Source organism: Vanessa tameamea, chromosome 7 (genome assembly GCF_037043105.1).
Source record: "Vanessa tameamea isolate UH-Manoa-2023 chromosome 7, ilVanTame1 primary haplotype, whole genome shotgun sequence".
Taxonomy (NCBI): Eukaryota; Metazoa; Arthropoda; class Insecta; order Lepidoptera; family Nymphalidae; genus Vanessa; species Vanessa tameamea.
Window position 1 is genome coordinate 32,943 of NC_087315.1, and position 72,089 is coordinate 105,031.

Genomic DNA, 72,089 nt, shown 5'->3' on the forward strand with positions numbered 1-72,089 from the left:
TCATAATTTATTTTTCTTATCTGTTTACTATTAATTAAGTTCTCTCTTGCATCATATTGCGATTTTTGTAACCGATACCTGAGTTGTTGGGGATAATCATAACTGTTATACGAAGGATCTATATCCGACGTTATATTACTTGGTAGGCGACATTGTTTCCCAAACACAAGTTCATAAGGTGTATATTGCGTTGCTGTATGCACCGTGGTGTTAAATGCAAAACAGCAGTAAGGTAACCATGCGCTCCAATTGTGCGGTTCACCATCTGTTTGTATACGAAGGAAAGAAATCAAATTTTTATGTGTATTTTCTAGTGACCCAATGGATTGGTGATGATAAGCAGTGGATGTAACCTGTTTTATTCCTAAAATTTGACATACCTGTGTCATAACATTAGATACAAATTCGGTACCCTTGTCTGATATTATCTGTGACGGAATGCCGTAGCGTAAAATGAAGTTATTTACAAAACTTGTCGCCACTGACAGCGTATCTTTATTTGTTAAGGGATAGGCCTCAACGAACTTACTTAGGTCACACTGCAGTGTGAGTATATAACTATGATTAAAACTATCCTTATATACGGGCCCAACTAAATCTAGATATATTCTATCAAATGCGGATTTACCAGTATCCGTAAGAACCATTGGTTCTTTTATATATCTATTTAAACGTTTATACCTAAGACACTTATCGCATCGACTAACATAATCCGTCACATCTTTGTATAATCCTGGCCAATTTTTTTTTTTAAATATTGTTTAACATTCTTCTAATGCCGGCGTGGCCACTCGTCGGCAAGATATGATAGTCCTTTAATATTATTCGCTTAGTCTCGTCATCGCTTATGTTGTGGACACCCTTTGAAGTAAATAATCGCGGTCCGGACCAATTAGGTGTCTCGTTTATTGTACGCGTTATATCTTTTATAAATTGAGTTTTATCAATATTTTTTACGATAAAGAGACTATCAAGTTTTGACTCTACAAAAACAATCCAACTCCCTCACAAAGGCAGCTCGTGCACTATGTGATCGGCAAGAGGGATTGATTGATTTCAAAGGTTTATAAATAAATATCTATCTTTTTCCAGAGATTTTCATCCACAAACAATAATTCTACACAATCCTTTGGTTTTTTAAGAGTTCCCACAACTTTTGAGTGATCAGGCCAATCGCTCAAGGTAACCTTATCGACCAAAGGGTTGTCATCCTTCTGCAACACATTTCTATCATACATTTTCTTTTTCTGATCCCTTGTCAGTACCGAAATAATATTCTCATTTATCTCCTTTAAATCACTACTAGTTATTTTTATACGTGATAGTGAATCGGCGACGTTGGTCTTTCCTTTAATGTACCTTACCTCAAAATTATACTCTTCAAGTAAAAGTCTACATTTCATGAGGCGACTCGAAGGATTGTTTAAGCTAAATAAATACACCAGAGGTTTATGATCAGTTTCAATTATGAACTCTCGTCCATACAAATAAGGTCGAAAGTATTTTATGGACCACACTATTGACAAAAGCTCTTTTTCAATAGTAGGGTAATTCTTTTCGGCTTTATTTAGTGAACGGCTGGCGTAAGCTACAGGTAAACCGATTTGATTACACAGTATAGATCCAATAGCATACATAAATAATCTAATTCCGGTGTAAAATAACTGAGACGGACCTCATCCTCTCGTGTATTTAATAGTTATATCGGTATTTCTCCCTTAACATTCACAATCCACCAGACAAGAATACACCTTCACATAATTCCTTCGGAAAAACCACACATTCGCCTCTCATGTCTGTATTAATATAAAATATCTTTTCACACCTCGGGAACATATCCCTCCGTTTGTAACCTGCCTCCTATACCATTTTTATAAAGTTGATTCTTAATAATAGGTATGTTTAGGTTTGTCAGCGCTTCATATCTAATTGCGCTCAACGAGGCACCGGTATCTACTAACCATCTATGTTTTGTGTTACCTACCGCGAGCTCTATCGAATTACCGAATTCACAACTGAATATTTTATTGACGAAAAAATTTTAACGAAGTGGCATTGGTATCTTTTTGTAAATCTTCTGAGTATTGCGTGACGTCACTTGCTTCGGAATTGTCTTTATCAAAGAAATTAATTCGATGATTCTTACTACGAAAATTACCGCGGCGTACATAATTATGACCTCTATTATAAGCTCGAGTAGGTTGATATTGTCCTCTCGGCGGATAAGAGGTGCGCGATGTACTTGATGGGCCTATGTTACGTACCGGTCGATTTTGCTGTGGACGCCCGAAACGTCCAGCACCATTTCCTCTAAATCTACCACGAGAGTTCCTAAACGTAACTGCATTACTTCGATTCCATAAATAGACTGACTCTTCCCTATCCTGGCGGTACGACGCCTCCTCGTCCTTCGCCCCTCTAATAGCATCCTTCGGTGCCGTGTAATTACGGGCTGTTAAAATAGTACTAATTTGACGATTTCTCAAGCCACTAACGAAACTTTTAATAGCTATTTTTTCGTTTAGCGGCCGTAGTATCTTAAAGGCATTTTGATCGCCATCGGCTTGTGGTCTAATGAAGATCCGTTTTGTTTTATTTGCACTAACTTATTGTGAATGGCCGTATCCGATTTTTTTGTTAGTAAATGTGTGCGCATATTGCTTAGCAGTTCATCACACAAGTCATATGATTCTAAAAGTATTAACTTAGCATTTTGTGTTAGGCGAGTTTTTAAAACAAATTTTATTAACATACTCTTGCCTTTGTCATCCAGCGTGGAGTCGTACAGCTCGATTGCGTCTATCAGGTTCCTAGTGACCTGCTCGTCACCTATCATCACGGGAGCATAGACACCTCTGTTTTAAAATTAAAAGTTTCCATTGTAATAGTTTTAACACCTAACTCCACCTTAGGCCATAAGTATCCTAGAGGTGCACTAAGAAAGGATTTTTCAAAATTCCCACGGGATAAGGAATAAATGGGATTTATATTTTCGAACCAAAGTAGCTCTATCTCCGTAACTATAATTATTAGGCAAGTAGGTTATAACAACAACTTAAAATATATTTTTAGGATATAACGGAATTCCCAAGGGATAGGGAATAAACAGGAATTGTATTTTTTTTCTTGAAAGTCCGTAGTCCTAGAAACTGGAAATTTGGCATGAAGAAACTGAAAATCATGATTTTTTTATTTTTATTTGCTTATACAAAAACCAATATAAATTGATCCCACACTGCGTACATTTTGCTAAGGACGCAAGGCTCTGCTTACATTGGAAGATTTAAAAAACTTGAAAAAAGGGAAATATCTTCAACCATCGTTCCCTTTTGGTAGATCTATGAGCTATTTACATACCTATAAATATGAACATGGAACTCGGTCCATGAGTCCGACTCGCACTTTATTAGGTATGTAGGTGAATTGTTATTGTGTTTATAAGTAGTTTATTAATCCATACTATCCATTACTTATATAATATTATAAATGAAAGTAACTCTGTCTGTCTGTCTCGCTTTCACGACCAAACCATTGGACCGATTTAAATGAAATTTGGTACACAAATAGTCTAGAGCCTGAGAAAGGACATACTTTTTATTTGGAAAAAAATGCTGTAAAGGGTTGAAAGGGGGTTGTAAGTTGTTGAAATTATTGTAATATTAAGAACTAGAAGCATAAAACTTATATTTTAGGCTGTACACTTATAAACTTACATATCATGACACCCACTAAGGAGGGAATTTTGGAAATTCTACCCTTAAAGTGGTGAAATAGTGGTTGAACGTTTGTATGGAAGTCCATCATTTTTAAGTTGGAAACATAATACTTTATTTTTAGGATACTGATTAAAAATAAGTACATAAACATTTAAGCGTTTCTGCATATTCTACTCCTAAGGGGGTGAAATAGGGGATGAAAGTATGTATGAAAGTCCATAATTTTTTAAGAAAGAAACATGAAACTTTATTTTTGGCATACTGATTAAAAATGACTACATACATATTTAAACGTTTCTAGATAATCTACCAAAAAGGGGCTGAAATACACACCGATGTGGTATACAAAGGGGTCTTACATTAACATAATATTTTAAGTTAATTTATAAATATATTCATATTCTACGCGAGCAACGCCGCGGGTAACAGCTAGTTTGTAAATATAAGTACGTCCTTTATTAAATCGCAATATGACTGTATATCAGATAACGCTTGACCTTTTATTTCTTTATTTTCAATCTGTTTACTTAGAATATTTGAACACACGTAAAATTATTTTTGTAATTTAGATGCTTCGTTTAATTTTCGTTGTAATGTATCCTTTGTTCTCCTGGCAGAGCTTAATTCAACTATACACTCTTTAATATACTTCAGACCTTCGTGTATCTCTTTTAAATCTCTAGCCGTTACAAAATGTACTTAATAAAATTTATTCTGACAATAGACAGAATTATTACAACAAAAGTTAAACATGTTTTAACAAATAATTATAATATATATTTTTTCATTTACATTAGACATTGCTTACGGTATACAAACATAATCTACAAAACAATTATAGTATTCGAATTAAAACAAAAATATTTTTGGATACCCAATTGCATCCCGCGTAGTTTGCGTACGGATTTCACTTTACTCTCCCTTTGCACTGTTTTACACTCACTCACTCAACACTTATTTATTTTCTCAACGTCACGGGGGCTGGACCCTCTCGATGACCTTCGTAGTAAACAGTAGGTTCCGGAGGTCCTGGGTTTGATCTTCGGAAGGAGCGTCTTGGATTTTGCATCGTAGTTTCCTCCCTTATCCACGCCAAATGACATCTTTTATAAATCTTATAAACTGCGTATAATATACTCCAATTCCCCAAAATTGTGCAAATTACGACTAGCACAACAGTAATGGTAGATAGGTGTCCTTTTAACTCGGACGCCTGGTTTTGCACCGAATGCATTCTGAGTAATAAAAACGTCCTCTTTCTCGACAGTTCTCACGACACATAATTCACTTTTTATTTTTCTTTTAATTTATTTTTTATTACTATAAGTACTAACGCGTAACGCGACACGACCGAACTTAACCCGAACGCTGTAAATGGCAGGGTCGCCATATAAGGATGGGTGTTCGCGGTGTTAATAGAAACAACCTCTCTTCATGAGTAAACATTTATTACTGTCCCCCTTAGGGATATGCATCAAGTATTATAATATAATATATATGTATATAGCTATGGGTATTACAATGCTTATTAGTAATGGCGGCCGAAAAAAATGTCAGTTCAATTTAAAAAAAAAACAACGAACATAGTGTAAAATTTTCAGTTTACCAAAAGCACAATACTCATAATAAATATTAGACAATACTTGAATTAATACGGGAATCGCATAACATAACACATACTTCATGTACAAATTAATTTAATTACATTTGTTAAATAATCACATTCAGTTCGACAGCTGCGGTGCTGAGGCAATTGGGTTAAAACGATACACAATGAGTCGTTTGTGCAGGGCCTACCTACCTAGATTTGCGAAATCGGATGCATCGACAGTAAGTACGAGTAGACGGCGTATCGGTTTATAGCAGGTCGCGGTGCGTGGGTGCATGTCGATGGTCGAGAGTCGCGCCTCGTGTTGGAGCATCGATCGCTAGAGCGGCGCCGCTGCGGCGCGACCGTGAGTCTCGCGAGTCGCGGCACAGCGCTATCTCTACTCGACGGTCGACGCACAGCACTCGGTGGTTCGGTGACTACACGGTACACATCGACACCGCTCGACCGCTCCTCTCATCCCATTCCTATCCTCCTCTCCCGTCGCCCGACCGCCCGACCGCCCGTCCCGCACTCCACCCGAGGGCGGCGAAGGCTCGACCGCCGCGGAGAGGGGACGCGGAGACATGGGATACCGGTCGAGCCTCATAGAATGAAACAGAATGTTATCTCTTGCAGATATGCCTACTTTAGTAGAACTATTAAAATGCATATAATATCAGAAAACTTACTTTATCGTAATAAGAGACATCTTTACAACTTTTAGTTTTGACTTTTTTATTTGTTAGGTACATGAAAATTTAAATTCATATTTTTAAGCTAGAGATAAAGATAACCCAAGTGTGAAGTCATATTTGCAAATCATTTAAGCTTAAGAGCAACTGTAAAATCAAGTGTGTACTTGAATCGTGAAGTTAAAACGATTCCTCTGAGAGTATTGGAACATGTGGGCAACAACGTTGCGCGCTGCGAGTAGTGGCGGCTGGCGGCTGGCGGCCCGCGAGAGAGCGGGCGGCGGGCGGCGGGCGGGGCGGGCGCGCGCGGCAGTGTCCCGGCGAGCGGCGCGCGGAGCGGGCTGCACTCTGAACTGTTGCGAGATGCGCGCGAGCTTGTGGGCCTCGGCGGCGGCCGCGCTGCTGGCGCTGACGGCAGCCTCACCGAGAAGACTCGACCAGGACTTTGAGTTCGACGATACTCCGGTACATTTTTATTCCAGCGTCTCCGATTTCTGTTATGATACGGCCACTATACATCGACCTACTTCCTGTAGGACTTCGTTTTGAATCTAATGCTGTCGTACGGGTGCGGTTGGAGATGGTGGTTTAGTGTTTTCTTTAATGACTATATCTGCAACTCAAATTACTATTATTTTTTGCCGCCTCGAATACCTACGTTATGGTCAAAAAGTATAAATAAATCGTAATCGTTGAAGGATTATAAATACTGCACTGAATACTATTTCGAAATAGCGAAATTGTCTATGTGATGTCGCACAATACTTATATAAAGTCTACCTACTGGTATAACAATCTCACCTTGACCTCTAGTGTCAATCGAATTAGCGCGTTATTGTGCTCGAACCGAAGAAAATAGAGTAAAGTATTTTAGTTTCGCACGAAGGGTTAAGTCTTACAAATAAAGAGATCTTATTTATCACGAACAGGATTTCTACTCGAGTGCTTTAAATGAGATCGGATCACGATCTTATAGGCACCAAGTATTTTCTGCTGACAAGATGTGGATTGTAGGTCAATATTTGCCATGTACGATATGGATCTAGATACATGTATTGTACCTAATACCTACCTACGTGTCGATAAAATTGTTTACTCCAATTAATGAACTTGTGTATTGCAGGAGGCTCCGCTGACGCATGCGCGCCGACCTCGCAGATATGTTTATGATCCTGAAAGTAAGTATTAACTTTGAGTTAAAATGCACATTGTACAAGAAATAAGTATATTGTTACAGTGTAATATTGTTCCTGTATTATTTTGGCTGTATCGATGCGGTCGATACGATGGATACGGGTACAATATTTTAAATTATTTTTTCAATTTTTTTTTTAAAAGTATTTCTTTGATCGTGAACGATAGTAGTCAAAATTGCCAGAATGAAGGTGTCTTTGCTCTGAGAATGGCGAATAAGTCAGGGACTCTCGCAGCAGCAAACATGGTTTTAGCATTGCAGAAACGAGACTGCTTCATTAGAATGCGAAAAGTGTTATCATTTATTGTATTCTTATATGTTGTACCTGGGTACTTTATTTTTTTTTCTATATTTATGATTTCGTTTTTTTTTCGCTTAGAAAGAAAAAATAAGAACTGCTACGAGCAGTGAGAACTGCAGCCTGCATGTACTATTTTACTTTGAACTCAGTTTTATTACACAATACTTTAGCCCTTTCATATTACAATAGCTCCTACTCACGACCAATAGTAAAGTTTTATTATTTCAGACCCAATGTGCCGCACACTCGTTTGTAAAAAGCGGGAAGTCTGTCTTTTGCGGGACGCTTTCACCGCTCTGTGCTCAAACAAGAAAGACGTACTACGCAGAGGGTGAGTTGTAAATCTTTTATCGGCTGCTGTCGTTCGGAGTGTGAGCTCGGACGAAATATACACATACTCTCATTTGTACCTCCCAAGAAAAAAATCAAAAAAAATATTTGAATTAATAACAGTACGAATTAAATTGAAAAATATATCAATGTCGTTCAATCGACTATTATTATTAGTATTATATTATTGAATCTAGAATTCAAGATAAATAATATAATGTTACCGCACTGTCCGGACCCGAGGATAGGCGTTTGCTTTGTAAGTAGTAGTTTTAAAGTTTCATCATCGTTGGACCCATCCGAATGATCCCGTTCCAGAGACTTGAATTTACCAACGCTCTATAATTTCTACACGAATGGCTGCTTATTAAAATCGACATCACACCCGTTGGGTCTTATAATAGGACATAGATAGATAAATTCTATAAGTAATAAATTATACAGGATTATAGCTTCGCTAACGACAAGTTGCATTTGTAATTGGCATTATAAAATAAAATATAAATACGCATAGTCACAATTAATGTAATAATTCTGACAAAACCGAATACTTCACTTTTTACCGTTTGAATCTTTATCGAGTCTGCACATTGAAATGAACAGACGAGCTGTACCTACACAGAGATGTCAGAATTATATAAATTCACAAGTATTCAATATATCAGAATGTATGTTCTATGACACTTCTGTATCAGGTGTCTTATCAGGTGAATATTTCATAATAAAATGGCCGTGTTATATACTTTAAATAATTATAAGATTTAATTATAAAATTAATAGAAAACAGGTACAGTATGGCGATGTAAACTATGCTATCTCTGATATAGTACACTGGTTTAGCGTAAATAATCTTAGGCCGTATAATAAAAAAACAAAAATAGTAAAATTTAGTACAGTAGTAGTGCAAAATGTAAAAGCTGGTATACTTATCAACGGGGAATCGATGGATCCAGTTGAATCAACATAATGTCTTGGCCTTACTGTTGATGCCAAGTTGCAATGGGTCCCCCATATTAATGGATTGGCGAGTAAACGGAGTTCTGCGACATTTGCGGTCAAAAAAATAAGATTATTTACCGATGTTGATACGGCTCGTTTAATACTTATATTTCAGTTACTTTCACAGTATAATGTCTTATGGTATTATGCTTTGGGGTAACGCAGCCGCTATCCATACTATTTTTGTGCTGCAGAAAAGGGCTATTCGCCCAATCTATATCCTAGGAGCCAAAGAATCATTAAGGTATAAATTTAAAGATATCAAGATATTAACTGTTGCTTCTCAATATATATTCTGTAATTTTTTGTATGTACGGAAAAATATTAATGATTTTATGAGAAAATGTGATTCTCATGGCATTGGTACAAGGAACAAACACTAATTTCTTATTCCTGGTACTCGACTGCATAGAATCAGTAACTCTTTTGTGGGGCAATGTATACTGTTCTACAACAGGATTCCAGAAAGTGTTCAAAATGCTTCTGTTGCCAAATTTAAAAAACAATGTTAAGGAACGCTTGTGTTAGTGCGAAAGGTTACTTGTATAGTATTATTAGTTATTAGTGAGTTTATGATTGATAGCACGTCTTGGGAATGAAACGATCGCCTCCTGGCTGTTTCTATTCATATTCAATATATGTATTTAATTAGATTGACAAAAAAAATGACCCGCAGAGTTTCTTTCGCCGGTTCTTCTCAGGTCAGGGTGTTTAATTTGACAATCAATAAGTAAGTGTAATGCTTCTATATTGAATAAAGGAATTTGAGTTTGAGTTTATATGTACTATTCTATTATCGACATAATATAAATCAAACCAAGCCGAAATGTATTGTATTCAAGTAACCTTACAATAAATCCTTTTTAAAACATCATAATTTCAACGCTATCACCGTTTCGAAAAACTGCTTCCAGCAAGAAGGAATGGCAAGAAACACGCACTCCAACCGCTCCTTTTAAACGAACCAGATTTACAATAAGGCTTTTGTCATTTAAATAAATGTGTCGAGTTAAATTAAACTGATTCTATGTTAATATAAGCAAACAATAATGAAATAAGGTTAAGTTAGTAATAAGTTTTTGTACGTTTCCTATTACAGTGATATAATAGTAGCGGGCACGGTCAGCACCTGGGACCGGGGCGATGACGAAGACGTGTTTTACGAAACACGGTCTTCGGATCACAGTTCATCCGTACACTCTTCTTCCGACAGGTGAGATTACGGCTCTCGATAACAAAAGCAGACAAAAGCTTCAAGTTTCAATCTTCGCTCAAGAAATTATTGGTCAGGTATCATGATTACTTATAATTCGACATATCGATATATTCGACATTCATGCGACAATCATGCGACATTTGTTGAGAAACGATCGTTGTTGTCCGGCACAGATGCGTGGGCTGCGGCGGGGCTGCCCGCGCCGCCTTCCTGTGCGGCTCCGACAACCGCACGTACTCGTCGCTGTGCCGCCTGGACCTGCACAACTGCGTGCACCGCGCGGCGCCGCCCGTGCGCCTCGCGTGCCGCGGGTTCTGCCCGTGCGCGCGCGCGCCGCGTCCCGCCCACGCGCCCCGCCCGCACCGCGTGCGCGCCGCCTACGACGAGGTCGCCCGGCTCCTTGCGTCGACACAGACTGATCCGTCCGACTGACTAACGTCTCGCTTGTGGTCTTACAGGATCGACGGCGTCGCCGCCTCGAATCACAAAATGAAGTCTTGCCAGAACGCTCCTTCCGGCGACAGTCACAAGGTTTACCTCGAAATTTAATTTTAAGACAGAATCCAAAATTACGTTAATTAAGTACTTAGTCTTTTTCTATATCAATCAAAACGTATTTTTATGTGTAACGACTTAATAAGGACTTTTTCAATAATTTTCAATAATTAATAGGTATGTGTTATGATTTACACACGTGTGATTGATTAATTTTTACCATTTTGTTAATCCATATTGTTTAATGTCCGTGTATGTGAGACTACCTGTACAGAGTAGAACACTTGCCAAGATATGATTTTGAAATGTAATTTTGTTTTTGAAATGTGATATTGTATCTAGGGTCTGTTGAGTGTCCTACTGAAAATAAAAATACAATTTAATTGTACATGTTCAATAATCATTTCATTAATTGCAATAATTTCAATGTGACTTAAAAACAATTTCAGACGCTGAAGGTTGCGCGTTGGATAAAATGGCCAATAGGCTGTTGGACTGGTTCTCGGTGCTGATGGATGAAGCCGGGGGCATTCCACCATCGCAGGAAGGTAATTTAGTTGTTAAAATTTAGTTTTACAATAATGTTAAGTCTCTACTTAATTTTCACGAAATCTTCAACGTTACAATATTTCGACTGACGCAGGTTTTCCACACGACTGCAAGGCCGAAGTACGCTGGATGTTCTCACATCTAGACACGGCCGGCGACGGTATCCTGTCGCCCGCCGATCTCTACGCACTGCGTAAGTAACGCTCGACAGAATCGAAGACCACGATTTACTCTTTCTGCAGTTCCTTGCGTCCAGTCAAAACGTAAACTAAATGAATCTCCGTTCAGGACACGACGAGCGCGAGCGCTGCCTGCGGCCCTTCCTGGCGTCGTGCGGCGGCGCGGGCGGCGGCGGGGGCGGCGGCGCGGGCGCGGGCGGGCTGTCGCGCGCGGCGTGGTGCGCGTGCCTGCGCCGCGCCGCGCGCCCGTGCGCCGCGCTGGCTCGCGCACACCCCGCGCCGCCGCCAGGTTCTGACAGCTGTCTCTTGCGTTTGATCGAAAGTTCCGACGGCACGGGGAGCCGTTTAAATGTAATCGAAACCACGTCTGCGTAGGCGCCTACGTGCCGTCCTGCGACGCCCGCGGCTTCTACCGCCCGCGGCAGTGCCACGCGGCGCTGGGCGTGTGCTGGTGCGTGGACGCGCACGGCGTGGAGCGCGTCGGCTCGCGCACGAAGGGGGCGCCGCTATGTCCCGGTGCGTACCGTGGACGATGATACGAGGGCAGGCCGTTTTGATTAGAGATGAAACGGATATCCGGTAACTATCCGGTATCCGGCCTATCCGGCCGCCATAATACTATCCGGCCGAATACCGGATAGACATCCGGCTGAATAAAAAAAACTGGATAAAAGAAACATATTTTTGAGTAATTCTTTAGTTAGTCTTAGTATCACTTATCTTAAATATAACTAGTTTTAGTTGTAAATTTTTAATCACACAATAGTAAGTTAATGTAATACGAAGAAAATGAATGAATTAGTACTCATACCGCACTGAGGGCAAATTATGGTGAATAAATAAAAATTTCTCTGCATTGAGAGGCAGCAGACGGTTGCGTTTCTCTTCATAAATTAGGCCAGCTTCAGAAAAAAGTCTTTCACTATACATCCTGCTGCAAGGTGCAGAACGGTAGATTTTGGCAAACTTTGTTAAATTTGGGTATTGTTTGGCATTAGCTGCCCACAAAGAACAAGGATCGCAATTGCGATCGGCTAAGTTTCGCCGGATATCCGGCGGCCGGATACCCAGCTATCCGGCCACATAGACGGCCGAATATCCGGTATCCGGCCAAACTGCTATCCGTTTCAACTCTAGTTTTGATCGCCGATTGTCTAATTTAGAGACTGTTCTCGCTCGAGATTGCGTACGAGTAGCTTGTAGTGTGCAAAATTTTGTATCTACTACCGTCATATGGTATGGTAATACATGAGAGACTTTTTTCTTCTGCAGGCTAATTACCCGTGTGCCCGAGCGTTTGGATGAAAATATTTATCAGACAGTCTAATGAATAAATTAAAAAAATATTATAGTTATAAATATAAATCACTATTCAGGTACACCGTCACCGTATTCATTAATTTTTTTTATTACTTTTTTCCTACTTGTCCTCTTAATAAATATGCTCTTTGTAATTTGTGATTTTTTTTATTTTATGAGAAGTGTTTTTGATTACTTCGACAGGCGAAAACGAGACGAACGACGCATCCAGCGACGAGACAAGCGAGAACGAGGGTGGCGGTGAGGCGGGTGCGGGGGAGGGCGGGCCGGACGACGACGAGGACGCGCCGGGCAGCGGCGACCGCGAGAACGAGCTGCGGTTCTAGTGCCCGACGCACACGGCCGTTGCGTCGCCAGCCATTGAGCGACTCGAAATTATCGTTAACATCAGGTATTGGATACCTAACTTTACTTTCACATAGTAGCGAAACAATGTTTTTTTTTCAGATGTTTCCATTCAAATAAATAAATTAGAATTAATATTTTAATCTTAGCTTATATTTATATTATCTATAAATTTCGACAATTTGTATCACGTCAATTCAATGTCAACATTTTTATTCCTTTTTACTCCTGTAGTGTGGAATAGGTCTTTGTTGCATGTTATCACGCAATATTATACCCTCGGGTCATATTTTATTACTATCCGTATATTGATTGTTGTCCGCTTTTAAAATTAAAACGGTTATTTATTTTACAGCTTTCTTCACAGTGAGATGCCACATCAGCTTGATGGGACAATGAAGAACCCCTTACTGAAATTTTGCAATAATTTTAAAATGTAATTTATTTAGATAAATAGATGCTAGACATCGGTTTAAATATGGCAATATAAAGAAGTACTTAATATACTTTTTAACTTCTATACGACAAAATTGTATAAAAAATAAAATATTACCAAACAGGCCTATTAAAATATTTATTTATCAGTACAAACACAAAACGTTAAAAAAGCACGTGACTATTTTCATAAGTATCTTAAGATAATACTAAGTTCATTTGATAATAATATAACATTTTATTAAATAAGTACTCACTACCAACTATTAGCTAATGATCAGATATATATTGTGGTTTAACAATATTGTAAACCGCAATAATTACTACACTTCGGGGTGTCATGAAATTCGGTTAGATTATATGCAGTGAATTGTAAATCCTTAAAAGAGGCCTAAATAAAGAAAAAAGAAATTCGCTCCTTGATATATGTATCTATCTAATGATTGGTCCTGACATCTGTAGCCTTTATAAATTAAGTATAGTACTTACATAAATACGGTGAATGGTCAAACATTAAAAATATTTCAATTAACTATATAACAAGCTTATGAATGTTCAATATAACTAGTTTGTAATCTAGAGCTAGGAAAATACATCTAGACCATAGTATTTCATACAAACATCATATTGCACCCTTATGTATTATATTTTTACTAACTGAAATAAAAAATGTTAAAAATAATAATAGCGTTATACAGTTGCAATAACTGAATCAACATAAAACATAGTAATATTCTCTCCTGTTACTTAAAATTATTTGATAGTATTTTGCACCTTTTAACATTTCACTAGTTTCATCAAAATAAACTATGTAATTTTATTTTATTGGCATTTTAATTTGTCCTTATATTGTATCTTTAATAAAGAATATCTAGTGTTACAGACAATAACCGAAAAATTATTTTTTTTAAATAGACTATTAACTATCCGACTTTATAATAATAAATAACATCCAATAATAACATTAACTACTTTAAATAAATATTGAATAACTATTAATAACAAAAATCAAATAAAACAGCATATTTTTTATGACTCAGAAATTGTATGCCCTAACTAAAATTCCCGCCAAAAATTAAATGCTTATTGCTTATGTGACGGACGGACTAAATTCATCGCGGTATCGTAACAAGCGCCCCACGTCGTTTATTCAAATCGAGATAAAAGCACGTTTTTGCTACTTGATTATAACATAAAATATATCTAATGTTATTCTATTAAATCGTTTATAAGGACATATTAAAATATCTGTAACGATCGTGAGCTTAAAAGTTAGCGAATAATTAATACAGATGCAATGAGCGACTTTCTTTATTTATTTTTTGAATTTTTCTCATTTAATTTCATATTTTACTTCAACTTAATTTTCCTCTAAAATTCCGATAACAGTTTCGTCGACGTTCAAAACGCGTTCTCGCATTTTTTCGCAAATCCATAGTGAATATCATAGATTAATCAAGCTGTCAATTTGCTGTCAAATGTTGTTTATTTGGCTTTTTTCCTCTTGTGGTTGGAATAGTTAGTTGGTAGGCTATGTTTTATAAAGTAATAATTATATACTCTTTGGTATGTTTCATGCAAACAGCATATATTGTTTACCGAATATGACAATATATACTTAACAATAAAAAATTGAATTCTGTGTTCTGGCAACGATTACAGATGCAGAAATTCAGTCCAGACAATTATATCATCCAGATAATTATATCTTAAAATTAACTTAATACTTACAGTGTAATATTTTTTAAGCTCTGACACCATTTTTTAGCCCTTTTTTATTTTTAGAAAGATTTGACATATAGTTAAGTTGAAATTAATCAACTCTCTTTTTGTGTATCATATTTATATCTTTTTGTGTATCATAGTTCATATTACAGAAACAAAAGCACGACAATCAATCAACTTCATCTTTGGCACAAGACACAATAATAAAAAACCATTCATAAAAGATTTAAAGAACTAGAGGTAGAATTTAAGAATTGATACAAATGTTCTCATGTAAAATGTTTTTGAATTTTAACCACAAAATGTGAGATATTTAGTAGGTGGTAGGGCTTTGTGCAAGCCCAAGTGGGTATGTACCACCCACACATCCAATATTCTAATGTGAAACAGCAATACTTACATAATATTGTTGTGTTCCACTTTAAAGGGTGGGTGAGCCAGGGTAACTTCAGGTACAAGAGACAACATCTTATCTTCCAAAGATAGTAGTGAATGGTGATGTTCTAAGAAATGTTTAAAACTTTTAAAGGTCAATGTCTATGGTTGGTTATGACCAATTCCCAATAAATATCAAAAGAGAAAATAAAATGTCGTATTAATATATTTGCCTTGTATTAATAATGCACACTCCAACTTAGATTTATATTTTTAATTAAAGAAAAGGTAAGTTAAATAAGATTTATAAAATAATTATGTCAATTTTTTTTGTGCAGAGCAAGCAATTTTATTCAGACATGAAGACATAATCAGAGTTAGAATTATAGATATATTTTAATTTATTGGTCTTTGACTGGCAAAAATAATAATCTGATCCTTTAGTGAGTTAATTGGTGAAGTTTTCGAAAGACAGACCAAGTATAATCAAAATCATAAACTCCATCTTTTTAAGTCTACTAATAAAACTCAATTACCTTTAACTTCGTAACAATATATACGAAAATATATATTGAATCACTGATTTTTAATACGAAAACTAAACGAAATTCGAATGATTAAGGAGGAAGTATTAATTAATAATTTGTCACTTGTTTTATAAATTTACTTATGAAAAGTAATTGTAAGACTACACTGATAACGGTAACTAGGAAAATATCTGTCTAAATCCGATGTTAGTTACTTCATACGGTATGCAGTACGGAGGCCACACCAGGTATAATAAAATAACCATATGAACTATAACTTATAATTACTATTTAAATTAACAAAAGCTTAATCAAGACATTTTCATTATTCCTCTTTTTCAAGTCCTTCAAATTTGCCTTTATAAAAAGGGATGTAAGTCACGAACACCTTCCAATCAGTGAAATACAGCAAACCGAGGAAAGCTCCACCTCCATATCCTGCTGCTGTGGACACGTAACTTGCTGCGATTTCCGCATGTTTTCTTCCCAATCTACCAAGCATTTTGTAACTTTCGGGATTATATGGTTAAATAAAGGAATTTATTTCTATTCCGTTCTTAAGAAGATTACGTAAAATCTTAACTTCGTTCGATCTGTGACAGATGTCTGTACGATGTCAATTGTCATACTATGATTTCTAACAGTTGACGTTGACAATAATTTGGCCATTGGAAATGAGAATTGAGAAGAGACACTTTAACACGTTTCACTTTAATATAATTTGATCTTAATCAAAATATATATTTCAAATTAAAATATACTTACTTAATATATACAGTTTTTAATTTGTTAGCTTTTTATATTATATTTTTTTTGGAAAGAGCAAAAATGTTACAAACAGCAAATACCTATTAAAATCCTTATTTCTGCCAGAGTAGAATAGAGCTACATATATCTTAAAATACATAGTGTTGAACAATCAAATGGATCAGATATATTTTTTTATGTTTATGTTAAAGTTCACTGCAGTGCTTTATATTATTAAATCACAAAAAAGGTATATTGCTTTGTAGCTTTTACGGTCGGCGAACTGCCCGACTGTAACATTCCTTCCAATTTAATGCTATAGTGCTGGTGGATTTCTTAGCTTTATTATCATCTTTATAATCTTGTGTGTAGTAAATGACTCATTAGTAAAAAATATTTCATTTTATGTTTTTCATTAAAAAGTAAATTAAAAAAAATATATTTTGCAAGTTTTTGTTATAATATCAAATGGAATAAGTTCCAAATATTCATTTTAAGAGAAGAGTGACCTATTGTCAATTATGTATAAATTTCCAATGAGCTTACTCAAAATATTGTTTTCAAATATGTACGTTATAGAATTTCTAAATAAGGCTATTGTTATAAGGGTAACTTTTGTTTCTAAGTTGATATAACTATTTGGCTGTTACAATAAATTAAGATTATCCTTTTCAATTTATTATTATTTAGCTATCTAGGTCATAATGATTTTATTTATTATATTCAGTAGGTACTTTGCTAAAATAACATTCATAATACGCTATTTTGCCCTTATTTTCAATATATTATTACAAATCGAATAGTTAAAATTGGGATTACCCATACCGCACTCTTTGGTCACAATTCACACAAGCAAGTCATTACTGGTGAAGAGGTACATTAAAATGATAATTATTATTATTACTATTAATAGATGACGTATGAAAAAGTTATCGTGTGTATAGGTCCTTAATGCGGCTAATAGTTGAGCTGCCAAATAAAAATTAAAATCACTTCATGTGTAAATTACATATGCTCAAGCTTTTTGGTTATTGTGTGCACTAAGTTTAAAAATACATTAAATCAGAATCCATTGCAATAACTGCATTTTAATAAAAAGTAATTTACGTTCTATGACGTGATCTTCAAATTCTTCAATATAGTGAATTGAATTAGAATAGAAATTTTGAGTAATAGGTTGATGGTGGATTGATTTTCTATTATTTTTTTGGGATTATATTGATTAAGATTGTGAGTATACGTGTTATTTAATTAATAATATAAATCATAAAAGCAATGAATATGTCAATACTAAAATGGTTTGTAATTTTAACAATGTGTTTATTGACTCCAATGTATTCCATATTATGTTTTATTCGTAATGATATAATTATAACATTCAAATTGGATTTTAAGTTTAGTGATTAGAATGTATTTTGAGTTTTAAAATGGTCAGTATAGCCTGGTATCTGTTCGCCGTTATTAAAAACAAAATAATCGTTAAAAGTGACATTAGTTGAGTGTATATTTTCCTCCTTTGTACAAAATGTATCAACAATACATGTTCGATTAAGGTGTTTTTAATCATAAATAAGTATATTTTCCTGCAAAACATTAATATTAGTATGCCTACTATACTGTACTTAAAACTTTAAGCAATGAGTGTGACAAAATAATTATGAACAAAACACTGTATGTATTGTAACCTTTATTCAGTGACACTTCTTGTAACTTAATAATTGATATTTCATTTAAATACATTGAAAAAATGTAATGCCAATAATCTTTTCATATAAATTATAATTTATAATTATATTCTTATAAAATTAAATACAAATAACATGATGTACATAGTTGTACTGCATGTGGATGTAGTGTTTATGATACTAGTAATAGGAAAGAGGTAAGTTTAGTTTGATTGAATTTTTTTGTTTTCTCAAATAAACTGATAATCCATTTTTTTAAAATTTCATAATATATTCTGAGAATGGACGTATGCTATATAGTATATTAATAAATTGCATTTTCTAAATATACACATTAATATCACTATATAATAAATTAATCAATGTAATTGAGAGAGAAAATTGTCAGGTCAGGTTCAATTGAAGTGCACCAAACCAAACCATCTAAAACTATCTCAGAATCACAAAAACTTTCTATGAGAGATTTGTTAAAGCTAATATGATACTGTTGTAAAATTTTTTGTATATATAGTTTTGGTATATATATACAGTGGAATCTGTTTATAATGACATCGAAGGGAATTGACAAACACGTCATAATAACTGGACGTCATACAAAGTGTTTTGTGAATATATATATATATATATATATATATACATATGTTTTTTAATAAAGAAACATAGTATATTAAATCCAAACAAAAATTTTACGTAATGAGTACATACGATACATACATGTATGTATGTATCTATATTTTTTTGTAATAACAGTCTCTAATACTATTGTGTACAGAAGACATAGCCATGGTCACATTATCATTTTCAATATTGCTATGAACAAATCTGCAGCCTTTTTAATGCCTCATCTGCGGTAGGTAAAGGTTCTTCTTCGACTTCTTTCCTTCTTCCCCTTATGTGATGCGTGACCTTCAAGTGTCAATTACTTACTCAGATTAAAAACAAAAACGAGCCAGCCAAGTCGCCGAGAATCAACAAACATTATCGAAGGTGTAGAAAGAATCATGTTGTTCATTATATTCGGACATAATTTATTAAAAATCGGTCATAATAAGCAAACTGTCACTATAAGGGAAGTCAGTATACCCAATTTTTTATAAAGAATTTTGTATGTAAATAATATGATTCATCAATCAGCCAACATATTCGAAAATATAAATTGATGTTATTAAATTATTTATTTATGTTATATAATTGTGTCACCACTTGCCACACATTAAAACAATACAAATATTCCACAGCTTTAGTTATAGTGTTACAATAATTTTAATCAGCAATCAAAAAAAGCAAATTAAAAAATGAACTAATAAAACAGTATGACTTATTATTTATTGTAATAAAATGTTTTAATTCTGAATAGGAATATGGAATATTCAAATGTTATATTAAACATAAATAGGTATAATAAGGAAATAAAAATATGTAAAAGTATTCATGCTATTGTAAGGATTACTTATGAATCACTCTGTTTGTAGCAGCAGTGATTGTGAATAGAATCAAAATGCTCTGCAAGGTCACTAAGCGTGCTACACTTGTAACTCTCCAAATGCTGTTTTTGTAGATCTGCATGTGTTCTCTTATTTGCTTTTATCATCATGTATATTGCATGTACTTTTTGGTTACATCTTCAGCAATATATTTCTCAATAGCATATTTTTTATTAATTATTTTAATTTTTATGATGTAGATGTCGGGAGGTCACAAACATCGCTACAAGAATGTGGGACTCAGTGCTGATGAACTACGTCGTCGGCGTGAAGAGGAGGGTGTGCAACTGCGGAAACAAAAAAGAGAGCAGCAACTTTTTAAAAGAAGAAACGTAAACTTGCCCGGGCCTAATGCACCTGATATCACACTGCAGGTAATAAACGACCATATGACATATATGGGTAGAGCCCATACTTAAAATTTGGTAAAATTTCAATGCAGTTAAAGTGTAAATTCATCTTTTGTAAAATAAGTTTTATATGCGTTCAGGAGGACATCGGCATTTCCCCTTCCGAAGACATCACACCGGCTATGGTCGCCGCTCTCTATGGTGATAATCCCCAAGAACAAGTTTTGGCAACGCAGAAGTTTAGAAAACTTCTAAGTCGGGAACCGAATCCTCCCATCGACGAAGTCATACGAACAGGAATAGTTCCTAAATTCGTCGAATTTCTAACGAACAGTGCCAACCCCACACTACAGGTAAGATTACACAAATTCCACAGATTCGACGGATTACAATCCGGCGCAAAGGTTTGCCACAGTCGTGACGTGCGCGCTATGAGCTCAACGGTGCCATAGTGAAACCTAACTACCTAACCTTACATCCAAACGAAATAACAGTAACTCGTTTCTGCATGCACGAATTTATTAGAAAAATAAAAATAATCAGTGGAGGAAAAATCTTAAAACCACTCATAGCAATGAACTAACGTGTTCAGTTCGAGGCGGCGTGGGCGCTGACCAACATCGCGTCGGGCACGTCGGAGCAGACGCGCGTGGTGGTGGAGTGCGGCGCCGTGCCCGTGCTGGTGGCGCTGGCGGGCGCGGGCGCGGACGACGTGCGCGAGCAGGCCGTGTGGGCGCTGGGCAACGTGGCGGGCGACTCCACGCGCTGCCGCGACGCCGTGCTGGCGGCCGGCCTGCTGGCGCCGCTCGTGGAGTGAGTGCCCCCCCCGCGCCGCCGCCGCGCCCGCCGCCTGCCGCTCTCACCCGCCGCTCGCTTTGTTCGCAGCATCCTCAATAAGTACTCGCGCCTGTCCATGACGAGGAACGCCGTGTGGACGCTCTCCAACCTGTGTCGAGGCAAAAACCCCCCCACGAACTTCGAAGCCGTCGCTCCGGGTGAGTCGGAGCGAACTGACGCAGAGCCGTAGCCGACGCGAGATGTCCGAACTGAGCGCTCGACCGTCCCGTCCGCAGGCATCCCGGTGCTGGCGCGGCTGCTGCACCACACGGACGCCGACGTGCTGAGCGACGCCTGCTGGGCGCTGTCCTACATGTCGGACGGGCCCAACGAGAAGATCCAGGCCGTCATCGACGCCGGCGTGTGTCGGCGACTCGTCGAGTTGCTCGTGTCAGTGTCGACGCCCCAGTTTCATTTCGATTCGATCGGTCCCATGCGGCGTGGCGGCTCCGAGATTTATCGGAATCGACTGCCCGGAGACTTTCTAAACTCACAGGCTCGCCGGAACGCCGTTTGTCCGCAGACACAACAAGTACACGGTGGTGTCGGCGGCGCTGCGCGCGGTGGGCAACATCGTGACCGGCAACGACGTGCAGACGCAGGCCGTGCTGCTGTGCAAGCCGCTGCCCAGCCTGCACGCGCTGCTGCGCTCCGACACCGAGGCGCTGCGCAAGGAGGCCTGCTGGACGCTCTCCAACATCACGGCCGGCAACGCCGCGCAGATACAGGTCGGCGCCGACGCTCCCCCGACGCTCCCCCCCCGCTCAGATACATCACTCGCTCCGTTTCGTCCTGGTGGTAGTTTCTACTCGACCGACATTGATGGTCTCGTTCGTTCTATTAATAGGCGACGGAGCATTTCATGAATATGTACTCGAAACGATAGTGTATTTTAAAATATTTACATAAAATAATATTTACAGGCCGTCATAGACGCCAACATTTTCCCGACGTTGATAGACATTCTCAGGAACGCGGAATTTAAAACTAGGAAAGAAGCCGCTTGGGCGATAACCAATGCGACCAGTGGAGGAACACATGCGCAAATAAGGTAACCAGAGTACATTTATGTCCTGCTCATAGTCATATTGCACAATTAACAATTTTACACTTTCAAAGAACATTCATTTATTTTATTAACCGATTTAAAAAAGAACGAGTAATTTTTTGTTTGTTACCTCAGAACTCCCTCACTTATGAACAGATTTGAAAAATTTAATTTTTGAGGATTTACTTCCATGTCGTCCCATATTAGTTTGAAGAGTAAATTCGGTGTCGGTTATTTTTGGTCAAAATTATATTATTCGACTTGGAGCAATTGCGGTTCTTTTTCTATATATTCCAAATTACTTCCAGTTATCTTGTAGAACAAGGTTGTATACCGCCGCTCTGTGATCTGTTGACGTTGACCGACATGAAGACCGTTCAAGTGGCTCTGAACGGTATCGACAACATATTGAAGGCGGGTCAGCAAGCCGACCAACGCTACAATCCGTACGCCGTCCTCATCGAGGAATGCTTTGGTAAGAAAACAGTTCGGATTTACCGCAATCGAAATCAATTCATTCATAAAACGACTACATTATCACGAAGACTCACTAAGTAACTCAATGGATTGTTTATGAACATAACGTCTACAATCACATACTCTTTCGTTTAGGATTTCGGTCACTATAATATCTGCATATTGGGTATATTACTATTTAACTATTTTTATTTTATCATTACATTCTGAGCAAACTATTTGAACTACTAATTTTTTTCTACTGTTTATATTTGTAAACAAAACCTACATAATAACATTAAATTTAGCTAATCTTAAAAAATGAACATCTTTCCAGGCGTAGATAAAATCGAATTTCTGCAATCGCACGAGAACCTGGACATCTACCAGAAGGCGTTCGAGATCATCGAGAACTACTTCAACTCGGAGAGCGAGGACGGGCGGCTGGCGCCCGACGTGTCGGCCGGCGAGCAGTTCACCTTCGGCGCCGACCCGGCCGTGCCGCGCGGCGGCTACCAGTTCTGAGCCGGCCGGGTAATGCGCTTACCTTGCAGTAATATGACAGATACGGAGTCGGTGGTCGTGAGTGAATATTAACACAATCATACATATGTTAATACAATACGATTGCATAGGTTAGGTTGAAATGAAACATTTACATGATTTTTTTTTTTAATGGTATGGTGTGTATTTGTTTTTAAGGCGCTATCTAGTGGTTTTGTTGATCGAAGTAAGAAAATTGAAATAGTAACATCTTATCTAGTATACTATTACTATTTGTGAGCCCGTCTGGATAGATACCACCCCCTCATCAGATATCCTACTGGCAAACAGCAATACTTAGTATTGTTGTGTTCCAGTTGGAAGTGTCAGCTAGTGTAACCGCAGGCACAAAAGACGACATCTTAGCTTGCAAGGTTGGCTGGAAGGAACGGTTAATGTTTCTTAAAGTCTATGTCTACGTCTATACCAACGGGCGGAATTGAAGTGAAAACATATACATAATTGTTGATTACCTTTACAGATTCTTTTACAGGATTTATAGCGTTATTACGCAATTTGTTACAGATGCCTGTCCAACAGACAGTGGTGTATCACTGTACGAACTGGTGAATAAACTACCTACTCCAGAGTAAATATATTTTGCACTTATTAAGCAGTAGTTTAGATCATTATGTTAATTTATATCGCGAACTATTAAAAAAAATTAACCTCGCCTTCTTTCGTTTCGCTATTGTAGATAACATAACTATACCCTGTTCACTTTCCATATGAAAATTACTAACGAAGCGTCGCTAGGCTAATTTTAATAATTAAACGATTGTAATTTAAGAACTATTTTAGGGTATAATTTGATTGACAAAACAGAACCATAAAAAAGCATTCATTAGTGATTCTGTCACGAAGAAGAAAAAATCAACATGAACTTTTAGTGTAAAAATGTGTTTATTAAATAAATTAATATATGTAAATGACCACGTTTGTTGAAATAGCGAGAGCTATTACCGTTTGTCTACTATTACGATTCGTTATTATTATAATTTCATTTGTGTCGACTTAACGACATGGGGACATGAGGGCACTCCCGGCCGGAGGTGTCATCAAATAGTCCCAGCTTTTAGTCTAGGATATTGTTTCTATCATATTATAAATATTATTGTATTTATATAATGTCGACCCAATTATTTAAATAACTATAATTAATACAATCTATCTTGATTGCTATATGTATGCATTAAATGATAATGAGTTGGTTGGTATAAAGATTTAAAGTCAAATGTATGCTTGGTGCAAATTAATCATAAATGGATAACAAATGTTTACAATGTTTTGATAATATGGTAAACTTAGCTACGGCCGTAAGGTTTTTCTTCAATATATAGATGACGCATATCTCAAATAAATGGAGTTGTGGTCATAGAACATTATAAAATTGAATGGTTTCTAAAGGTATCAAAGCCTCTACCTCAAGATAAAATTTCTTTGTGAAAGAGATGCATCAAGCTGTTCATAGAAAAATTAAATGCTAATCAGTTTTGAATAACCTTTCGAAGTGACCATGTTTATTTACCTTGACTTTATTTTGTGTATTCATTGCACTAAGAAAGTGACCATGGTATAGCTCTTTCTTTATTGTAAATTATGTTTTTATTGGCAACTATTTGTTAAAAGCAACTTTCCATGTTGTTATGTGATAAAAACATTTTAATTCGTTATATTGAATTAAATATTGGTACCAACACATTAAGGACTTTTATTTTTTAATGCACTTACCTAATAAATTACACGTAAAGCAATAATTAGATGGCGTTACCCAATAGCTTTACGAGTTGACAAATGAGAAGAGTGGACGGTCGGCATTACCATCCGTGTGAATCTTTTTTTTTAAACTACTGAAAAATAAAATAAATTGGTGTCTAGTATTTGTATCTCATATCTTGCATGCACGACTATTATAATATTATTAATTTCTCAAAACATTTCACTAAATATATCTAATCAGTTAGTATCTTATTAAAGTATGACTTGTTTTCTTATGTAGTTTTTAATGAAATGTTTGTAAAACAATAAAACTGTTTAAGAATAATGAAATTACTTCTAAAAAGTTTTAGTGTTTAAAGTTTCTCGAGTATAAAAGAAATATATGTTCGTGTTCAGTTTGTTTAATCCCAACAATAAATTATATTAACATTTTATATATTTTGTATGTAAAACAATTTGTAAAATTGTAACAATAAAATGTATGAATGTCAACATTGTAAACTGATTTATCCTGACGATATCTTAACTGTGATCACCAAAATATTTGAGTCTTGTATGTTTACTACCTACGTATCATAGCTTTAAACACTTTATGTCATACGTCGTTATAACAGTCTCAATAAAAATAGTCTTCTTTAAAATACTATAAAAAAATAGACATCTAACATATTTTCGTTTCGTTATTTCATTATTAGCGTCAACGAGTACTGTAGAAATATTTGAACAGTCTGTCTGAAGTAAGTAGAACATATTTTCATTACCACGACACCCCTATGTCATTAAAATATACTAATGTTCTTAGAAATATGTGTTCCCTGTGTAATTCTTCCCAAAATTGCATTCGTTCATGAAATGGATTTCGACCTTTTGTTAACTCTAAACCTATACTTAGGTAATTTAAAGTATGTTCATTTGCTACAGGGTCCCACGTTATTTGTAACAAGGGGTCATTGTCATCAGGAGTAGGATTTCTGAAAAAAGATAAAGGTAAAGCAAGAAATGAGGGATGAACAGAAAAAAAGTGTTAATAATATACAAACTACACTTTGAACTTACCCATGTGTGGCAAAATTGGTCCACATTTTAATGACCCTGTTTCTGGTTTTTACTGAGTCACGGCTTCCTTTGCAAATGGGCATACCAGGTCTCCTTATACGGAATAAATAAGGTAGTTCCCCTGAGTGACCAATAGAGTTTAGGAAGCTAAGTTCCTTAGGGACACACCACTCGCCGGCGTAGTTGACGATATAGTAGTAGATCGGACACTCGGGTGCAATTTGACTGTGCATTTGAACTGTTTTATTGACATAAAATAAGAAATTAAAGTCGCTGAGTAGTTGTAGATATTGCGCTCTCGTGTGCTCGTTTAAGCTTTCTGTTCCTTCAAAGTAAAAGTTTAGTAGTTTGTGGCCAATCTTTTTCGTCAAATCTGCATCAAGAGCGAGATATTTCGGCACGAGCAAAGAGATGTCTTGATTAAATTTTTCATAGTCTTCATAAAAGTCATGGTGGAAATGTTGCAGCACTGCGGCTTCAGTGTTATTGCTCCCGAAAATTATTGGAACTTTATTAAAATTACCAGACTTCAGTATGATAGAAGGAGTTCTGCTTAAAAATACTGGTTGTCCTTCAAACTCCTTTTCAATACATGGTTTGAACAACGAATCAAAAGTGACGTCTCCGTCCATCGGCATTGATAATTTTAAATTGCCTTCCATGATATAAATAGCTGGTATAGTTTTTAATTCTTCAACTATTTCGATTTTATCTGTTTTTGTTATACCTAACTCTTTTGCTAAGCCTGTGACAGCAAGGGTCGGGTTTTTTTGTAAGGACCACCTGTTTAGAGCAGTAGAACTTTGTATGATGGCTTTATGAAACAGACCTGTCGTCATTGGCGACAGTATCATGAAATGAACGGTAGAACCTCCTGTACTGCTTCCAAAAAGTGTAACATTATTGGGATCGCCACCAAAAATGCTAATATTATTCTGGACCCATTTCAGAGCCATTACAATGTCTTTGAGACCAATATTACCCGGAGCATTGAATTCATTGATTGAAAGAAATCCCATTGGTCCCAGTCTGAAGCCACATCGTACAAAAACAATTTCTTGGTTATTGATAAGTGTTGGATCGAACACTTCATCACAATAATACACATAGTTAAAACTGCCAATCCAGAACATTACTGGCATTAATTTTTTGGGTTTTATATTCGGACTGGATACTTCTATATAAAGACAATCTTCTGATCCAACAATTACTTCGTCGAGGTTAATGCTCAGCGGTACAGGTGCGTCTTGTGTACAATCGAGTACATTTGTCCATGGCTTTCCTAGAGTTGGCGGCTAAAAAGACCATATACATAATGTTAACCCATAGTCAATAAAAGATGAATAGCAAATGGAAGGCTTCAAAATGGTATAATTGAAACTTAAAAGTGACCGGTAAGGGGAATATTTAATTGTACCCCATAGGTGACAAACATTTTATTTGCTTCATAATACACTACGTTGTCTATTGTATTATAAGTTAGTTTTGTAGATTGTTAATTGCTGGCAAAAATTAATATTTTGGAAATCGTAATTATGTACCTAATACTTGACTTTTACTATAAAAAAACCGCCGGCTAACAATATTCAGTTAGGGCCACATTAGCTGCAGGTAGTGAAAACGCACGTTCGGCCGCTGTATTCTGTTTAAACAGACGTCCATCTTGATGAGAATAGCCCTTAATTATAAATTTATGAGTTTGTCAATAGTCATCTAAAGTATTTTTAGGTAAATTAAATTTTATTTAAATACCGATAGCTTAGAAAGCCTTGTGTTCGGCAAACATTTAACTAGTCAATTTTATAGTAAATATTTATATTAAACAGATCGACATAAGTAATCAAAGAAGTTTTCAAAATTTAAAAATTAGACGTTATATCAAATCCTTCATTGGCAAAAATGCAGTGGAAACTTTATTATCTGAATTAAATGTTATAATTAGAAGGGATTGAAAACGATCCTATCATACCGAACAGCGAGTGTGAGGTAAACAATAGGTACGCTAAAAGTGTTATTGTTGTAAGTTTGTTTGTCTTTTTTCTTGGTTTCGAGAAGGAAGACCTAACTGGCGCAAGAAATTATCAAAATGTGGTTGAAGTTTGAAGGCCTTCCTATTTAATATTTTGCTTTATTTAATGAATTAAAGACAGAAGCCGAAAGAGTTGCTCATCTTTTCTACCTATTCTACCATCATCTCACGACGGAATTGTAACTGCAAACGAGACATTAAAGGAAGATGGTTCAACCTTGAATGTTTAACCTTGCATTTGTGAAATCAAGACTTTTCGGCGACTTAAAGGCCATTAAAGGCGACTAATCGGCTTTGGCTTCGGCAAATAACCTTCGACGTCAAAAGCTGGAATAACTATCCAACTTTTCATTTGTGACTACCCCCGGGCGTAGGCAGTTTTGTTTTGTAAAATACACGATTATAAGCACTATTATTAAATTAAACTCGCTGCTAGTAGAAAAGGGTTAATACGTCAGTCGTCTGGGAGCATCTGATCTACTGTTTTGAAGTACCTCACAATCTACTGTTCGTGTCGAAGATGCTCCGCGCTGGGTGCACCCATTATCAACAATCATGTCAAAATAATGGATAGACGAGGTGATGTATTAATGCGAGGCATTTGTATAGAAATAGTTTAGTTATTATTAATTTTGTGGCTTCATTTTTGTTCATCATTGATTTTAGTCACTGTATTTACAATGTGTATAATAGTGATAAAAAGTTATAAATTATGGCATGGACGCTGGGGTCATGTTAGTAAAAATAACATTTTATAATTAAAAATCGAATAAAATGTTTGAATATTATTGATACCATATCACTGTCTGATGATTTGTGTGAAACCTATAAAAATAGGTGTCCATAAAATATTTACATACTAGTATGTTAGATTTAGTTACAATATGTGCTGATATAAATACAATGAACAGATACTTCATTAGCAAATTTAGAATGACTGTTGTAAACGATATTCGAGGTTTTCTCTGTTTAAAAGTATCTAGGTGTAATATTTAAGTATCATAAGTTAAATATATATTAAAATTCAATGTGTATGAATTTTGGTCTGCTAATACAGTTTTACAGAACAAACTTAAACATGAAGCTTTAAACTCTGAACAAAATATAGAGCTCAGAGTTACAGGCTGTTTAATGTACATGATGTTATGTACCGAGTCACATTTAAGTACAAGTGTGAATGTCTTAAGAACAAATAAAGAATTGTGGCAAAGTCTTAAAATTGAATTCTTTGTTTAGGTGCATCAAGAAACATGTGGCTGTATCTTCTATGCAGCCGTTTTAAGGAATTATTGTGACATTAGCTAGTATAAATATTTGTATTCAAAATCCTATTTATATCTTCAAATATATAAATTTTGAGGGGCCATGATGAATTGTAACTTAATTTTATAGATTTTTTAATGACTTTATCTGAAAAAACTTATCTTTTGTGACTTCTTGTCATTTAAGTGAGTTCTTATGTCATTTAACTTTTATTACAAAAGACTATCAATTGAGACTTCGTACTAGTCATAGAAAGTATTTTTCCATTAGTTATATTTTCTTAAAAAGCTCCATTACTCTTTTTAAGTACCCTAACCTCCTAGATATATAGAAATATTCAATAAGTACCATTCTTTTAAAATAATATTTTCAATACTCACCATGAATCTCAGATTATGTAAAGGTGGTTTAGCATAAGGAATTCTCTTAAATTTATAATATGTCCCTTCTTCTCTCCTGTCAATATAACCACATATGGGTCCATCTTTTGTCTCCACTATACACTTACAATCGTCTGGTATATTTTCCATTGTTACTTTGATATCTTCCTTCACCTGAAAGTTAAATACCATTCGTTTTATGCATTCAAACTAGTCCTTTTTTTGGATATGAAGTTGGACTTATGAATTTAATTGTTGGTTATGCTTAGATTGACTGTCAGTACATAGTATGAACATTCCATGAAATAAATGAAATGGTTTAATTATATTTACAATACTTTGCTTATCATTCTGATATCATTTTATTCACAAAGATATACTGTTAGTATTAGTAGAAAGTTCAGAGGTTAGATGTTATTTCATAATATGAGCTCATTATGCCAATCATCATTAATTTTCTTAAATTTATTTAGATGTTTACATATGGAAATATATTTTTTTTGTGTTTTAAAGCACACTTTTTCAGTGACTGTTATTAATAATAAAGACATTGTTAGCTTCAGTTGTCAATCATAATACAATTGTGTGCAATGTACACAACATCACAGTTCACACACCACTTCAGTTGATACACTGATTGTTAATACTAATATGTCCTCTGCAATAATATTTAGAATGAACTCAGGAAATTAAATGTTGATAGAACGGCTTTCACAACATTACCTCTTCACATGTCCAACACTTGTGTACTTAAAGTAAATGAACATCAAACTGAAACAAATAATGTTTTATTTCAAGGCAATTATCTTGTTTTTTTGAGCCGTGAAGGTATCAAGGTAATTATCAGTTGTATATGTAGTGAGTACTGAGTGAGTAGTGAGTAGTGACGGGACGGACGAATGACGAATGACGATTAGACATTGGATTGTAGTTGCAATACCAATGTCAATTTGAAGTTTGAATCTTGACAGTTGACATATTTTTGAATATTTTAGTATTTAGATAGGCGCAAAATATCTTATGTTCATACGATGAAAAATAAGTAAGAGGGTCATTAGTTACATATTATGAAGTTTTTAATAACGATGTAATTCGAAATTATAGAACAACTGGATATATCTAAAACAATATGGCGAATGTAATATTATTTTATGATATAACTTTACTATTATTCTAAAACTTCGATTTGTGATCCTGATGTAAAATTATATACAAAGTCAAATCAAAGATCTAGGACCTTAATAGCTGGGTAACAGGTTATTGTTAACTTTACGGTCCTAGTAGCTATCACAATATCTACTAAGTAACATAATACTAAGAGATCCTTCGACTTATTTGTGCAGAATTTTTTTTTAAATACTTTTTATCAATTTTTATACGTAATCGATAGACCCCTTTGTCGCTTCATAAATTAGTGCGGGACGAGACGTTACGCTGAACGGACCTCTAACACTGTTCTCTGAAAAAAAATAGGGCACAGAGGATTTGAGGTATCCGCGCGGCATGTTATCAGTAATGCCCTACTTGCACTTAGTCGCGTTTTACTTGTATTTGTTACCAAAATTATGATTTAGAAGATATTTACAAAAGAGGAAGAGAAATGGACCAAAAATATACCCAAATATACTAGAGACCAGACCCTGAGACACCACATTCCATTAATATCAATCCTGTAAAAGTGTAGCTTCTCTCGTAGCCTATGTCAGTTGTCGATCAATTGGAGGTACTTATGTGTTAAATTGTAATATTTGATTCTATTTTTATAAGAATATATAACATTAAAATAGGTCTAGTATAATAATTGTTGAGGTTCGAAGTATATACACATATTATAATGTATGATTGGTCCATGAAACGGCGCTGAGATTATTATTAAGACATTATTAAGTAAATATAATGCAGGATTATTACATATTACATCCATTATTAATTTTGCTACCTCCACGGAGATCCTTATTCCTTAATATCTAATGATTTGAATATATTTATAAAATCTTTAGCGTAGTTAATGGCCTAGTACTCTTTGTGTTTAATCTCGAGTGCCTTCCGCCCTTAGGGTGATTTTGTCATTGCCTTCAGATACGTTTATGTCAAAATGAGACTGACGAGTTTTCACGGAATATTTTTTAGTTATATGGTCTTTGACAAGTATTTTTATTCTTTGGCAAAATATTATGCTATTTTTGAATAGATTATTCTTTGGAGATATCCCCGAATAAACGAAAATACTCTATTTGAAGAATTGTTTTTACTCAATAACACATTTATTTTCCAGTCAATGTAACGTCAATTTTAAAAAATATCAAAAAAACATTACTTCAGTTGGACTCAAGTTCAATTTTTTTTTTGTTTTGACACCGAGTAGACATGCTTACTATCAAAATCAGATTAACATTAATAATAATAATAATAATTAAAATACCATTCACACTTAACTAGTAATTAAATTATGAGAGTAATTGTAAGATTTGATAGTTAAGCGCGTTATAACACTTAACGCGCTTAGCGATAGCCACTAAGCGTATTTTGCGCTCACAAAACCCGAGTTCGTATTAAAACAAACATTCGGGGTAAATTATAGCCACTATTAAATTGTATTGTCGAGCTGCACTCCATTTAATGCGACGTCGTAGACGACGGCCTTTGTAATGAGGTTACGAATGATGCTTTCATCTCAATTTGCTACATATGCCGGGAGATAAAGGTAATCTAGGAAAATTGTTAAGCCTGCTGGAATGTTCGCTGATTTAGTTAATACAGCCGTTACACTTGATTTTAATTCATATATAAAATGTTAATTGATGCGAAATTATACGTGTAATGTGTCATTTATAATATAGGTATCTACGTATGTACGAGTAGGTAATTGACTAAGAGTTAACATTTAAGTAAATTCTACGCTTACGCAATTTTAATAATTTAATATTTTTTTTTAATTTTTTAAGACGTATTATTATAAAATAAACTATTATTAATAAACGGTCTCCGTACTATTATTATAGGTATTTATTAGTTTAGTGGGAGAAGTCTAAATAAGGTGGATACCTACTTCATTAAGAACATCTTTGTACTGATCAAACTCGTAGAATAAATACATAAAAGCACGAAAACATAAATAAATTAGCTGTATATTATTGTAAAATAAATCATCATAAAAACCTTTATTTGTGTATGTGAAAGATTATTCTTATATAAATAGACAGATACTCCACATATCACGTACAAACGTATAAAACTACACATTGTAAAACTGCTAGGTTACGTTATGAGTCAGATTATAGTTAGAAAGTGTTGTGTGGAAATAATTCTACTTCAACATAAACATCTAAAGTTAAATAATTATTGTTACCGGCTTATAGCTTAGTTTGATCAACTTCTCGATCGTACAATTGTTTTAAAATATCTTGATTCACTACCGATTCGTCACAAAACTTAATTTTTTCCAGTAAATTGTTTTGCAAAACGCGGATATCTTTCATCAGTGTCTTCTTAAAGGCAGGCGTGCTTATCATGTTAGCGAAGAATTTTCGATTAGCCGTAAACTGTGGAGCGTGTCCCACAGTCGTCTTGGAAAACGCATTAATGTAACTATGGAGGTTGTCCGACATAAACCTGAGAACATTCGTTATTTTAAATTACACTACATACTAATAAAAATAATCCTGTAAATTTCTCACTGCTCGGCGTGAGTCTTAATTAGAAGTTCTGGAGCGAAATATTATGTACGACCCGCCCCGGGTTCGCACGGACGTGCGATGCCGACCTGCAATGCTGGTACTAAATATACGACAGAATGTCTTTATATCCAACGTTTACAGCTTTTTTGCCATTAGACAATGCAAACCGCTCTATGTCTGTTTTAAATCTGTAAAATCTTCGAAAATATTCATTTAAATTGCACGCTGTAAAGGGCTATATTGATATATATTTAATGAAAAATTTATTTGAGGTACTTAATTGGATAAGGATAAATTCTGTATTGCTTAAAATCGCTCCGTAAATAAGCCATTATTTCTCGTAAAAAGTAAAGGATAAAAAATGGTTATTGTGGGTTATCCCTGAGAGATAGACATTTACCATCCTGAACTTTTTTGTTGACCTTTTTAATGTGTACAATATTGTAGTACATTATTTTGATTTATCTCGTAGTGTTCAGCTAGCGTTTGCAATGTAAGAAGAAGAAGACTGGTGTACTTAAATGGGCAGAACGTCATCCGACGCAGTTCGGCTTCCTGACGATTATTTTTGTGCCGGGTAAGAATTATGTATAAATACGAATGAAGCAGGTTTTTATTAACGTACATTCTATTCTTTATCGAGTTTTTTCTCACCTTTCATGCGGCATCGATGTCGTAATGCATGATATGTACAGTTTCCAGTAAGTGTCAAACACACTCTTCGCTACCTTGGATGCATGTTGCACTCTTTAAAAGAAAAAATATAAGTATAATAAATAAATAAGTATTAAAGTAATAAAAATGTTACCTTAATAAGTTATCATAACATAGCAACGTCGATATTTGCGTGACGACTATTAATACTCTCAAAAGGTGCATTTCGTATTGTACTGTTGGTGCGTGATCGAGGCATTAAAATGTTACGAAATTTATCAATAACATGAAACAAATAAATCTTTTATTTTATTGAAATACTTATATTTTGTAGAATTTATGATATCAAATATACCTACTATAGCCTCCTAATAATATTTGAGTTACATTTTAAAGAAGAATCGATTTTATTTAAACAGAACTATTGTACCGACCAAAATTTATTAAGAGTAATTGCGACATAAAAGCGAAAATGTGAATCTCGGGTAGACTTTCTATCAGCAGTGGAGCAGCAGCAGCAGCAGAGGATAGACTTGATGTTTTGTAAAGAGAAATGTCGAGGCTCTGATAGTAACGTCATCAACGAAAAAAAACGCGGCAGAGGAGGCAAACATTTGTCATAAGTTATAAAAAAAATTGAGACTAATGCTATTACAAAAGTATATATTGAATGTCCCGATATGTTTTACAAGCAAAAAACCATTTGTAACTTGTTATAAAAGAAGTGAATGTCATCGGATGTCGTTAGCGCGTACGAGTCCGTACGTACGCTGCAGCTCCCCGCCAAGCGCTGCGGGCTCGCGGCGATCGGGCGATAACTTGGAGAAATCATTTCTCAAGTGACTTTCAATTTAGTTCGCTGCAAGTTGTATCGGGAAATTAAATTTCGACGAAAATATATTTTAAGATTATTTCTAAGAGGTTGCTGTTATAGTTTAATTTAATTTCCAATATCCGGAAAGAGATTTCGTGTTAATTTTATTTATTACTATTAGAAATTAATATCCGTGAAAGATCTATTTTGGGAAATTGGAAATAGAATGAGGCTCTCAATTCGACCTATTTATTTGTGTGTATATTCGGAGATAGTCTCACTGATTATGAACCCACTCTAATAATCCTATTTTAATTCGATTGGATATATCTCGTGGATGGTTCAATTTTAAATTGAAAATCTATGCCACCTGTAGCAGTGGGACAACAGTAGAAAACAACTGTAATCGTAGCTTGTTCTGTGCACGTACATACCTATGTCACTCGATATCTTCGCGTGTTGCGAATCTGTGGGCTAAGCCGAAAATTAAAAGAAGTGATGGTGGGAAACAAGTGTATTCGTCATTTGTTTTTTTACTCGATATCTTTGTTTTGAGTATTACATAGAGATTCAGGTAATTTAAATTGGTTTGTAAATAATGTTTCTCCACGCTATAAAATTATAATGTACTTTATTCGAATAAAATCTTATCAGTAATTATGGTTCGGTTTTTTACAAGACATTAAAGTAAAAATAACCATGAGCCCGAAATATGAATTCTACAGAGACCACCGTAGAGAGTCAGTAGGTACTACTGAATTACGTAAACATGCCAGTCAAATGAAAGCCGAAAGTAATGTTGTTATTTATCCTGCAGGAAATGCATAAGTCCAATCGAAGTTTAAGCCTCGGTCCATTCATACTCTCTGCTTCTTTATTAGCTCTATATTATATTGACATTTTATTTATGAACGTTTTGATAGTATTTTTATTAACGGGCAAAGCTAAAAACTGTATTTATATTTGTTGAAGTGGTCTGCGTTCCATGAAAAGGTTATCTAGTAGAAACAATAATTTATTTATGTATTTGATGATATAGGTGGTAATTGTGTACCTACACAGGGTACTAAGTGTGTCAGTAATAAGGTCTAACTGTATAACGCCATCACATGCCTACACGCAAATCAAAGCAATTTACGAGATTCTTTTTGTTCAGCACAACAAGAGATTTCATTTCTACAAGGACATATACCGAGACAAAAGTGATATTGCAGAACGTGACGTATGTTAGGCACAGACGTCCGCGCATGCAGCCAATTATAAGTATATTAATTAAGTTTATATGTATCATTAGCATCACTTCGTTTTTTCGCAACTACTTACTACTTTTTATCCTGCTACGTAGAGTTAAGAGAGGATTTTAGGCGGAATATAATAAATGTATGTGGGCATGTTCAAGCATAACTTCTAAACTACATATCATATCATAATTCGGAAAATGAGATATCGTTAAAAGCATCTAAGCATCTCGACTGTCCGCTGGTCGTAGGTTATGTGATGTCACTTGAAATTCAGTACGGCGCCCACTACGCGACATAATTTAAGTTCCTGTATTTGGATTTCTTCCTGCTGGTAACAAATGTATACCTTTTTATTTTTTGCTTTCGTGTCGTGTATGCTAACTGTTCTCTCCACTACACAACACTTACTGTTGAATCAGGGAAGTCAATCAATCAATGAAATCGGTTCATTAAGTGCATTACCGTATCGGAGAAATAACTTTTTCGTCGTTTGTAACTGGAACAGCGCTTTAAAAGTATTCAAATGACATTTGAAATAAATTTCCGCAATCGCCCGCGCGCTGGTTGGCTCTCGAGCGTCCAATCAAAACATTTTCCTGATAATTATTAAAATCAGTGCGAGGTACACTAACATCCGACACGATTTCACCTACCTCTAGCATTACGGGTATTATTTATATAACTAATAACTAAGTTTAGTTGGAACGTCTGGCATCAATACTGCAACGTCTGGCTGCCAACCTTAAGACACGAATGTTTGTGACGACTAGCATGTTAAAGACGAAATAAAGTTAAATAAAATAAAATTAGGCTCAATAAAGGCACTGAGGTATTGTTTGTTCTGTTCCTTGTTTTATGCGTTTTCACACAAAACTACTTATCTGATTAATATAGAACTTCTACATTATTCGAGTTCATAGTATGTTGTTGATTTAAGAGATATAAATTAAGAGTACTTTTTGTGTTTATAATTAATCTGGTTGGCGTTGAAGAAAAACATTGTGAGGATACCTTTACGAAACGGTTGAAGACCAGCCGCGTGTATCCCGAGTCGGCATTAGTGTGCGCAACTTCGGGACCTGCAGCCTTATGCGCCAGCGAAGACCAACCAGTACTTAAGTACATACATACATTGTCATCGAAAAACGGATTGGAACTAGTAACAGAACGGAAAGAATTATTTACAGTACCAAGTGGAACGTCCACCTTAGTAAAAGTACTTTTTATAAACATATGTTGTGACTCAGTGGAATGTTCTCGCACAATGTACTAGATGCGAGTCACCTTAGGGCGGAATGTGAACGTGTTCTATAGCTAATATCGATGCCGATACGTAGTTGACAACACAGGCGTCGGTATTAATCAGTGGGCCTTTATCTGTCACAGGCGTGGAAGTACGAGTTCGATCTGCCAACCGCACTTGGAGCTGTCTGTCCATTTGATAATTACTCGGCCGTGGTAGCTTCCGTCTTATATCGTCTGCGGCCTGTGCGCTATACGAGTACACCACCTATCGTAACCGAGTGTGACGGTCTCTCATAATAATAGCGAGCCCCGACAGACTCGTTTATGTATCTGCTGCATATGTGTGTGTGTGTTGCATATTATGATACATATCATAATATCTCGATTGTATTATGAGCGACGCGGCTGTTGCTGATGATTGGGAACGATGTTTACGAGATACAATACTCTTCATTTATAAATCAATTAAACTAATTATTTTATATATGAATAATATAAAGGTCCCAAATCGATAAATGGTGCACATCTTACAATGTTTCCTTTTATTTAAAATATTATTCAGTATCTATTTCTTTTTTTATTTAAATAAATTCAAATGTTGAATGGACTTTGACTACAAGTCAACGCATTAATACAACACCGAAGATATTGTAATAGCGACGAGCGAAACTTGTCCAATACAATAAGTGGATGCATGTGTGTGTGTGCGCTCCGAAGGTTATTATAATTTCAGTACGCCGAAGTTCAAAGGTGGGTCTAAAGAGAATCTAAAACTTTTAGCTCAATATCGTTTGACAAGTTGTTGACCCGCGACGCATATACAGATAATAAATGGTAGCGTTTTTATTTATCTTTTAAATAATATGAGACGTTCGAACGACTATTTCTAGCTCGTCGTGATGACTTTCAATGTATATCTCGTGTTATCGGTGCCAAAAGATAGAAATATAAGATAATTGTTTGCTAAATATTTCATCATCCGAGTTATTAGGCGATATTCATGCAAAAAGGTTTTACATTTATGATGTAACGTAATTTGCTCCCCTCAAGTGAAGAAGCCCCGTTGATTGGAATATTAGCTGGTTGATAACAAATTCGACAGCGGGGCTGAACGCCGGTAATGACTGTTAGGCCTCCTTCCGAAATCTCTTTTATTGACTTTCAATAACAGCATCGAGGGAAGAGCAGCGTCGGAGGGCGAACGACAAAATTCAACGTTTTTCAAAAAAATTATTTTATTACTGAAAATTACACAAACGAATATTCGAATGTTTCGGGATTGCTGGAATTAACACATTTTTCCTTATCTGTGGTGACTTTGCATATTTCATAATTATTATGTTTAGATAAATTAGCAACGTCATAATAGATTACTCAGAGTTTAGGATTTCATTATTTTTCATTATTTATTATGATATCATTTCACTTCGACGAGGTGCGATATTAGTTAATGTTGCTTATTATACACAGCGTCTTGTTGCAAATCTTATACATGAATAGCGTGAGCCGATTTTTGTCCCAGTGATTATGTGACGACGGCTGCACGTAAGAAAATTCCGTTTATGGACTCATTTTAAAGAGCTCCAGCCGTATATTTGAAGAAAATTAAAGATAATTCTTGATTGCAATTTACTAAATTGTTACGATTTAACAAAGATTTAATTTTAGAGAGCGGAAATAAGTTACTGGCCGGTTAGAGAGAGGTATAAGAAAAAAAAATTTAAAACGTAAACAAAATTGAAGTAAATTGTTTTCGACATACTATAACTGAAAAAACTATTTGATATTAAAAAATCCTTCTAAAAGAGCTTTCATTATTTTGGTGCCAAATTTAGATGAGTGACTTGCAGTTTACATGAAAGGAAGTCAAAACAAAACCTGTCTTAGGTTTCGAAACTCCTAAAAAATCTTTTGAACAAGTACTTTATAAATGCTGATTTGATAGTGGGTTACTCCATATTAAGAATTTATTAGGTAATAACCAACAAGAACATTATTATAAATTTACGCTTATTATAGTTACTTAAATTTTGCATCCTCTTATATAATTGTGTCTGTTGGCTTAGTGACTCTTTCAGCTTGTCATTACCAAAAATTGTCGATTCTTAATATGTATGCGGAGATAGATGTTATGCATATATTGTAAATTGTAATTAAAAACTATTTTAAAATATTTCTACACGAAAATGCCGAAGACATTTTTAGTTTTGTCGCCGTATGCTTAAAACATAAGCATAGCATAAGGTTTATTATTAAATACAAGATTATTTCAACGATAAAACTGCTGGGATTTAAATTAACAGAAAAACACATAATTGTATATTATTATTGATTATTTAATAAAAAAAATCAACTCGGTCAATTCGCTTGTGTTGTACAATGACGATTAAAAACTCTTCGTTAGAACCTCTCGGTAAATATCAGTGATGTATCGTGGGACTTCCGGTTGTTAAATAAGTTATCAACTTTTTAAAATAATTAAAAAATAGGATGAAGGTATAAAATTGTCATTAAAATCCGGTATCAATTCGAATTGCGTCAATGGCACAATGGTTTATGGGCTGTCTAGCGATGTAAAAAGTCGCCGGGATAGATCCTGACCCCTTGGGCTATTGTCGCACCCACTCCTAACACAAGTGATAAGCTTAAAAGATGGGGTAAATAAGAATATTAGTAATTCCTTAATTAATTTATTCCATTGCTAATATTTTTTAAGAAATATATTAAAACAATACCAAGAAATAAGTTAACGTAATGTTGTGTAGAACCTCATGTAATAGAAAGAAAGACAGAGAAAGAGGAAGAGTGAGAAGCGTCGCACTATTGCAACACCCTCATGCGCAGCGGGCTTAACACTTTTTCCTTACGTGACGATTTCTGCCAGTTCACTCTACTGTGAGCCGCGTAGAAGATCTTCGTTCCAAAAATATTATTATTTTAACATCGTTAATTATTTCTATTAACTTAGTTTATTCTACGTACTCAATAAAGAAAAAACGTCTTTATAAGATGTGTTAATGTTACATTTTATATTTCGCAAATAAGACTATATATAGTCTCGAACTCGACAACGTAAAGACAGTTGTCACAAACAAGATAAATATTCCGGACACGTAAAGCCGCGAGACACGACACGCATTCATCATAATGCCTTCGATTACGAATGAAATCTATAAATTCTGTCACAATAATTAACAGTATCTTTGATGACATACCGAATTAAGGAGATAACGAACGCCATAAAGATGATATACCTTGTTTGTGACGGATACATTTAATTTCACTTCGTTTTGCAAGAATTATTGCACAATAATATTATAATCATATTCTTTTAGACAAACTACGAGGCAAACAGCATGAAAAATTAAAAAGTAACTATGACTCACTACCAGCTTAGAACAGCTTACGAGGATATTTTTCTTGTTAAATAAAGGAAAGTAAGGTTTAAAACAAATGAAGGGATGTGACTATTCTCAGCTCACTGTGGACATTCTTTCAGAGTGTCCATAAAGTTTTAAAAATTCGACTTCAATTGCATAGACCCAATTAAGGAGCAGTCGCGGTTCTTCTGCATTATGTTATTCTATATTACTCTGGTTATTGCAGAGTTGTTTGTTATCTGCCTCCGAAACTGGTTATCAGATAATTACGGAAGGAAACGAAAAATTACAACATATAGGAATAAAGCTTTCGAGCAAAGACATGATGACTTATTTTTTTTTGAGATGTCAATAAATTACTTTAACCTTTAAAGGTTTAATTTTGTTGTCTAAAGTATCAAATTTAAAGACAAAGAAAAATTACGTTCTAGAATAATAAACAATTACTTTATTGGAAAATGATCAAATACGTTGGTTTTACATTCTATATATAATTTTGAATTCTCCATCGATATGAATCGACTGCAATAAATATACAATACTCAAGTCAGTGCACGTAAGTCTTCGCAGACTCAGTGTGGCTCAAAATAGAAAAAAGTATTTTTTGATAAATCCAAGTATCGTATCCATTATTCATTGGTAAAAGTAATAAAAAATCGACGTGTGCATTGAATCGATTTCGTGTTTAATATATCTTTACAAGGTCCTCCTTTGACATTTAATCACGATTAAGTTAAATGTGAACCGCATTTGTCATTTATTGTTTGCGCTAAATATTTTAATGAGTCTGCTATTTCTGTTACAAGCAGTAAATCCAGGTGCATTGCCGCCTGGACTCAATTTTAATTTGCACCGATTATTTTTGTTTCGTTATCAAAATAACCAATAAGTCAAAATAACCGAAATGAGTAATACTTTCGAGCGTGAGGAAATCATAGTAATAAAAATCTGAGATAAAATAGAAATTACGAACACATACGACGACAAGCTGATGATTAGACAATTAATTTCGATGTATTATTAATTAAATTCATTTAAAAATGTTATCTTGGGTTGACATTTCGTTGTTATGATGAAATTTCTCGTTATGTTTACACCGTTTACGGTCACATACAAGTACTTACGATATAAACCATATTATTTTCTCACTCTTTTTCAACACGAAGACAGCAGATTGATAAAAAATATTTTAAAACACTCAGATATCAACCGATTTTTTTCTGTCAAGTGATAAAGTAGTAATGTAGGATTAAGATAAAAAAAAAACAATTTAATCAAGTTCACAATAACCGGATTGAAATAAAACAATTAACCAACAAACCAACCAAAAAGCCACAAGATAAGAGTAATGAGCAATATTCTGTTAAATTACATTATCATGAACTTAACGGCGTTTTATATTGCAAATTTAATATAATATCTGACATTAAATAGTATAGTGGAAGTGGTTGTTACGGTTATGGCAGACAACTGTACAGCCAGGGCTCGTTATTAATTATTATAATGTAACTTAATAACGCTGCGATCGGTAGAAGACCTTAAGTCTTGGGCCCGGAATGCGAATGCCGCTCCTTTAATATTGCATTCTTTACTCATACCTCCACTATTCATGTGATTAAAGTATTTTTTTAAAGAGGTGTGTTATCAGCCGTGAAAATTGTCAAGAAGGTCAGATTCGTCTCGAATATTGTATATTTCTGCATCACTAAGTCCCTATCAGTCCTTTATTTGTCTTTGAAAAAATCCCGAATATGAGTTTAAGCGTTTCACCATACGATGTGTCGGATGTAAGTTAAAAAATATGGTTTTATCATTGCCTAATGAATGAAAGTAATCTTTGACTGTTTACAAAAAAAGGTCAAATGAATAGAAAAGGCTATGATAATTATTTGTTTTCTACGACATGGCATTGTAAAAATGTAATTGTTATTGTCATTGAAGAGAATGCGTTGTTGCAGACGATCGCAAACAAATTAAAATATCCGCAGAACTCCGCAATGGAATTTGATCTCTTGCCAAATCTTGTTAAAAATATCCATCGTAAATCTTCCCGTAAACCTTCAAGAAAATTCTATTATATGTAACAGGCTAAGTATTGATTTATCTTTTGAAATATTTTGAACGCGATAGCTGACACGTAGAAGAGCTGAGGATTGAGGTTAGGATTCTGATTTAACAAGTTTTTATTTTATTGGGTGTAACTAAGAGCTCATTAAAGGTGAAAAGTATTCAACCCACTACTGGTAGATTTGTTAAGAGATCCTATTTTTATTATACATTTATACAAACAATGTCAACGTTAAGTCAGTCGAAATATTTATTCAATTAGAAGTGTCACACTCGCTTATTGTTACAAATAAATAAACCTTGTTAGGTATTTATCCGGAACCACACCAGAACAAAATCCGCGAAAGAAACTCAGAGAGATTATGTATTTTTGCCAACAATCTTTGCATACAACTAATATAATTATGTTTTTACTTGGCTCGGCCTAGAGGCAAATATCTTCAAGGAGAGGATTTATTTTAAAAATTGCTAACTTCTGACTTTCCTAAGTACAGTATATGTGGCCGTAGCCTAGATATTTTTGTAAGATTAATGTTGTTTTTTAACCTTACATTCCGACTACCTTTATATTCCTTGAACCGGCAAGAGAAATTGTACCGCCGTACTTGGTACACAACCCTTCTATTATTCTACCCCCACCAAATCAGCCATACTATTTGTTGTTATGTTGGAATTTGAAGAGTGAATGAGTTAGTGTGAGTACGGACACAAGGGATGACTCGTTGGCAGTTTTTGTTTTCCTTCTTATGAATATGGAAGTGTGTTATGGAAATACATTATACGTCAAATTTGTAAAGGAATATCTAAGGAATCGGTACAAAGGCAAAATAGAGGGTTAAGAAAATTCTCTTACTTGAAATACCCACGACTACTTTGTTTCTCGTCCCTCTGTAATTAAATTTAAGGAGAACCGCGTTTGTTGGAGTTGGAGCCGCGTTGTTTTGATTTAAGAGAATTAATTAGTGTAACTGGCGGGCACACTCGCGCTGGATGGCCTTTAGGTGTAATTTTCTTGATGGTAATTGTCTATATCCGAAATTATTAAATGGAAACTCGACTCGCCCTCTCAGTTCTTGCGCTGTCGTCTGCATAAATCACAAGTATTAGCAAGTTAAACGTATTCGTTTGGTGTAGGACATCTTGACATTTTTCCATGAAATCGATTTCCAGCTTACTTCAGTGAGATTTTATAAAATTAATATTTTTGACATAATGGTAAAGAAGGCTCGCCAACTGTTCAGGGTATGTTATAATGCACACCTGTGAGTGCAATCTCGAGTGCAGACGACACGAGGATCGCTAATAAGAATTTATCTTCTGTAATACATATAACTTATGCAATTAGCCCGACCCTTGAATTGAATCCCTGACCTGCGGCTTTAAACGCTTGTTATTATAAAAGTAACGAGACAATCATTATACATGGTGTGTAAAACAAACATTCATTAAAATTATTACTTATACTTATAAATAGGTATAAAGGGTAAATGGTAATTTGTTACATTATTCAGAAAGTCGTTAATTTTCAATCACACTCTTTCTACAGGAGCTTTATTCTTTTATTTCCAATAAGTGACGCACCCGTTGTAACAATGAATAGAAAGGACTTGACGAAAGCAACACGATGACGTAACTTTAGTCGCGAGGAGGATTTGAAAGGTGGGTTTAAGATTGGTCGGAAATATTTAAGGGTCCCAAATACGAATCAACTCGACAGCTGTGCTCTAATAAAGAATTTCGTACCCGCTCTAGCTTTAAATGAAGAGACGATTTCGCAGATGTGTCTTCATTTGCGTCGAAGTACTTTCAGTTTCGCGGGGCCTTTCATGTCGGCACAGTGATAAGATTGCCGGTAATCATATACATGGGATGATCGAAGATTTAATTCGATTCTAAATGAGAAGAGAGCTTTTTTAAGAATCTTATTGTATTAATTAGCAGAAAGTCTGGCCTTTACGATATAATCTAAAGATGTACATTTCAGCGTATAGGTATCTATTAAACTGGGCGTCATAGCGTTCCCTCTGCTAAACGCTGTCGTCATTCCAATTGACCTAAAGCTCCTTAAGCTGAAGATTAAAGAATTAATTTAAAAAGAAACACAGTCATTATTATTAAACAATTTGCTCCCAACACATCTTACTTAAATATAGACATCAACACTAACGCTAACAATAATTCGAGATTTACCCATGTAATCAAACGTCGATATGATTTAAAGCCTATCAAGAAAACATACAATTGAATTTGAGGTAATTTACTTCAAGCAGGATGAGTTGCAAAATACTGAGCTCTGGCTCCGTACCGACGTTATAGATATTTAAATATGATATATCAATAACTTCCAAATTAAATTAATTATGTTAACAGAGTTGCCAGTTACCGTGACTAAATATAATATTTCGGTTTGCTTTGCAGCGGGATCGTTCTCGAGCGTGTGATTATTCATTTGAAACGTGTATTGACATTTATTAAAAAATATTCCATTTGACTCTCACTTAATATACGGGGCCCTCACTTAATATTAAGGGAGAGTGAACATTTTTTGCACCCTATTTCTTCGGGTATCAGATCGTGCTTCAAGGTGGGGGCGCGTTTAATAATATTGAAGTGTATTGAATTTTTGTTAATAGAAAGTAACATTAAGCTTTTCTGACATAATGTCTCCGTGACAAAAATATTTGTCGTTATTTATTGCTTTTTTTCACTTTCCATTTTTAAAAGGCCAACGAGCGAATTGAGTCCTGGCGGTAAGAGGTACCGCCGCCCGTAGAAACTGGCACCGAAAGGAAGTTAAACCACTCCACCATTAATTCATCGTCAATACATCAAGGGAGACACACAGACAACACACACCGGCCTTCTCAAGTCAAATTAACAAATTAATTATAACTTCCATTCAAACGATACTAACAGTGCTAGGCTTCCCAATTTAGTATGAATAATTTAATAATGATTTATGTTGTGTCACTATGTCTACTTGTAGCGTACACGTTCTCTTGTTTATCTTTTGGTATGGTGAAGTACGTGCTTTAGGTCTGAAAGTAAGTAAACAAATTGTTAAACACGTGTTGATATTAACAATATTGTTGTAGTTAATAAACTAGAGCATCGCACGTAAACACTATCAGTGTCATCTCACTTGGGAATCAGATATTAAGAGTTTACTGTCATTACGTAGTACCGCTGTATTATTTCTTTAAATAGAAACTTCATATTTGATCGTTCAGATAAATATGGATTCTGCATTTATATTTATTTTAGTGTAAAACACTAAAATAAATATAAATGCAGAACCGGGTCAATCCAGAACTATGCGAACACTAACATAACTCGCGAATTTATAATGCAATATGTATTATTAGATAAAATTAAAACAAGAACATAAAAAATAAAAACAAGTTGTTAAAAAATTGGAAAATAAAGAAGAAAATTCACAGAATTTATTTACATTTTTATATTCGGTAATACCTATATAGTTATAATAGTCGGTGGTACGTGATTGGTGGTCGTGTGACTTCCGAACAGACTATGTATAATATTGATCGAGGTGATTGATATTCTCAAAACAATATGGCTTAGTGCCAAAATAGAAAAATTACAAAATCTGGATCCGACAGATGGCGCTGCGGTATATACTTTTTAATATTCTCACAGCGTGGGCGAACCTCCGTCGTGGTTCACAAATTTTCTATAATATACAGTAAATATAATTTGGATATCCTGCACGTTGCTTACTGAGACGGACGGATGGAGAGATCATTATATTTTTAATGTTTTATTAATAACAGTTGCGCCTTTTCTACTGATTTCTCTCAAGAATAATGTTTAAAAACACTCAGCGTTTTGTCACAAAAGAATCATAATTGTTGCCAAGTAATTTTTTCAATACACTGTAACAAATCTTAGTACGATGGTCGAATAGAAGTATACTCGACCAATTTTTGTCCCGAATATGAAAGTCGGCCGGAAACTGTGTTATTATGGTAATTTTAATACTGTCACTAAGTAATAAAGCGAGTATACAGGTGCGTCGATGTTCATAAACTGCCTCCTTCGTGCTATTCAGAACGGTCTTCCCAAATAGAATCGTAATGTCTCATGAATATCATCATTGCAACAGTTATAAGTGAATTACTAAATCGACTGCCTCATTGGTCTCGTGACTAACCGTAGATCCTGAGGTTCCGGGTTCAAATCCCGGTTGCGACCAGTGAAAAACTACTAAATTTTTTTGTCTTTAAATCCTCTCGTGACTCGGAAGGCAGGTAAGTTCTGCGTCTGATCTTATCCGGTCGTGTCAAATCCCGTTCCATGGGATTATGAGAGTTGGGGAAAAGAGAGTTAATCACTTCACTAGTTTTACGTTATAGTGTACACGTCCTGGGCAGCTGACGAGCCTCTCACGAGAATAGTTGCCGCGGGCGATACTATAATTCAGAGGAACTTCATGAAATTATCTCGTTATATTATGTCCGCGCATATTGTACGAACCTCAATCTGTAATCGATGTAAATTAAATCGTCCAACTGTTCATGAAACGTCTAGTTTCTAGTGAGAGAACAGAACGTAAGTCGGATTTATCTTATTTTAATTCACGTTAAGATTATGTTAGGTTCAGGTAACTACGATGTCACTACGTCTGTAATTGTACTGGCTCACTCGTGGCGCATCAAATGACACCGTATTCGGTAAATGGCTGGAGTGATATACAACACGCTCAGATCCACCTCACCTGTCGAGTTCTCCTTTATTTCCATAACACCATGTCCGTATCACTTACACTGCCTGTCTGAAATTAACGAACACCCAACCGGAATTAAGTTTTGAAACTGCGATGTTCTGAAATTAACCTGTAAACATGTATTCGATGTAATTTTAAATTATTACAACAAATTAATTGGTATTCGTATAACGTATAACTATGCCCCGCTGCTTCGTTGGGGAAACGAATCGGATCATTATAAAAAGTCCAAAAAATCAGTATCGATAATGACTAAGAGTTTTTTTGCGGGTTCTCGCTGTCTGTCTATCCGAGCTACTCCTGTTATACATTTCATTAATGCTAAAATGTCAACTCGAAATCGCTCGTAAGAACCTGCTTTAATAACTTCGACGATTTATCTTTAAATAATAAATTATCAAATATGTTTTGGAACTATAGAAAAAATAAACTTACACTGCTATACATAATTATAAAGGTTTAAAAAAATTGTTACTGGAGATTTATGTTCATCGACATTACTTAACGTTTGTAGCAGACGCAATTAGTTGAAACGTTCAAATCAAATCAAATCAAATCAAGTTTATTCAAGTAAACTTCATAACGAAGCGTTTTTGAATCGTCAATATTAAAATACTACCACCGTTTCGGAAAGCAGCCTCCAGCGAGAAGAAACGGCAAGAAACTCGCATAGTTGCTCTTTTCAAATAAACAGATTAACAATGCTGTTTTTTTACAATAATTAGTGTCCTGTGATGGAACCCGAGCCTAAATCCAAGCGTTTTTTTCTAAAAAGTACTCTTTTAATGAATAATAAGACTTATTTATTAATTTAGTCTTAATAAACTTTTTAAATTTCGTAAATGGTAAATTGGTTACATTTCCCGGTATCTTATTATATATGCGCATATCATTGCCCAAAAACGTTCTCTTTACCGTATGCAAACGGAAAGTAGGGGTTACAAGTTTATTCTTATTTCTTGTATTAATAGTATGTGTATCAGCTTTTATGGAATACTTTTGTATATTCTTCTGTGTAAACATTATATTATCATAAATATATTGTGAAGCAGCCGTTAATATACCTATTCGGTAGTTTGGATAGCTCTTTTCTGCAGAATAAATACTATTTCAATATCTGCTGCATTACCCCATAACAACATTCCATATGACATAAGACTGTGAAAATTACTAAAATAAATTAGTCTAGCAGTACTTATGTCCGTAAGTTTTCTTATTGTTTTTATTGCATAAATGGCACTACTTAGTTTCCCTGCTAGGGCATACAAATGGGTGCCCCACTGAAGTTTGAAGTCAAGTGTTATCCCTAGAAAGGCCGTCGACTCAACAAACTCAAGCCTTTCATTATTCAAAATGACGGCAGAAGAATTTGATTAGACATTTGGCGAGATAACAAAATACATTTAGTCTTTTTTGCATTTAGTACCAAATTATTTATGTCAAACCAACCAAGAACCCGCGACAGAGCACTGCTTACAACGTCATAGTTGTTTATTTTTCTGTCGAATGTAAAAATAAGGGATGTATCATCTGCAAACAGTACAATGTCGCAAGTCTTATTTACAAAATAAGGTAAATCATTTATATATATTAAGAACAGGAGAGGTCCTAAAATTGAATCCTGTGGTACACCCATTTGCGCCAGAGCACCATTTGATTTTGCACCGTTAACAACAACCTTCAAAACTCTTATTAAGGTAGGAGGAAATGAATTTCAATGCAGGGCCCTTGATTCCATAATATTTAAGTTTTCTAGAAGAATATCATGCCTAACGCAACCGAAAGCTTTTGATAAGTCACAAAAAACTCCAATAGCATTTTGTGACTTCTCCCACGCATCATAAATGTACTCAACAAATGCTATACTCGCATCAGTAGTCGAGCGACCTTTAGTAAAACCGAACTGTTGAGAATGCAATAGCTTATTCGAGTTAAAGTATAACAACAATTGATTAAGCATGATTTTTTCAAAACTTCATACTGGCAAAATAGAGATCGGTTTATAATTGTTTGGGTCATTTTTATTATTTTTATTTTTATAATGGGATTAGTTTACTTAATTTTAATAGATCTGGACAAATACCGGATAGTATACATTTATTAAAGATGATAGCTAAACAAGGAGCCAAGTCGACAATTACGTTGTTAATAATTGTAACTGATAGATCCCATAGGTCACTGGTTTTTTTAAGGTTTAATGTTTTAAAATTTTATAATACATCGTACGGAGTTATACTCCCAAAATGAAACTCATTTTGGGGAACGTAACACTTAAGTAAGTCTAAGGCGTCATTGGGTGACGCATTAAGTCCTTTAGTAGTATTCAAAGGAATATTAGAGAAATATTCTTCGAATTGGTTGGCCACATCTAAATCTTCACTTACAGTATTCCCTTTTATATTAAGGGTTAATTGCCCTGCATCAAACTTCATTCTGCCTGTCTCTGAACTTATAATATCTCAAGTAGTTTTCATTTTATTTTTAGATTTTAAAATGAAACGAACGAGCTGTTTAACAAACTTGTTTAAATAACTTGGAATATTTTTTAACAAAATTGAGAAATTTATAATTACGATTATATTTCTTAAGTTCATATAGCTCATATAATTTATTTCGACTTATATAGATACCGGTAGTGGCCCAGTCTGAGAACTGTATTTGATCGTTTAGATAAAAAGATTTTAAATGAAATATGTTATTAAATTCGTTTTCAATTAATTTTAAAAGTGAATTATATAAAAAGTTGGGATCGTTTGAGCTAAAATTCAAATTTCGAAGGTTACATTGTATAGCGTTATTGAAGGTAATTAAGCCTTTTAAAGTAATTGGCCTACAAGTGATTTTCCGTTTCTTTTGTTTTTCTTTTATACCTATTGACACCATTTGGCCACAGTGATCCGATGTTAGGTTTGACAAGATTTTCTTAGTAACGGCCTCACAATTACAAAACACGTTGTCTATACCGGTTGCGGAAGTAGCTGATATGCTTGTAGGTTCAGAAAACATTTTATTTAGGTTAAATTACTGAAATAAATTTATGAACCTTGTACTTATGGAAGATTGCACTAAAATATCAATGTTAAAATCTCCACCAATAACAACATTCTTTCGCCCATTACAAACACGCTTAAGGACATCCTCCAGCACACATTGAAACAGGTTAAAATCTGATTGTGGAGGTCGGTACACGCACATTGCTATAGTATGCTCGAGTTCCACACATGACGATTCAATAGTGCGCTCTATGGAAAGATCCACAATGTCTTTTCGGTCTTTACAGTTTATATTCTGCTTTGTGTATATTAATGATCCTCCATGTTTAGCTGATTTTCTAAAGAACGCACTTGACAATTTATAGTTGTTAATACTAGGTGGTACTGTTATACAAAATATGTCAATATTGAAAATAATTTTATTTCATTTTCTTTGCTGGATAAGCTCTGTATATTCTGATGTACAATATTAATAATATATTTACAGTGCTTATTCGTTGTCTTATTACCTAGTTTTTTTAATTTATTATTGTTAGTAGCACAACTACTAATCAAGGGTATAATATTTTTTTTAATTGTAGTATCTACAATTGTATCAAATATATTATAAGCTAACAATGTAGCTATATGTCGTTTACATTTAAGTGGCAGGTACATTGTATCCTTTGTCAGCTTAAAATTAAATATAAATTTATTGATGTCAAAATTAATAAATATGTCACTATGACGGCGTGTCATGCTGTGTACTAATTTGTTTAAATTATAAATATATTTATTTTGTGCTTCCGTTAGAAATTTAGAGTATCTTATAATAACGTAATACAGTATTCCAACTTTTCCATCAGCACCATTATCGCCGGTCCTCCAGCGAGCGACCCGCGTTTCCGTGAGCAAACTAGCGATTGGCAGCGCGTTCCGGGCTGTAATACTATCTGCGGATTAGCTCGCTGTAGAAAATGTTATAATCTCATCTTTGTTTAAAGATATTATATTCGCTCGCATCGCTGGGAGACGGGAATTTAGTCTCGTTTGCTCAACTAAGAGCTCCGTGCGACGCGACTCGATCTATGTAGTCTTAATATTTGATGCAAGTTAATTTAGATTATATAAAAATCGTATGATTTTATTGAAATTCTGTTATTATTTGCTAAAATTATTCTATATTAATAAAAATCAATGAAATGCTATAGATTCCAAAAATGTATCACTCTTATTACAAATTTGATGAATATGTAAATAAAGCAATTGATAACTGTTATTGATAGCAATTTATGCAATGATGTCTTAAAAACGTTTTTAGTAGAAAATATTGAATCATTAACACCCCTAATTAATGATTCAACATTTTCCTTTGGCTTAGGTATTTTCTTTGCGGCACCGGTGGCAGCTTTTATTTGGACTATCAATAACTAAAGTGTCTGTCTATACTAATGTTACAAGTGCGGAAGTCACTCTGTCTGTTAGCTCTTCCCGCTTAAACTACTGAAACGATTTAGATAAAATTTGGTGTGGAGATAGTTTGAGTCCTGGGGACATAGGTTGCTTTTGTTACTGTTTTAAATTCAGTTTGTTTTAATACATGAATGTTTCACACTGCCAGCACAAATTAATAATATTATTTTTCAATGTCGAACTTAAAATATTTCTAAGAAAAATATTCAGTTACTTAACTTAAAAATAAAAAAAAGTTTAAACGTCAAAAATGTTGAATTAATTTGAAAACAAGTTTTAACGCTATGATTGTGGTTGTCAGAGTTATAGATTCGAATTTATTTAAAACGGAAATGGAATAAGGAGTGAATCTGCAAATCGGGACGATCAAGCAACGGTTGGTGTTTCAGTGCGGCACTCGCCTACTTGTGTAGTCTGCAGCACTGTTTTAATTTATTTGGTGACCAGCAATGAACCACGCTACTGAGTAAAGATTTTATTTCATATGTGTGATTATTTAGTATGACGTGTGACTATTTACCAACTAGTTATAATTGCTATAACATTTATGAGACACCAATTTTAAAATACATATATATAAAACATAATAACTCGGAACATTTATGATTTATTGCAATAGTGGTATTAGTTAAAGGTCATACAGGTATACGCACCGACTTCCACATACTCAAAAGATGAGGTTCTGTATGAGGATATATCTAGAGCCATACTTATCTATAACACTTACAGTGTTGTTATGGGGAAGCCCAACGAACAACGTGAAGCTGGGCAAATGATAAGGTGAGGTTAGGTGGTGAGCTGAACCACCCGGACCAGTAGTTGTGCGATTTCATGGGGAAGGAGGAACTCGTTATGATGAATGTTATAGTCTACCGGAAATTTTAATCTATATTAAACGCCGAAGGTAGCTTACGGCCACTAAACTTGCTTACTGATTGTCAAAAGATTACAATTTAAATAAACGTAATTTTTTTTTATTGTAAAAAGTAATCGTCACAAGTTTAAGTTCTCGCCGAACAGTTTGCAGGTTAAGTGTGTAGTGTTATGTAGAAATAGCTACATTTGTTAGTAAGTATCTTTGAAACAAAGGCCAACTGGGAAGTAACGAAACTCAAATAAAAGTAGCGGGAGACATTTTGACAGTTAACGGCAGCATTATTCGTCGCTACAGAGAAACGTTGTAGAAGTTGTTATTGTCGAAAAGTTTTCAATTTCTCTAATATTTTATTTAAAACATACCAGATCGTCGTAAAGCGAATGCTATTTTCTTTCGATACATTTACAGCAAGTCTTCTGTAGCACAGTTCCTCTTCAGTAATAAATTTTCCATTACGTTGGTAATATTTAGCAGAGATACCTAGATTAGCCCCAGAATAATAAAGGTATTAAAAAAGTAATTGACTTATTTCGTTAATACTGAAACAATAACATTAAATTCAAACCATCAATATTAAAAGAGTATTTTTTCTAGAAATATATTCATCACGAATAGAACAATGAGATAGTCGTGTGTTAGAAGTAGAAAGTCGTTTTTAAAGGTGCCAATATGCTACCTTATCAATAGTGTGTTCAGATTTTGGTGCGATCTAACCCCGCAGAGCGCAGGCGTCGCCGGGGAGCGGCGATAATTCACTTTTTATGTTGTTGTGTCATCTTCGAAGTCGTAAAACGTATAAAGAGAAAAAAATTGGCGCGACTTTTATGATATCTTTAATAGTGTTGCGATTGGTGTTTTTTTACCACACTAAGGGAAGCTTTGAAGCAATATCGTTAATTTTACTTCGTGATAAACAACATTAATTCATTTTTTTACTACTTGTATATTCATTGGATAACAATATTTTTAAAAGTTTTCTTACATCAAATTAAAGATGACGTGGGAAGTCTTCCTAACTGAATCTCGACAACAGCCAGTCACAATAGACCAGGAGACCAGGAGACCAGTAGTCTGCGCAGGAGAGATAACAACACTCGCCAGTTTCAGAGACATCAATAACATAATCAGCGTCTACAGTCACATTCATTGGATAATTTAATTGAAACTTTGATTGCCATTGCATTAAGTGTTATTAAGCAGTTTCCTCTTTGATGTTGCTGCGGCTAATGTGTTCGTCAGGACGCATTTGAAAATTATATTGTTTTGTAACGTTATAAATTAGTTCAAATGAGGTCATACACAAGCACAGCTTAGCAGTATTAGTATAAGAGGAATGGATAGTCATCAATTTCTAATTTTTTAAATAGTTACGTTTAGTTACTAAATAAACTCTGCACATGTCGCTGAAATATTGTTTTGTATAATGATCAAGATGCACACGTTCTAACCACTGGGCCATCTCGGCTCGACAGTCCTATAACTTAGTCATAGTTCAAATAGTAGTTTCACGAATGACAAGATTGAATTATTTAAACACAATCTGTTAATATGTACACGTTTATTAAAGCTGATATTCTAAGGTTTGATGAACTCGTTATATACGTCTATGTCGACTGATAGTACGAAAACTTTGCAGCCGACGAATATGATCGATTTCTCAATTGCAGTAATTTGTCGTTGGCCCGTGCATGGCTAAATTATTGTGTTGAAATCAAAGGTTTCTTTAAAACAAGCGTGACTGTAAATAAATAGTTAATAAGATTTTTCTGTAGGATGTTATATTTTCTATAACATTTATTTGAAAACATCACCATATTTTTATTACTGATTACCTCTCCAATTTAGTTTCAAAGATTGAACCGAAGGGAGCCCAGACACATGTGCGCATTGATCGGTCCGTCTTAACTGACGTTTCTTTAGCGATCAAACTGTAGGACTAATTGTTTTACCCGTCTTTATCCTAGTGTGTAAAATAATATGAATATCGCATAATTCTTTGAAACGTTTTATAATTCTTATACAACAAGATCATCTACCGCGTTAGCACATCGACAATAGATATATATATAAACTTTGTTTTAATTAAATTTTTGTTTACCATATTGAGTAGATGCGTACTAGCGATTATATCAGAATCCATGAAACGAAGTAGCGCTCTACGATGCCGTGCGCCCGAGGAGTCGGCTTATTCTTCTCTTGCACTAAAGCGGCGGCTGCACCTCATTGTGTACAAGTGTGCACTTGTTTGTTTACGCCTGCTAATAATGAAACAACTTGCATAACGTGAAGCTCATTTTGTCCCTTGTACGTGTACTACGTGCACTCAAAATGTCATACATTTTAAATCTGGTTTTATTTCCTCCGCGATATATTATAGTGCGCTGTTTGTGGTAAAATTATACGTAATCGTTTTCGTAGTCATTTCTTAGTAAAGTAATCTCTATTTAGGTAGGTAATGTATGATAATGATGTAAATAATATATCTTATTTAGAATAAATAATTCGCTCTGCATCATAAGTCTGCCGTCCAAGGGTTTTTCAATTTCCGATCATTTGCGTACGCTACCAACAGGGTAGCTCCTACTAGTACTTGCGTGAGGACAAAAGACTTTTGTCCTGACTTTTAGTTGATCGATCGTCGATGTTTTTAAGATTCTTATAAATTAGAATATCTGGAATAAAAAATAAATAGACATACCGATCGTAGAATCCGAATTCGCTTTTCAATTCTGTTGTTATCGTTTATATTGTTTGTTTATAAAACTCGAGTGTCCTTTATTAAATTCCGTATTTCCAGCAAAAATAAATAACCGAACTCAATATTCTCGTGTCGGTGATAGTTAATGTTTTACGTGTGTGTTAGAGTTAGAGATGTTAAAGACGACCTCGTCGAATACTAAGTAGATGAGTCAAATAGCTGAATTACCGCAGAATATAAATTTAGGCAGTTCGCTATCTGGCGGGCAGTAAGTCACTATTGTGAAGAGCGCTGAATACAAAATACCGGGCGAGTTCTCATATTTCAAGTCTGCTACACTTACGTGTGTTTTCAACGGAACGTGATTGATTAAATGTTGTCCCTCGGCGGGATCGTTGTTATTGTTGGCATAATGTATTACATTAACTCCACATTAAAAAATAATAATAATCATTTTACCTTTTCTAAATATATTTCTATAATATTTTTCAGGTTGTTCCATGTGATCTCTGGGGATGTACATTGTACGTTTTCAATAGACACATTTCTCTCCGTTTTAAATCGATCTATCTCGAAATATTTTCTATCTTTAATTAATTAATATATTTTAAATTGACATAAATGTTCTCGCCTTCTGTGATATACTGATAAAAACAGTTTATGTCATATGTAAAAAGAAATGAAATACTGAACAACGTAATGTATTAAAATCCGGTACAGGGTAGTTATGGCAATAACCACTATTTAGACTCTAAAAAATAAAATAAATGTCTTCAATAAGGGAAATTAACAGAAAATCATACAAAAGGTAACATTCGATTAAAATATTACATTTAACAGAGCAAGTGTACCTAATTAATTAACACGACGCCTTCTGCGCCGGTCGGCGGCAGGGAGCATGAGACAGTGAATATTGTGTGTGACAGTCATAAACGATATTACCATTAAGAAATTCCAGGCGTCGCCCGCGATGCCAACATTCGAGCAAACGACCTGAAGTATTCTCACCAACATGTCTAGCCTACCACTAAAGGATCCGTAAAAGAGATTTTATATTGATCCTCTTCCTAAAGTTTATATATTTACCTCTAAATTTGAAGACCCCTTTAAGGAGGCCCTTTTAACCGCGAGGTCGTGGGACTTACGTCGCTTCTGCTTGAAGGGATTGCCTGGCAAATGCCCAGATAACTATTTTGTCGACTAGGTGTAGTAACGTTATACTTATTTATTACATAGCGTCTGTCTGTCCTGCAATAATAAAATATTATTAATAAGTTAGTTCCATATCATCAGATAGGCAGTTTTAACGCGGATAAGCTTCCTTGTTGACAATACAATCCACACATTATGGGTTCAATTAAGCGTTTCTCATTCTGCTTGAATGTGATGTCACATGTTACAGTTTGAGCATTCTTATAGTATAATCGGGGCATCGAGGCAAAGCGCTAGTAAGCCGTTCGCCGCGAGTTCCGCGTACTTCACACTGTAGTCGGTTTTTCGAAGGAACCCTTTGAGTATTACGCTACAAAGATACGCCTAGCACTTGCACGAAACCCTTTGAATTTCTGTATACGACAAACGTAGATGATGTTATCGTTTGCCATCTGAGTTCCGTTGAGCACGGTGTTCGTAGCGTACACGTTACGTGCCTTTTTTAAGTACCTATTCCGCAAAGTAAAACGCACATTCCAAATGTAGCATCACATAATAAGAGTATTTTATTTGAGTCGCTATTGCGCCATTTCGACTGTCAGATTAAAGATGTCAACTTCTATACGAAAAATAAAAACGTTGAAATTATAAAAGCGAACTCTCGTTTATGCTGTTAAGCGTTATCCCGAACAACATTTATCATAGGTAAATGTACTCTCCTTATTTATAAATGAATAAGTTATAAGGCGTAATAGAGCTCCGCTATTTTACGCGGGATGGAAATTTTAGTCCCCGCGGTAGCGTAGCCGGTTATCTCTTTATTTAACCCTATTTATTTTACTAACTCGGGTCCGTAAATTATTTTTACTGTCCATTTTAATTTCCACACGACTGCCTAAATCTAAACACACCACAGACGATCACATTTCTTTAAGCTTTGTGTGTAAAACTTGGCGACGGGAATCTCGCCATCGTCCCGCAGATAAACATAGAGATAAAAAATCTGTAACGTTGTTGATACAAAGTGAGGCGGCGGGCGAGGCTAATGCGAACAGGCCTCATTCGGTGTACTCTCGGCGCGAGGCGAGGCGAGTAATAAAGTTTTACCGCCTATATCGCCGACCCCTTTTACCGTTCCTCGTGTTTCAGTTACAGGCCTGGACGAAACGATTAACGTTGCCTACTCTGATTTATAAGCATCTCATACTGCATTCTTGTTGAAATTTCAACGTGAAAACAAACAATACTTTTAAGTAAGCTGTTGCTGACATTGATTTTTAAATGGAATTTTGTGTTAAAAGTGTTTAACGTTGTGTAAATTGTATATTACTATTTAACTTACCAATTTGTTTGAAACTCCCCACCCTTTTACAAACATATGTGGTATTAATACTTTATTTTAAACAATACGTTAACTTTCAGAAAAATATGGAAAACATCATGTTGATCAGGAAATGCATATTTTACAGTTGCTGCGCGAAGAATCAGTAACTTTAAGACTATATGTCTTGACATAAAAATATTTTAGACTTAAATATATGTTTAATATATGTCAAGCCCAAATTAGGAATAAGAACCAAGATGGTAATTTACGTAGGGATCGGGATTTCCAGGATCGAACCTGTGACGTACAGATCGCTCGGCGACGCGTGTAACGTAAGCCGTTTTATTCAAGAATGATTATAGTTAATATGAGTTTCGTTATAATGCTAAGTTTGTCGAAATTGCACTATCCTCGTAAGTCACGTCTGGCACGACGCCGCGACGGGCACGAGACGGCGACGCAGGCTCGTCGACTGAGAATATTAGTTTATGACACTTATTGACTTGTACTTCTATAATTTATTGTCACTGCGAGTATTCATGTTTGTTGGAAATGTCTTATTATATTCATATCACAGAAATCATAAACGTAATAATACTGTTATTCTGTCATGAGTAAACGTGTGCGAAGAAAATGAAATACACATTAAACGACGAAACGAAATATATATTTCCATTATTGTCTATAAAACGAGCGATGCTTCATTCATTCTCCAGATTCAGTATACCATAATTACCAGACCGTAGAGCTGACTTAAACTTTTAATTGCGCCGAAATACCTTTGAAGCAACAGACGTCGAGAGTAATCAGTAGTGCCGGCGGACTGCCAAGGGTTCATTAGGTCCTGGCTAAAGAGTTGCCGGGCGCTCCCGCTGCGTCAGCGGCCCTCGTTACCCTAATGACAGCGATTTCGCTCCACCCAAGGCGCAATTTTAGTTCCACCTACAGTTTGCTGTTCCTTCACTAATGGCCTATAAAGCTTTCTCTCTCCGTTTATTTCGTTCCAATTTTTTGTTGCGAAATTGCATTTAATAGTTTTCGATTATGATGTTCGTTCCTTGAATGGCTTAGTGTTGCCGAAGGGAAACGCTCAAACACTTTCACCAATTACAACGATCGTGCAAACAGTTTGGTCGGGCGCGCAAAAAAGATCGAGGAGGCGGTCTTATAGTGCTCGAGTGTATGAAGCGTTTTTGTTTGTTGAAATAGCATTTTCCTTTTTATTCGGTTAACCGCAAAAACCCGCCACTTCCTGACTATGATTTATTTTTCGGCCTGTAAGCCGTGGGTCACTTTAATAAATGTATTCGGGGAGGTGGCTGAGAAATAGATGGAACTCTGTAGATGCAATAATTTAATGTACAGGAAATATTTTCCGTCCGCTCGAGGCAGAATATATTACCCTGTCAATTGCATATGACATTATTATTTTTGGATGAGACCTTTGTTCTTTGCAGCTGGACGACGCGGAGTCCGGACAGACGACAGCCTTCATTACTGTTACGAATTGTGTATTCATTATTGGTCTGTGACTTTTTATTAAATACATATATTTATATGATTTGAGAAACAAACAGTGCGTTTATTCTTACATCTAAAGCATTAATTCTAAAACACATTATTCTTATGAAGTTTGCACTTACATCTCAATCATTATCTCAAACATCTCAATATTTTTATTACTTTGAAAGCTAAAATATAAATTATTAGTCGTTATATAAATACCCAATTAAGTTAATTTTCATATCAAGAAAAAAGAATCGAAGAAATAATCTTACGAAATATCTATTTAGGAGGTATAACTTAGCCACGAAGATAATATATTATTGTGAGTGCAGTTTGGGTATCCCACTCAACCTCATTACATTTAAATAGATCATAATAAATACAAATAGGCATATGATTGATATTAAACATCAAAGTCTTAAGATAATTTCGCTAAAAATATTGTGTTAGTGAAATATTTAGGAGGGTCGAGGGCTGAAATAATCCAAATTGAGGGACTTAATAAAGACCCTTTCAATAGCTTTCCTAAGAGAAACTTTTGGAAATGTTATTTGAATATTTGTGTTAAGATTTCCATGATATTAGCTGATGAAATGTTTGCCATTAGTTGTAATTTCCTTAATGTTAAATGTACATCATATTAAGAGGGGAGTTAAAAAGTTATTTATAATTGTTATATGTATATTTGTATGAAATGCTGTCTCCTCCACACGATAACGTTTTGTCCATTTATTATTTCCCAAAAGGACTACGTGTAATTTTTTGCTTGAAGAATAAAAATAAATACCTTCAGTTTCGTTCGGTTTCGGTGACGCGAAGGTAAGCTATTTGTGATAACTTACCGGCCGCTTAAATCATGTGCTCCCACCGAGAATGCCCATCGGGGAGCAATCTCGAACAGGGCGGAGATATATAGCGCACACTTCCAAATACTTGCGTTCTCAAAATATCGTATCAGGGAGCGTCGCATGACATATAGATATAAATAGTGGCGGCGTAGAAGTCAGTTGACTAAATAAAAATGAGCCTGTGAGGGTTGTAAGCGGAGTCACAGAGCGCCGGCGCCGCGCGAGTGGCCGTCGCTTCAGGCAGTTCGTAGCCAGACTCGCCGGCGCCAGCCCGCCGCTCGCCGACATCGCGCGGCGTGTTACGACTCCGCTACGAAAGACCGCCCGCCTCCGATGCGTTCCGTACCTCTCGCGGCTAGCGCGCGTCTCGCCCATCGTGCTATCTAAAGCGCTGCGTTTGATCTTATGCAGGTGAGCAGTAAGTGAGCAGTAAGTGAGCAGTAAGTGAGCACGAGTGAGAATGGAGCGCTCGAGCCTGTGACGACTTGAAGTGTCAGTGCCGTGAACTTACAGTGACAACTATGTTTCACTTACGCAACGTTCAAAGAGACTGTTGTCGTGCTCTCTCCCGGAATAACAAGTTTCAATTACGCCAACTTCAGTGCTATCTAGTTTTTAATCCTGCTTAAGTGAGGACACGTACTGTCAAAAATGGCTACTTCGTTTAAGGAATGTTTTCTACTTTTCTTTATAATAATGTGGCAAGTAACAAATTTAATATCGGCTTGTCCTAAAATATGTGAATGTAAAAATAATTCAACGTCATGTGAAATGTGTTCCTACAACGTGTCTCTTAAAGAGAGTGTAAATAAATATCACGTGGAAGTTTGCTGTCACAACGATTCGACACTGTTTAATTGGATACAAAACAAAAGTAATAAAACTTTTACCGAAGTTGTAATACAATATAGAAGTACGTGCAATACCAGCACGGTCGCCTTCGACTTCCCGCGTCTGGATACCTACTCTATTACGATGACGAATAATAGTATTAACAGGCTACGGATGAATATTAAATTTAACAACGTCCAAGAAATTGATTTATCGTCTAATAAATTGCAATCAATAAACAAAGGATTATTTAATAACTTTATAAACATGCGAAAACTAATATTAAGAAGAAATCAAATTAATAAAATTAATGAAAATAGTTTTTTAGGACTTTCAAAATTAGAAACTCTGGATATGTCAGAAAACAATTTAACAATTTTAACGAATGTGTTCACGCCACTGAAGAACCTCCAACACTTAAATTTAAGTAGAAATAACATACAGTACATCCACGACAAGTACTTCAATAACTGGTTGCTTCAACATCTGGACATATCGCATAACAACTTGAGAAAGGTGACACCGGGAGCTTTACAGCAATTACCGAATCTCGCACGGTTGCTCCTAACAGATAACCCGCATTTAGGAATTACACAGCTGGATACACAATTGTTAGTTGGTACCGGCCGCAGACTACAACAAATCGATGCATCGAGAACCGGCCTTTGCCAAGTTCCTGAAGCGTTCACCCATTCCGTACGCTTTTTGTCTCTTGTTGGAAATAAAATAACATCGATTAGATGCGGGGACCTCGACAGTTATCCTTTATTGCAATCGCTTGATTTTTGCGACAATAAGATTGTATCGATAGAAGACGATTCACTGGGAAGGTTGGAGATGTTACTGTTTTTAAACTTGAATAAAAACCTTCTCTCCAATGTGCCAAGATCATTACCAGATGGGCTAAAATACCTGTCGCTAAAAGAGAATTTGATAAAAAATCTTACTAAACCAGATTTTAAGGATTTACCTAATTTACGTATTTTACTATTAAAATGTAATCAAATACAATACATTCAAGATGGGATATTTGAAGATTTATTATCATTAGAGATGTTAGATCTGTCCAATAATCCCATTAAGTTGTTGTCGTCGAGTGCCTTTGACGGACCTTTGTCGCTGAGAGACCTGAGACTCTGTAATTTAAATATATCAGTACCTGAACAAGATGGTTTGTTTCCTCTGTCCTCGCCTGAAAGCGTGCAAATGCTCCACCTTCAGTCTAGTCCCGGCTTAGCGAGACAATTGTTATCTGACTCAGCGGCTTTAGCAGCTTTCTCGCATCTACAATATTTGGATTTGAGAATGAATAATCTTACACAAATTCGCAATGATTTATTGTTTTATTTGGGGCAACTAAAAACCTTAAGGTTACATGGAAATATTATAAATTGTACGAATGAACTGTGGTTGTCTGATTGGATGAACTCAAATAAGAGTGTTTCTTACGGCGAAACATGTTATTTCTCGACGTTAGAAGCAAAACCTGAAATATCTAAATACAATTGCACATTCCCAGAAACATTTACCATAAGTGAGAGCTTACCTCCGGTTAATTTGTATAGTACTGAAATGATAAATAAGCTGTTGCGATATTATGGCTATTTGAATAACAAAAGTGAGAGGGTCAAACATAACAGCTCAAGTACTAAACACAACAACGATGTTAATACTGCTAGCAATAAAAATAAAACGGACTACAGAAAAATCGGCAGAGAATTGTTAACTGAAGGAGATGAGTTAAAGAAATCGAGAAATGAAAATAAAATTATATTGAATGATTATTTTAATGAATCGACTTATGTCAAGATAAGGGAATCAACAAAAATTTTCGATCAAAACAAAGTTCAAAATGATCAACTTAATATCGATCACAGGTTTCTTGATATCGAACCTTATGTCCCGTTATCAACAAGAACACCGAAAAACGATAACCAGGTGGCGGAGATAGTTAGTGGTAAGAATTCAAGGAAAAGACTAAATACCCCACTTTCAACTAAAGAATCTATGCTTTGGGCTACGAAACGTAACATTTATCAAGAGTCAGTTGTTACTGAGACCAATACAGTGAAACCCAACGTTAGGTTAGAATATTCATCGTATAAAGATACACATACCAGTTACGCTCAATACATTGGCACGATTGCCGTGATATGCTTAATACTGATGTCATTAATACTCTGGCTCAGTTTCCGACTCAGATATAAAAGAAGACAACTCAGAGCTTGGAATGTAGACACGGAGGACCAAATAGAAGTGTCGAATATATCTGGAGGAGTGTTTTGGTGACACTTACGTGCAGCTGACCCAACGCCCTTCGAGTGCGATTCTCTACTCACGTAGCAATCATGTGAGTATTACGTAAACATTTATTTTATTTCCACTAGCACACTTTAAAATCAATCGTACAAATATTATCTTCACGTCATTTATGAACTTTAGTGCGCGTATTCGAAAAATAAATGGATAGTAAATTTCTGTAGCCATTCAGTGTGATATGACATAATTTTCTGACGCCTGGATGTACGGTCATTTTCTAACAACACGCTGCTTGTTTCACAAACTGTATTCACAATAATATTATATTGAATTAATTACAGGAAGATATTATATCATGCAGTATTTATGTATGTATTAAACTCAAAATTAAAAAAAATTATTACTTTTAAGTTAGCTACGATATTTTTTGTGTAATGCTGTTTTTGAAGTAATTAGTTAATTTTCGTTCCAGTTTAAGGCGGTCGGCTGCAGAGCGTGGAAGTGTTTGTGATATATCTGAACGTACATATTTTTTTATGAAATAAGTACAAATAGAGAAAAATTCTAAGCAGCTTAGATTAGTTTTTATCATTGTACATAATGTAAACACGTTTAATTAAATCAACGTAGATTGTAATGAATAAGCGTTACTCGTAAGCCGAGGTTCTGTAAAATACATTTATAATGCTCTCATTTCTGTCAAGAACTAATTTTGTTTCAACTGTAAATATATAACGATCAAGAATTATATGTACTTTATGTATAATGATGGCTGTTCGTAGCACGTCCGCTATTCATGAAACATTTCAGTGTGCTCGTAATTAAATTGTTATCGCAAGATTTGCTCTTTGCTCCAGGGCGATGGGAGCTAGGGTCATATATCATGACTGTTTGTGTAAAATTAAGTTCCGATTTAAAACAACCAATGTCGTATCTTGGTTAGTAATATTTCATTTAACTTTTTTCGTTAAAAACCATGGAGAGGGAAGAGAAGTAAATTGATCGATTATAAGTAATAATAAAACATTAGGGATCACTCGGTTCTTATGCTCTTCTGGAAAGTAGATTATTTTTGAACAATTTTAAAATATTTTTGTACTGAATTTTCTAAGTATAGATGTTCCTTGATCCTATCTCGCTATATGCAAAGGGGCTATAAATCCAAAAATCTTGATATTATATTTTGTAGTAAAATGTCGATATTCATTTTATGACAAATATGTTAGCGAGTCTGTATGCCTATCGCTTAGCGTGACGTGCTGCGGCGCGGCTGTGTTTAGAATAAAAGTTGCGCCAACAATTTGCAAAGATCATGTCTTCCCTATAAATTCTTCTAGAGTAACTATTTACATAAAGTTTGCATTTGTATTAATAACTCAATACGTGCCAAAACATTTGTTTATCGTTCATTTCGTTACACTTCAAATATAATTCGATTCTTACTTTGGTAAGTGTGTACATTTAAGAGATTCATGCATAATATATTATTCATAGTCATGTTCATTCGGCTGTTATATGTTATCAGAATAATACTTTTACACAAATGTTATTTTGGAATTAGTTCGGTACGTAGGCACGTGAATGGCGTATTTATTATTCATAGTCATCGCATTACTCGCGACGTTTTGGCTTCATCGATAATACTGGACACGTTTAATATTTCAATTATCATATACATATTTCATGCATTGCTGTGAAACTAAGGTTGTAAATCGATATATAAAAGTTTCGAAGACAATGGTGTGTAGATATATGTTTTTACGTACTGTAGTTTACGGTGTACAAACTAATAGCCAAGATAATAAATAGATTGAATTAATTATGTGTTTTATTTCATCACTCAGAATTGTGTCAAACCGTATCTAAGTCACCAGACAGTGGGCCTTGAAATATTACAGTTCATCCGCGACGCTAAGATTTTATGTGCTTATTTTTTGGCAATAATAATTAATCTTGTGATCATGTTTGGCCACCGACCCCATTGGAGCAGAGTGGTAAATGAAACTCCTACCATTCTTCACCTTTTCCTTAGAGGAGAGAAGACTGCAGACCTTTACTTCCGTGCAGTGAGACCGTACTGTTTTACTTTATTTAACTTTAAGTACTGGTAGTTAAACATAAATCTGCGACCGATTTTAACGTTGGATTCTAATAAGAATTTGCAAGAAACTCGGGAGTTATTAATTTTGTTGATACTAAAACAGTATAACAAAATATTTTTTATTTATTTGTAATTGATATGTTATTATAATAAAGTATTTACAGTAGCGAAAACTCTACTTGGTGGACATGTATATTCAATTAGAAAAATAGAATATGTATCACTACGGGAGACTGTTGTGAATTTAATACTTTTTAATGAAATTTTAAAAGTTATATTGGAGCCTTACACAATTTCAGCGACACAAAGATATGGCTGTCGTTAGTGCGGCCCGTGTGCGCTTCATAACGCATGCATTTTCTAACAGACGCGATTTCAACATCTAAGTATTGCATGGAACTGCTTTTAAATGCATTTAGTTTTTACTCAATTGTTGTTTTTTTATTTATTTTTAGTACTTCATACATAATAAGCTCAATTTATGCGGAACACCTGCGATGCGACATGATTTTATGTATTTATTGGGACATACAGCACGGTATCATACATAAAAATTAGACAACAAATTGGGTTCAACACAAGCCAACAAAGTTTCCACTTTTCATATAAACATGGAAATAAAATTAAAAGTCGTTCTCTCTCCTAACATACGCTTTACGTATGTCTGGAGGGAAAATTGGTACATTAGTAATAATAGTATTATTAGTAATTAGGTAATTAATTCATGCGTTTGAAGGAACAAAAAAATCCCGCCTGAGAATTTAGTAGCAGGAGTCGTGCCAGTTTCACTTGTGAAGAGTGAGCAGTTAGTCTGAATAGCGAGTGTGTGTTTGTATTCAGTGCGAGGTGGATCGAGAGAGGAGGATACCTTTTGGCTAAGTGGGTTACGTCGAGAGGCTCACGCACTGAACGCGTTCAGGTTAGCTTGCTTACGTTCACGTAAATGAACGTTTGTATTATGTAACCAAGCCGGTTGTGCTGAGGGGTATACTATGCTGATATATAATGTAAGGATAAGCTATGTATATTATCATAAAATCGGATTCTCACAAAATGATTTCGTCGAATACATACAATAACGAATAAGTAGTTTTATTATTTAAGAAAATCTTAAATTACATATTTGTAGGAAATATAAATTAAAAAGACTCATTGAATTAAAAAAAAATACATTGCATAATTATACCTCATGTATATCATAATCAATGTAATATTATCAAGAGACCTAACGTCACAGAGTTGAGCCTCAGATCTTCTCATTCTCGATGAAGCGCATACTTCAACTGCTAATGGAATTGTAAGTAAATTATATTAAGGATAAAATATTGACATAAGTTCGAACACAAGTACCGCTTGTGTCATCATCGAATTGTTTTAATTAAAATATTTTACGAGTGTAAAACCTTGTACCGCACTGATTTGTTGCAATTCCGCGTGACCTAAACTGGGTTTACTTCCGATATTCCACGATTTTTTAAATTAATTTAAAAAAAGATATAATATATTATTACATTGAAATACATACTATTTTTTCATTTAAAATGTTCGTCCACCAGATCCATGTGTACATAATGACAGAACAACAGATTGTTGAGTCATTGCCATTGGAGAAAGTTGTTTAATATCAGCAACAGCGAAACGTATTTGCAGGCGCAATGCTTTTAACATGTTATGTACTAAGCCATGTTTGTATATTAACAAGTGTCTCCTTAGCGGATTATTTTTTATATTTAATCAATATTCATTATATTTGTTTAATTTTGTTAACACTAAGTGAATGAATAAATGTATTAATTTTTAAGAATCATCTTTATAATAACTGTTTTAATAAAATACTAAAAAATAAAAGTTTAATGCAATTATAGTACGAGGGAGTATTTAATCTATCGTATGAAACATTTGTCATTGTTAAACAGGAAATGTATTCCTTAAATGTATTCCTTGGAATTCAATAGACATTAATTATTTACGTTTCCAACAGTTTAGGGTAAAATCTTGGGTTTTACGACTAACCTGACAACAGAAAGAGACAGAAGGTACAAGAGCTCCTAAACCCTCATTAATGGAGAAGTTGCGCGTGCTAAATTAATTAAACGTCTTCGTTTCATTAAGTCCTGTACTCGTATATTTGTAAAATGTACGAAAATAACAATCTAACTGATTCTTATTTTATTTGTGCAAACAACACTAAATATTTGCTACAATGTTTATTAAATATTTGAATATATAATAAATTTAAAAATACTCAATCGAAGAAGGTTCACACAAGCGCGTTCACTCGTAACCCGGCGCGTTGTGTTGCGGGTGAATAGCGAAACTCAGTAGTTACTTTTCTTAGTTTTGCTTCTTTCAGAACATTGCAAATTCAACTATACGCCGCAAAATTTAAAGATCTTGTATAAAAATGTAATACGAGTAATACGATCTTTCCATCATGTGTACACAAAGACCTGACCTGACATCTTTTATGAAATCGACTTCGACATTCGCATTTTATGACACACTCTTATAGAAGTCTGATAGTAATCTTAATCTGTTCAAATAAAAAAATGGTTTTGAAGAAATTTCTCTTCAAAAATAGCGATCAAATAAACATTCCTCTAGTGAGGAGGTGATTTATACAAAGATTGAGTAAGTGATGACTAGTCAATGTCCGTCTTTTGAGAATACTGGACACATGAGGCAGGGGTATGACTTTCGGTTTTAATGAATGATTCTTATGATATCATTCACCGCCGACCACGAGGTCGTCCTTACCGGTTCTTCTCGATAGTACCTACATTCCGGGACCAGTGGTCGCTTTATATTTAATACAATTAGGTAAAATAATGATTCAAACGTACTCGAATTAAGTATATTTTGATTTAATTATTTAATATGAACATTGTGATTTTATTTTATTGTAACCATAACCAACGACTCACCGTTATCGTGCATTGACCTGTATCAGTTTTACCAGGATACGACAAAACATTGCTTGAGGACCTATATCAAACACATACATTTTCTCGGAACTTCAAACGAACCAAGAGGAAGACTTATTTAATATTACAATAACTTAATTTACATTTCTACAAATGGGTTTATTTCTTTCATAAAGAGTATTTCGAAGTTGGTTGAAAATTAATATCGCCTTAACCCATAAAACGTTTTGGGAGAAAAAGTCTATGAGCAAATTAGAATTGTAAATGTCGAATGCTTTGATCCGACAGACGAGGAATAAAATCCTTAACGAATGGAAACGAACTTGTTAAAGAGTCTTCTTTATTGCGAAGAAAAATATCTCATAAGAATTCGGATCTTTGGTCAAAAATTTATCAAAAAACGTCATAATATTTTCATTCAAAAACTGCAATCGGCGCCGTCGGTTATGGAAAGATTTCCAAGGTGGATGCAGACGACGTTTAACACTGTTTATCGTCTCACTTCTCACTTACTTATAACGTGAAATCTTCGCCAGTTAATTAATTAAAAATAAAAACATTTCACTCAATACAATATCTAATCTATAGAGAATAGGAATAAACTCCAAACCTTCCTCTTTAGAGGAGAGAAGGCTTTAGCCCATATACAGGCTTGTTATAATGATAGAATTTAATCGGTGGAAAATTATAAACACTGATATGTCCAGCCGGTTCTTCTCGTTAGGATTTTCATTTCGAACTTTGGATTTATATACTCGTATGATATAGTCACGAGTACTGATCACATGAAACAGAACTTTGTAAGAGCTCACTTATCTACATATACATATAATAAAATCGGAGTGTCTGTTTGTAATATTAAAATAACCGCTTTTAACTAAATGCATATGTATGTATACACGGTACATTTATACTAAAATAAGTTTTTTTTGAATGTTTGTCTGTCCGTTTGTTTCGGCTAATCTCTGAAGCGGCTGGACCGATTCAGACGGGAATTTCACTGGCAGATAGCTGTTGTAATAAGGAGTAACTTAGACTACAACAATTACTTTTTTGTTGAATTCAAACGCGCACAGCTAGTATATAATATAGTTGGTTGTAATAATTGTCAGAAACTACTAGTTCGGATAGATATATTATTACTTTTGTGCTCTTTCAATTAGTTAATTGTAGTTGGTGACGTGTAATTAACTACGATAGAACTGTTTCACGTGCGGTGCCGTGACTATGTATAATTATATTACGAGGAAGTGACTTTGAAAAGGGTCGTAGGATTATATTTTAAATGTTGATATTAAATTTTCTATACATGGCTTCCTGCTTTGTACAAAAATAATAATTTTTTCCTACAGATTAAATTTGCTTTTGAATATTATTTTAAAATTTAAACTTATTCCTCAATAACCACCCGGCTTCACACGGGTACAATACCCGTTCACCTCTATATACGACTTTGAGATTGTAGGATACTCTTAAACAGAAAAAATCTTGTTTTTTTTCGGCTATGAAAGTTGAAATTCCCGTTTTATCTCTACTAGAATATACATATAAACCTTCCTCTTGAATCTCTTTGTTTATTTATGAAAACCGCATTAAAATCCGTTGCATAGTTTAAAAGATCTAAGCCTACAGACGGCGGTAAGGGAATATGTTCTATATTATGTAGAGATACAGACAACATCTTTTCGTTTCACACGCATTCAAAGAAAACTAGTTAAGTAAACCTTTATAAACCCATGCCTTAGAAGACAGTCCACCACTTTGGTGAGTTGTGGTCCACACGTGGACTTCAAAATCGATTGTACTGGATCATTTTACCAGATAAGATCTGGCGAGGAACCTTATCGGATAATAATATATGAAACAAATTAAAGAGACGTCGCGACGCGTGTCGGGCATCAGCAATAAATATTATAAAACTTAATCTCATGAAAGGAAATGAAACTGAGAAACGATACGTTGTTGTGTTATCCCGAGTAGGTTTATTCGTAGACAATGTTGAATTTATGAACCGCTATCAGCAGTGCGGTCACGTAATTAAAAACTGTCGGGACAAGTTTAGCCGGCTGCGGCCAGAACGAAACACTAGAAATCACGTGCGGGTTTTTAATTGACTTTCTTTGGATTGTAATCTTCTCCTAATAAGCGAGCGCCGTCCACGAAGCTAGAGGATATTATTTTAAGTTTGTGCTCGAGTCGTTTTAATGTTATTTAACTAAACTAGAAAAATTTTGTTTAGTTGTCCTCTTATGGTTCCTATTGTAAATCAATCCGTTTCAAATTTATTATTGAGACATATCTTATTATTGATTTATGTTAAAGAGCCCTTAATTTTATTAAAAGTAAGCAACTAGCTAAGGTCTTATATGAATATTAAATTCGAAATAGAAATTTATCCAGACCAGATCTAGAAAATAAAGTTATATCACATTTGTCGATCGGTAAAATATATTTCCGCGTATGAGATTAATCGGTACTATCTATATTAATAATTTCGTGCAGGTTTACGATAGATCGTTAAAAAATAATGATATTTTAGTCGACGACCTATTTGTTTGGTTTTATTTATTTTATTAACACAAAAGCATTGTCAAAAAGCGAAAGCATAACGCTTAGCACAAACTAAAGAACTTCAAATATGAAATGAGTTTTGTGCCGAGTACGACAACTCCCTACTAATATTATAAGTGTGTTTGTTGGTTTATTCTTCTTTACGCGCAGAGATGGCTTAAGGGCCGTAGAGTGGTGTAGGCTCTTCATCCCGGAAAATCCAAGCCGTGGATAAAAACCATTCTATATACATACATAAACGAGAACTACAACAGGTACTAGGAGTTACCGTTTTGTTTAGTGTTACGAGTTATAGGGTTTTGTTTGGAAATGAAATATTTACATACGCAAGTTATGTCAAAACGTAGTATCTTACTAGGAAAGATATTTCACATTTACTGAGCAAACTCAAGTAGTTATTATTAAACTATGAGATTTCAAGGAAGTTAGATGTTGATACCACTTGATGTAATAAATAATATTCTAATAAAATAGATAATAATGACAACAAAATAGTAAAAATAAAAATAATTGTTGTAAGAAATCATAAATTCATTGTAACAACGATTGTGTGAGGTGAGGGTTGGCTACAGTCACTATTATGAGTGACCGGTATGCTGCCTAATGTTATGGCTAACGTTTGCGTGTCATTTTTTTTTTCGTTATTATGCTTTTGAGAATCTCGTATGTTAACAACAGCTAATATTTATATTGTTATATTTTTCTTGGTTATAATAAAAAAAATGTAAATATTTTACTGGGTCAAGCAGATAGTTTCATATGGCTTTATTAGAGTCCCATTTATTTCCTTTATATGTTGCCTTTTGCTCGGTAACCGTTACCGCAAAAATTAAAAAAAATAACCGACATCACACACAGATTTTCTCTTTTTTTTCAATAATAATAGAAACCTTAAATTACTTTGTACTGAACTTGTTATGATTTTTTGCTAACAAGATATTTATCGGTAACGTCCCAATCACGCAAGCTCAACGACGTATATTTAACAGGTGGCTGTTAAAGCATTTTTCAACACTCTGCCTTAGTGTGGGTTTCATTAATATGTTAACCTTCTCAGCCGCACAAGACATAAATTATAAACAGGTTAAGCACCTGGAAAATCTGCGGCAACGTAAAGTTGCACGAATTTGAATCCGCAAAATTC

The 72,089-nt window shown here is 34.9% G+C and overlaps 5 protein-coding genes across 5 annotated transcripts; 3 read left to right on the plus strand and 2 right to left on the minus strand.

Annotated features, from left to right (window-relative positions):
• Window positions 1-6,194: 6,194 nt before the first annotated feature.
• LOC113392205 (proteoglycan Cow) lies at window positions 6,195-14,186 on the plus strand. Its single transcript, XM_064215437.1, has 12 exons — window positions 6,195-6,464; window positions 7,123-7,177; window positions 7,724-7,826; window positions 9,924-10,037; window positions 10,214-10,427; window positions 10,499-10,571; window positions 10,985-11,083; window positions 11,179-11,277; window positions 11,373-11,552; window positions 11,639-11,779; window positions 12,767-12,974; window positions 13,284-14,186. The coding sequence occupies exons 1-11, from the start codon at window positions 6,210-6,212 to the stop codon at window positions 12,907-12,909; spliced, it is 1,476 nt and encodes a 491-aa protein (XP_064071507.1). The 5' UTR covers window positions 6,195-6,209; the 3' UTR covers window positions 12,910-12,974; window positions 13,284-14,186.
• A 2,071-nt stretch (window positions 14,187-16,257) lies between these two features.
• Window positions 16,258-16,607, minus strand: LOC113392166 (uncharacterized). Its single transcript, XM_026628448.2, has one exon. It carries the CDS (start codon window positions 16,490-16,492, stop codon window positions 16,316-16,318), a length of 177 nt encoding a protein of 58 aa, XP_026484233.1. The 5' UTR covers window positions 16,493-16,607; the 3' UTR covers window positions 16,258-16,315.
• A 1,099-nt stretch (window positions 16,608-17,706) lies between these two features.
• On the plus strand, window positions 17,707-24,841 carry LOC113392165 (importin subunit alpha-7). The gene is made up of 11 exons (XM_026628446.2): window positions 17,707-17,967; window positions 20,107-20,280; window positions 20,397-20,609; window positions 20,849-21,069; window positions 21,142-21,251; window positions 21,330-21,483; window positions 21,617-21,821; window positions 22,017-22,144; window positions 22,450-22,616; window positions 22,935-23,131; window positions 23,666-24,841. Exons 2-10 carry the CDS (start codon window positions 20,107-20,109, stop codon window positions 23,120-23,122), a joined length of 1,560 nt encoding a protein of 519 aa, XP_026484231.1. The 5' UTR covers window positions 17,707-17,967; the 3' UTR covers window positions 23,123-23,131; window positions 23,666-24,841.
• A 403-nt stretch (window positions 24,842-25,244) lies between these two features.
• LOC113392164 (juvenile hormone esterase-like) lies at window positions 25,245-30,473 on the minus strand. Its single transcript, XM_064215435.1, has 4 exons — window positions 30,311-30,473; window positions 29,588-29,761; window positions 25,916-27,210; window positions 25,245-25,830 (listed from the first exon to the last, which is right to left on the minus strand). Exons 2-4 carry the CDS (start codon window positions 29,735-29,737, stop codon window positions 25,617-25,619), a joined length of 1,659 nt encoding a protein of 552 aa, XP_064071505.1. The 5' UTR covers window positions 29,738-29,761; window positions 30,311-30,473; the 3' UTR covers window positions 25,245-25,616.
• Window positions 30,474-60,605: 30,132 nt separating this feature from the next.
• On the plus strand, window positions 60,606-65,168 carry LOC113392213 (protein artichoke). Its single transcript, XM_026628509.2, has 2 exons — window positions 60,606-63,440; window positions 63,822-65,168. The coding sequence occupies exon 1, from the start codon at window positions 60,911-60,913 to the stop codon at window positions 63,377-63,379; it is 2,469 nt and encodes an 822-aa protein (XP_026484294.2). The 5' UTR covers window positions 60,606-60,910; the 3' UTR covers window positions 63,380-63,440; window positions 63,822-65,168.
• Window positions 65,169-72,089: the final 6,921 nt, after the last annotated feature.

Coding starts and splice junctions, on each gene's coding strand:
- LOC113392164 (XM_064215435.1), bottom strand. CDS start 29,737: ATGGAAAATATACCAGACGATTGTAAGTGTATAGTGGAGACAAAAGAT. Junction 27,211..29,587: donor TACATAATCTGAGATTCATG/GTGAGTATTGAA, acceptor TGGTCTTTTTAG/CCGCCAACTCTAGGAAAGCC. Junction 25,831..25,915: donor ACCAATTTTGCCACACATGG/GTAAGTTCAAAG, acceptor ATCTTTTTTCAG/AAATCCTACTCCTGATGACA.
- LOC113392165 (XM_026628446.2), top strand. CDS start 20,107: ATGTCGGGAGGTCACAAACATCGCTACAAGAATGTGGGACTCAGTGCT. Junction 20,281..20,396: donor CACCTGATATCACACTGCAG/GTAATAAACGAC, acceptor ATATGCGTTCAG/GAGGACATCGGCATTTCCCC. Junction 21,070..21,141: donor CTGCTGGCGCCGCTCGTGGA/GTGAGTGCCCCC, acceptor CTTTGTTCGCAG/CATCCTCAATAAGTACTCGC.
- LOC113392213 (XM_026628509.2), top strand. CDS start 60,911: ATGGCTACTTCGTTTAAGGAATGTTTTCTACTTTTCTTTATAATAATG.
- LOC113392166 (XM_026628448.2), bottom strand. CDS start 16,492: ATGCTTGGTAGATTGGGAAGAAAACATGCGGAAATCGCAGCAAGTTAC.
- LOC113392205 (XM_064215437.1), top strand. CDS start 6,210: ATGTGGGCAACAACGTTGCGCGCTGCGAGTAGTGGCGGCTGGCGGCTG. Junction 10,428..10,498: donor TGCGCGCCGCCTACGACGAG/GTCGCCCGGCTC, acceptor GTGGTCTTACAG/GATCGACGGCGTCGCCGCCT. Junction 11,553..11,638: donor ACACCCCGCGCCGCCGCCAG/GTTCTGACAGCT, acceptor ACGTCTGCGTAG/GCGCCTACGTGCCGTCCTGC.